The sequence below is a fragment of the Protopterus annectens genome, chromosome 1.part2, assembly GCF_019279795.1.
Source record: "Protopterus annectens isolate FY-2018-M chromosome 1.part2, PAN1.0, whole genome shotgun sequence".
In the NCBI taxonomy this organism is placed as follows: Eukaryota; Metazoa; Chordata; order Ceratodontiformes; family Protopteridae; genus Protopterus; species Protopterus annectens.
This window is the reverse complement of record NC_056727.1, coordinates 679,138,409-679,210,497: the sequence shown is the minus strand read 5'-3', so window position 1 is coordinate 679,210,497 and position 72,089 is coordinate 679,138,409.

The window sequence follows — 72,089 nt, the reverse complement described above, 5'->3', positions numbered from 1 at the left end:
TTTAGAAGTTAGGGGGGAAGAAAGTGATAAAGTTCTGGAAGGTTTTGTTTAACAGTAGTGTAAAAAGAGGGGAAGCACCAACAACCTGGAAGAAAACTGTGGTGGCTTAAATACCTAAATATGGTAAAGACCCATCAGACCCAGGTAAATATAGGCCAATTTCAACTTTAAACCATGATTACATTGTGTTTATGTTTGTTATAGCTAAAAGAATGGCAAAGGTGTTGCCAAAATTGATAGATATAGTTCAGTGTAGTTTTGTGAGGGGAGGCAAACATTTGACAACATTAACAGAACAAAGATGAACCAGAAGGAAATAGAATGTAAAACAATATCACAGTTGCTGTTGATTCTTGATGCAGGGAAGGCATTTGACAGAGTAAACTGGGATTTTATAAGCATGCCTATTTGCATTCTCTATTACAATAATACAGTTAATTAGGGGGGTATACATGGGATCAGAGGGAAAAATTAAAGTGGAAGGGCTCCTCTCTGATAAGTTGCATCTGAACAGAGGAAACAGGCAAGGGCATCCTGTTTCCCCTTTGTTATGTGTGTTATATTTAGAGCCATTGGCAAAAAAGGTAAAGGACTCAGAATTTCAAGAATATAATTGTGATGGTAATCAAGAAAAGTTGGCTTTATTTTCAGACAATATTATTTTGTACCTGATGAAACCAGAAAAAGACATCTCAGTGTTGTGGAACATTCTGAGACAGGTTCAAGTCTTTTCGGGATATAAAATTAATGAAGGCAAACCAAAGGTTATAGTTGTAAACTGTACCAACACATTACTTAGTTCAGCAATATGTGGGGTCATGATAAAAATGAAGTCTTTAGGAGTATGGGTTAAAAGGGATTCTGTTTTGGCAGTTAAGGATATGCGGGAAGAGACTAAACAAAAAAAATACAAAAAACTGGGAAAGTGGAAACTTGTTTTTATGGATAAGGATAGCAAGATACAAACAATGAAAATGTTTTTAGTCCTTTTAATTTTATATGCAGGCCAGGCATGATTTTATCAGCCAAAGGAGAAGTTGTGGACAGTAGCTAATAAAGAGTTGAAGGGTTTTATCTGGGGGGAGAGGTCAAGGGTCAAATGGGATATGCTAATCTTTCCAATAGAACAAGGTGGTTTAGGATTACCTGATTTGAAGTTATATTTTAGAGTTACACAAGCAGAAAGCTATAATTCAAAGTGGAAAGGGATGATGATAAAACGAGGGCGGAATTCAAGAGATAAGGAGAGAGCGGGATTTTGAATGCAGATCCTTAAGGAGAATAACAACATCAAGACAAAATATTATATTCGTAATGAAGCTGATAGTTTTCTAAGAACTAAGCCATCACAAGAATGGCGAAAGGAGATTCTGCCAATAGGGATGATTGCAGGTAGAGGTACAGAGAACAAGTAAGAGGGGGCTAGAATTTACTGGAGAAAATTGGCAAGAAACCAAGATATTGGGAGCAAATACCTAGAGAGGGAAGATAATAGAATGGAAACTGCAGGCTAAAGACTGCCTTCCCTATCAGGGATTAATATCAGAGTATGTGCAAGAGAAAGGAATTGGGGAATCCTAAGTGAAAGATCTGCTCTGGTAGAGTTTTTAATTGAATCTAGAAAAGAAGCTGCTGTTAAAAAATAATTAGTGGGGCATATAAAATATTACATGGTAACTATAAAAATCAATCAGAGGAGGTTAGAAAAAATTAGGAAGAGAGACTGGATAAGTAATTCACAAGGAAACAATGGGGGGCCATATGTATGGCTCCCAAATATGCAACAAAGTCTAGAAGATTTAGGATTTTTGATATGAAGTGTTTGCATATGTATTTTTATACACCAAGCATGCTCCAAAGAATTTTTCCTCAGATAAATGGCAAATGTTGGAGGTGTGATGGGGAAGAAAGGGTTGACTGGGAACATAAATTTTGTGAGTGTAATGAGTTAAATGAGTTTATAGATTAAAAAAAATCTACTAGAGTACTCTATCAGAAATATCAGGTGAGTAATGGATGACTGTTTTCTTTGAGCTGGGATACAGGATCTGAATTGTCTAGACATAGTAATTGCATTATAATTCTGGAGGCTGCCAAAAAACAATTACTAGAAAATGGAAATCAAAGTCTAAACCAATTGCATTTAAAGTAATGAATACTGTATCACAGATAAAAGAACTAGAAGTGGGATCTTTAGAAAATGATAGGAAGAAATTTCATTGAAAAAAATGGAAATTGTAGGAACACTATATGCTGAGTAATGTTTTGGAGGAGGAGTGAGGTTTTAGTGAAGGCAAGAAATGAGAAATGTATGTAATACTGGATTGATGATAATTATATAACAGAATGCATGTGATGTGTAATGTTTGTAACTGTGAACATGTTAACATAGTTTGTTTTCTTTAATATAAATGCATGTTTGCCTATGCCTTATGTGATAATTCAATAAATATGTTAAAAATACTAGTTTCACACTGATTTCAAATGCTTATTCTGAGAGCTGCAACATGTACCTTTTAACATAATCCAAGGCGTCATTCACTCCTACATGCTCAGTGACTGGGTCATATGTGTAGATAGAGTGAAGGGATTTGAGGGCCCTAGAGATGTTGTGGACCCTGGCACCTGAGGGGCAGCTAACCATCACTCTGTTCCTGTTCAGCCTGGTGTCTGCTCAGCCTGGAGAGTGGTGCATTTGTGTGGCTTAATCTGGAGTCATCTATATGATTTCATTTATTTTTATCATTCTTTTTTATTTATATGAAAGAAAAAAATCCAGTGTTAATACTGATTGTACATTGATTGTATATTTATATATTTTATGTATGAATTTGGAGTGTTGGTTTTACTACATGGATTTTCTAATTTGATGGAGTTGGATGATTTGATTGACTGGTCACATAGCATTCTTTGGAATTTAAATTAACTCGGTTTGACCAATATTTTATTCTGATGAAGTCCAGGATGTGTATATGAAAGAGTTTAACTGTTTTATATATTAAAGGGTGTCTTGTTTTATTGATGTCTCTGAGTGATTCTTTGGCATTTTTTCTGGATATTTGTCTTTTTTACACTGATTTTGTGGATTCTGGGTTTTGCTTTGGTCATTGAGTCACCTGTGGCTAAGACACTACCAGATGTTGCCCAGTCTTGCTACCTTAAGAGCTTCAGCTTGTCAGTTGTGTGACTTCTTTTTGCAGTTATGTTTTCTGTCTGTGTTTGTTTGCCAGTGTGGGGCAGAGTGTCCTATATACAAAACCTTTAACTAGGAGGCCATTGTAGTTTTGGCAGGGATTTTTAAAACATCTCAGTGTAAGAAGGCATATTTGTTGTTTTAGGACATGGTGGGAATGGTTATGTGAGGTGAGTATGACATATGACAACATCCTGGGTACCAAAACTATTTTAGAAGAGAGTCTGGTCTCCAGGTTAGTAGATACTCGCACATCTCACATATAGAATCATCCAATGGAAAAGCAAATCACTGTCATGAGCACGAGGCAGTCCTTGCCTTGCCTCGAAGTGCCTCCTCCTGATGGTGAGGTAAATTGCGACTTCATGATATATATTGACTGGTGAAATAGGGAGTGCTAATGAATACTAATGAAGTTTAACTGCATGAAGGGGTGTGTATATTAGTTAGTCAATGCACCAGAGTTACAATTATATAGTACAGTAGCAGCAAGTGAAGAGAAAAAAAGCCAGTAGAATGTGCGTAACAACTAATGAATACCTGAATCAGCGATACTAAGGATTTGGTTCGACTATTAATGATTTTGTTCTGGTGTCACAACAAAGGCTTAATATAGTGATGAGATAATATGTGGTTTTCAGAATGACTGGACTCAGGCACAATAGATAAAGCAAATTGCAAGTAGAAAATGCAGTAAAGACAATACCAGCACATTATGGTTACTTAAAACAAGTTGGCTCAGACGCCACAACTGTCATTTTTGTGCAAATTAAATGACAGATAAAGAGTGCATAATAGAATCACAATTGAAAGTCTCTGTACAAAATAGTGGGGACCAGAAATTAAAAAGATAATTACATATACAGAAAACATGCACTATTGTTAAGAACACTGATTTCCATTTTTACGGGGAAAATACTGGAAAACACAAGTGTGGTCTATAGAATCAGTTTTAATTTTTCATATACATATATATGTGTGTGTGTGTGTGTGTGTGTGTGTGTGTGTGTGTGTGTGTGTGTGTGTGTGTGTGTGTGTGTGTGTGTGTGCTTTATGTTGACACACTTACATCAACGAAAACATGGTGACATGCTACAGTCCATGCTCCGAGGCTAATCCTCGGAACATGCAAAGAAGATCAACGTATATTTTGTCAGAGATCCTCTGCACCTCTGCAGCTCTGTTAATTATATATACTAACTCAGAGATCATGTACAGTTGTCAACCATTTACATGTATTGACCAACACGAGTCAACAAAATATTACTCAGCCACTCAACCAACCATATTTTGATTTATGTTAGTACTCCCTATACCATATATATATATATATATATATATATATATATATATATATATATATATATATTTATATGGGTCACTGTTGAATTATCAAAAACACAATCCATCGAACTGTGTTTCCGATAATTCAGTTTAGCGAAAGTGCATCTTGTCGAAAGTGCAAACTATCGACTATACACTTTCGCTAAACCCAAAATAACCACAAAAAAAAAAATAATAACAAAAAACATTAAACATTGTTATGCAGGGGGGCAAGCCCCTCTGTGCCCCCCACACACCCCTACTTTATTATTTTCATTCCAAGATCGCACTACAGTGGGGAAAAGAGAATATTTCACTTTAATCCACTGTTGCATACTTTACTAACATCAAGATGTAGCCAGGCATACACAATGTACTCAAGTGAGTTCATTTTTGCTCAGCAACTCTCAGAAACAAAATATAGTGCATAAATGCCAAAATATGCCTGCAACCACCTAAGTTAATGCCTGCAACAAAATTCTCTACATATCTTGCTTAAAAAAAGACTACAGAACAGAAAAATAACCTATTTAATTGCTATAGGAGTAACATTTGAAAAAAGATCCAGCATTCCTTCAGTATTTAAGGGGTAGTAATTGGAGAGATGTACATTTATGAATATGAGTTGAGGGCATCACTTTATGTCTGTGAGTAGAAACTGAAAATTTCTGGCTACACATGTCATGATCCAGTATACATCAAATGAGATACTGTATTGCATCTGTACCCAGATGGTGCAGACATACAAGAAAATAGTTCCTTCAAGGTTGACATCAAAAACTAAATGGAATTGTACCTAAATATGAAGAAAAGCTCTTATTCTGGTTTGGGAACTGTAGAAAAATAACAATTGCCTACAATGAAGGAAATTTATACTGGTTACTGATTAGCACACATAGCACTCACAAAGAGAGATGTCTATGATAATTAAAAATGGACTGCAGAGGTGCAGTGGAGAAGACTTGCATGACAGCATACATACATACATAGACAGTATAAAGAAACAGAGCTGTATGGTAATGTTAAAAAAATGTGAAGGTTGTCATATGAAAAAAATGAACTAGACAAAACAGATGTGTGCTACATCTAAGTCTTTGCAATGTTATCCAGGACGAGAGATGAACTGCAAGGTAAACCAGAGAAATCCAGTAGAAGTTCATGGTATAATGTAACAAAAAAAAGAATTACCTAGAGGCAATGATTTGCAGTTGTACTTGAAATTAGTACCAAAACAAAGCAGCTAACAGTATGTTAACTCATTTTATTACATGACTAAAGATTTCTCATTCCTGAAAACTGTATCCCATGATACCAAATGCAGCATGTGAATGGAGCCTGGAAACGGACCAAAATCCTTTGCTCACAGTTTTAAATTGTGGCCCTGCACAGATATTGGAATTGTGGATTTAATTAGACATTGTACTAAATGTACTGTTATCAGCAGGTCTGCATTACTGGGAATGGCCATGAACATGTTGGTTGTGTTTCTACAGAAATTCTAAATTCTGTACTGGGCATGTTACTTCTAATAATAACAGATGTGTGCTCATTGTAGCCAAAGGTTATCTATATGGAGACAACAAAAACGCAAAATGTCATGTCAGCGCTAAGAACAGTATCTGCAAAACTTAAGATGCCTAACCAGATTGTTATACAGACTGTTCAAAAGTTGGTCAGGTCAATGGATGGTATTAAAAAAAATAAATGAATCTACATTCAATCACCCAGATTCATGCAAATATTCAAAGAAACACTCAAAGCAATGGTCCCCTGTGACATCCAGCTAATATCTCCAATGGACTGCTACTAATAATGTGCTGTCCCCCACTTATAACCAGGGTCAGTAATTAGGGAGTCTCAGTCCTCACTACTGACTCCAGTTTGGGAGCATCATGGAAAACACCAGAGCATAGAGCACACAAGAGTGAGATTCCACAGTTTCCCTTAAGAGCACAACAGGAACAAGCTCTATTTTCCTGGGAATGGACTGTATACCTCTGTCCACCCCAAATGTAAATCCCTCATTATATACTTCAGAGCAATTTGTTCCATTTTAAGACGTCTGACTCATTCACACTGAAAATGCATTTAAATCTCACACACTCAAACACTTATGGGAAGCCTGACACAGATTTCCAGCTGTGTCCCCTCCATAATACAAATGGTAACACTGCCACCAGAGTCAGACATGTCTACCCACCCTTCAATGGATGATCAATTGTTAAAAATTAAATATCAAAATAAATGATAGCTATGACCAGAAGCAGCCAGGCATTCGAGGTGACCTGGGGCATATCAAACAGGGAAAAGCACTCTCTAATCTCTAATGAACACACTGATTGTCCAGCCACAATGTAAAGTAATGAAAAAACATTAATAATAAGCAAAATGATTACAAGAATGGAAATCAATAACATTCAACAAACACCAGAATTCAATCACTAGAAATATAAAATGAAACTGTACAGTTGAAGTCCATCATCTTAGAAAAACTTTATCTAGATAACTAAACTTTCCTAAACTAACTAGAGAATATTGTTCCTGATCTAATCTAAAACATAACAGCAAGACAAGGGCAGGCTTATTGTTTTTGGTGAGTCCCTTTTCCAGGTATCTTCTGCACAGTACTGTAACTGACTGTAACTATCAACTAACTGCTGCTCTTCACAAACTGCTCAGCACAAACAGTCACAACTGACTTACTTTAAAAATAATACCTATTTGAAAAAAATAATTTTTCCTGTCAATTAGCTGTTCAAAAAATCATCTAGGAACCAGGAACATTCTAGTGACATCGTCCACTGTTCAGCTGATTCTCCACAAACAGTTTATACTTTAGAATCTCCTGCACAAACATGTGCAATTAGAAATGTATTAAAACACAGGCATATTCTTTACACATTTTGTATAAACAGGGAGATACTCAACATTTTAAAAACTTATTTACATTTTCACAATTAGACATACTGGTATACAATACAAGTTAATCTGGGAATATACACAAATCTCCTGCCAGACATGCTAACAGAGATGTCAGTGTTTTCATTTTCTTCATATCCCCTATACAAAGTTTCTGTACCAGATAGATAATTTTCTTTCTGCCTATCAAAGTACAGTGCCACAACCACCAATACCTTATTACAATCATTATTCTCCAACAGGAAATTACATTCATGAAGACTGACATAACTAAATGAGGGGTGTAGCAAAAAAAGAAAATGATTGGTATATCATAAAGCAAAGTCCATAAGCTCAATACCCGACAGCAAGACATTGATAAACATTTGTACAGGTTAGGAAGTAACAGCCAAATATTATCAAAACATGGTAAGTGACAAATAGTCTACACAGTGACAAAAATGGGCAGGAGACTTGCACACTATAAATGAAACATGGTGCATGGAGGAAACATAAATATCCAACTAAGACATTTAAAGAAGCCAGATACCCAGAATTTATAAATGGCAGAACATTGAATAATCATCAGATGAGCTTGATAATTCCCTGGAAATTTCCACTGCTACTTCCCAGTCCATGGGACAACCTACTTTACATATTCCCCAAGACCTACATATGATGACCCCTAACTATAGGAGAGCCAAAAGGTATACCTACAGAGAGCGAGAGAGAGACAGAAAGACATTTTTAAGACCAAATGTGAGATGACAACCATGTCAGGAAGTAAACATAGTCATATCTCTCAACTGTACAGATTTTCAATGAATGTCCAGATCTTTGCCTCAAATATTTGGTTTGTTCCTCATAAAATCTGTAGTTTTCTGACAAATTAAGGAGGATTGAGGTCACTAAATAATTAACAAATAATGACATATATTTGAGTTTCAGACTTTATTCTCTTCAGAAAATGCATGCTAACACAACTCCTGTTATTCTAGCAGCTTTCTAAGCTTATAAGAGCAATATTTAAAATATGTCCCTATTTTTTGGCCATAGTCCCCCCATTATTTTGGCTTTGTCCAGATTTCTTGCATTAAGAGATTGAGAGGTATGAACATAGTTTCAGATGAAGGTAAATAACTATATTCATACAACAAACCATGATGATCTAGCAGACAGAAAAGCATGGTACCTTTCAGGGGATGATGACAAGCAATATTTGCACTCAAACTAGAAGATCACTTAAAAGGATGGATGACCATTGCTGTCCTCAACAGATGATCTGCCTCAGAGGCATTCCAGACCAAAGATACTGTACATTTAAAGGGCCTAACCAACCCCAGTGGGGCTCCTGAGATCTTTAATGCTCAGAAAGAAGGAGTAGAGGAAGAAGACTGAGATAGAAAAGATGGGCAAGTCAAAGAAGGAATACTGGTTTGCTAACAAAGAGGTTAAGTGAGCAGTCACAATGGCAAAGAACATCAGATAAACTGTACCAGCTTCTGGAATGTGACTCAGCAGATGGCACAAAGAAGCTCTGTCATGATACATGGTAACAATTGAAAGATAAAAAAAGATAATAGTCAGCAGATGCAGTTCATAAGGGACATCAGTTAACAATCTGCTCACCAGTCCACAGGACATCAATGGCCAATTGCATACATCAAGAAGCTTCTAAATGAAGAAAGCCCCACAAATGTTGCACTGCCACATGCAGAGCCAATGGTAAAAGGGGAATGAGAACCCCCTGGAAGAAGTATGAAATGCACTAAGGAAAACAAAGTCAGGAAAGCCAACAGGATCAGATGAAATAAGAGAAATATGATCAGGATGTCAGGTGCATTAGGGGAAAATGTTTTCTGAGGATACTCATGGTGTGGAAATAGAGCATATCCCAGGTGGCTAGAGAAAGAGCACTGTAGTGCTAATGTACAACAGCAAATGGGGCATTTACAACTGCAGACAGTACAAAGTAAACAACTCCTGTCACAAATGGAACATTCACAACTGTAGACAGTACAAAGTGTATAATACCTGTCACACTGCAAGAAATTGCTACTAAGGGTGATTGATAAATGTCTATGCAGACTAGTATAAAGTAAGATGGGTGATGATCAGTTCTGCTTCACATCAGGATGGAGTACAAATGAGCTGACGTTTACAGTGAGACAGATAGTAGAGAAGAAGCTGGAAATATAGAAAGAGTCTAACTGGGCATTCCAAGACTTGGAGAAAGCATACTACAAGTCTCCAAGGAAACAGTTCTGTGATGTTGTGAAGTCCAAGAAACATAGGTAACATTAATGCAAGTTGTGTACAAGGAACCAGTGATACAAGTGCAAACAATGTTTAGACTCCCAGAGGAGGAGCCCAGTGGAAGTAGGTGTGCATTAGGATTCAGCTCTTAACCCTCTCTTTTTTTACACTAGTGACAGATTTCATCAGCAAACAGCTTACAGGGGACAGATCCCAAAGCAGCTGTATGCAGATGGCATGGCACTCACTAGAAGTAGACCTGAACAGGAACTTCAGCATATGATATGGAATGGGAAAGCAAAGCTGAAGATGCATAAGATGAAACACTTCAGATAAGACAACGGTCATGGTAGTGAATGGGGTTGGTCAGAAGAAGATGAAAATGTATAGCAAAACTAGAGTCTTCTCTGGGTCTTTCTTGTAGTTTCTACTACATGGTATGTCTGTGTGGCTATTTTACCCTTTACTTCCTATGTTATTTGTGATATTTTGCAGTCACCCTAATGTCATAGACATTAGGCTTATTTTTAAACACTATGTTTCTAAAGTATGGCTAAATAATCTGAACCAACAAGCTCAGAAAGAAAGCAAAACATGGCATGTCTACAACTAGTGGGATGTGGCTCTTTTGGCCTGAATGCACAAAGTAAAGACTTAAAAAAGTGATAGTAAAAAGTCGTGGGCATTTAAAATCTCTGTAACTGAAGCACTGGTATGTTCTTAAGGGGTCATTTGTATATACCCCAAGGGCCTTAACTGCAAGAGGTTTAAGGTATTATATAGTAAAGACTCCTGCTCTACTGGGTCTTTCTTGTAGTTTTTGCTAAATGGTTTGCCTGTGTGACCTTTATACCCTTCGGTTAGAGAGCTGGAAATTGAGATAGAAGGGAAAATGGTAAAACAGGTCAACAGCTTAATGTATCTAAAAGATGCAGCTGAGAAGATGGGAATTCTGAATGAGGAGGTCAAAGCTAGACTCAGAGGTGCTAATGAATGTCAACTTGTTCAAGAATGCTGGGCAAAAAAAAAACAATGGGAGAACAAAAGTCTAACATCAGGGAGAATATGTAAATATTACTGTAATGCACTTAAAAATTAACAGACGAGTTTTTCATCAACATATTTTCTGAACAATAAGAAGTACGTAACTTTAATGTCTGGCATTATTGATGCAGAAGTCCTCAGTAATTTACTAGACAAATCAAAACATTATGAAGGACAAGGCAAAAATCTGAGGCAAAATTAAGAATGTGAAATCAGGGACTGTTGAGAAGCATGGATGCTGCAGCCATCTGGCACAAAGTGTGAAGTGTGAGGAGTAATGTGGGACTGAAAGGGGTTAAGGGGCTAAGGAAGGTGAAACATTAGGTGTACAAAACAGGGGTACAAACAGTCTGTATTACACAGAAACATGAGCAGTAAAGGCAGAGCAGATGAAAAACCTTGACATAATATAGATGAAATGCCTGAGATGTATAGTAGGTTGCACACTGGAATAGAGAAAGAAATGAGGAAATAGAGCAGAAGCCAAACTTGTCCCAGTTATGAAAGGAAGAAAGAAGGTCAAAGAGAACCAATTATAGTGGTTCAGTAATATGTGCATCAACACAAAAAGCAATTTGGTAAAGCAGATTTGGGACAGACAAGAGGAGACAAGCATGTCCAGCCAAGAGATTAATGGATTATGTGACAGTTGGACATGACAGTCAAAGAAGACAGGAGAGGCACAGAGCTGTATCTTGCCTAAACCAGTTGCTGTACATATACAAGCATCTTGCTATAGAAGCAAAGTTGCAACACTGCCATTAAAGTGCTTCATCCTGGACCACAATTACAGTATTGGGGGTCTACGTTATGCGACTGAAACACGAAAAACCCAAATTCAAATAGCGTGACACATAAAGAGCGAACTGCGAATATGTCAAACGTACTAAAGCGCGAAATTTAAAACCTTGAACCCTCATAGTTGATCAACCCACCACCCGCAACACACTACCTACCGAAACACCATAAAAACACCACATACATACACTAACCAAAACCCTACTTCTAACCCTAAATTAAAGCACCAAAACCCTACTGCTAACCCTACACTAAACCCCACATACACAATTATCTATGCACTATCCTTAACCCCTCCCTAACCCTAAGAACTGTAACTACTACACACTTCCCCTACGGAGCTATACACAAACAAACTATTCCACACACATACACTTAACAAAACCCTACACTAAACCTTACATACATTACCTACACAAAAACTTACATACACTACCTACCTATGCACTTACCTTAACCCCTCCATAACCCTAATGTCCATAACTATCACACACTTACCTTACGGAGCTATACCACAGATGGGCCAACTATGTGAATTCAATATTTCCACTTTTGCGGTTTCATTCATTCGACGTATTCGCCGTTCACTCTTTACATGTCACACTATTTAGATTCGGGTTTTTCAGCTTTTGAGCGCATAAAGTAGACCACAGTATTGGCATTCATTTTTGAATGCCAGTACTGTAATACTTCCCATTGGCAACTGCAGATCGCACCCTCTCACACCTTGTGCCTGGTACAGCCGCTCCTTTTCACATGCCCCAGCTAGAATTCTCGAGAGTGGCTCTGAAATTGAGGCAGGTTGCTGCAGTTGACATGACACCCTGACCCCATGTAAAAATGGCAAAAAAGGAATTGCTGATGATGATTACTGTGACGATAGTAGGTATTGCCAGCCATATGCCAGCACAGTTAGCTGGAATTTTGTAAAGAATTATATGTCATTTGTATATAGAACCAATCTGTACAGATGTTTGTGTTGAAAAATGTATTTATAAAGCTGCTTGTGTTAAAATGTATCAACAGTGTGTCTTGCTGGAAAGAAAAGAAATGTACATGCATTATTGTAACTGAATTAAATGTAAATGTTTTAACAGAGGATACCAGATACCAGTGGTTAATCACAATCCAGCTGCACCAAACTTTGAAAAATAATTGAAATTAAATTAGGCCATAAAGACTGTATCTTATAGTTCTGGTTGCAGCCAGAGACAAAATGTCTGGGAAACCAAGTATTAGGAACCCTTCTTTATTGCATCTATCAGGGAGCTAATTGCTACTCTGGGAGGGTAGAGGTTGGAAATTGTTTTATGACTTTCAGGAGCTGCAGAAGATCTGAGCAAAGCTCTAGCTGTGTGTATTTTAACACATAGGTTCTAAAATCCTGATAGCTTCTAGCAATGGGAGTTATATGGGAACCAGAAGTCAGATGACCAGATGTATGTGATGTCATTTTGTTCAGAAATAATGTTTTAATATTACAGGAGACTGAAGTCTCAGAAGCAGTCTGTTCTTGGAACCTGGCAAAAGAGGAAGACCACTAACCCACTTCATCTTGTCTTATGATAGTAATTGACCAGGGACTCGTACTCTTTAGATTAGTCAGGAAAATATAGTGAGAATAGTTGAGTATTGTTTTCTGTAACTGTGTGAATCTTTCCACTGTGTTACTTTTAATATTTCCTATGACTGAAACTCTGGTGTTTACTGTAAATAGATATTTAGTATTTTCATGTCTTTTATTAATTATTAAATGCATTTAAACATTTTATTGTGGCTGGTCCTTTTAGAAAAATATTTATGTTTTGAGAGTATTTGCATATAGTTATTTGGTGATAACTCTGGCCACTCCTGAAATCCTTGCTGTTTGGTCAACATTATTAACTTCACTCAGCATAATTGGATACCCTTTTAAGAACCCTATAGTAACTGACTGTTGGCAGTGAATCTACCTTATAGTCTGGGCAAAGTTGGTAGAGTGGGTAATCTGTGCCACCCTTTCCCAGGTGTGTGTGTGTGTGTGTGTGTGTGTGTGTGTGTGTGTGTGTGTGTGTGTGTGTGTGTGTGTGTGTGTGTGTGTGTGTGTGTGTGTGTGTGTGTGTGTGTGTGTGTGTGTGTGTGTGTGTGTGTGTGTGTGTGTTTGTGCATGCACGTCCGTGTGTGTGCATGTCTGAAAATGAAATCTCAAAAAGTATGTGTCAGCTACTTGGAACAGGGACATGAAGCACTGGCTTCACAGACAGGGTGCTGAACACAGCTGTGCCAGTGGACAGCCTTACTGGGGACCTGGGGAGAGAAAGATATAGAGAAATTTAGACCTTGGGCTGACTGTGTTCCCTGCGTGCTCTTAAGGGAAATTGTGCTTGATGCAGAGAGGTCTGCATCTGGAAATACTACGTGTATCCATTTGTATTCCAAGTGAACATCTCTCTGATTATTGGCCCAGAGTGGGGAAGTCACAATCATCATGATGATGGTGACCATTACTAGCTAGACATGTAATTTAACATGAGTAAATAGCAAGTACAGCTGTATCAAAGCACCATTCTGGCTCTGTGTACATACACACACACACACACACACAGATATATATATATATATATATATATATATATATATATATATATATATATATATATATATATATATATACTTACAGCAATTGCACAGCACACACAGTATGTATTTGTTTCAAAGACTCAGAAAAGGCCAGAGTAAATATGTTAGTTCCTTATTACAAATACGGGAATATAAATATTAGGGGAGAGGGAATTAGATTATTAAAATATTAGACAATTTCCTTTTAAAAGTTTATAGACCAAATGGGTTGGAACAATGGTTAAGGTGTTTACCTCAGACACAAAGTACAGGGTTTGATTCTTATCTTGAGAGATGGGGAAACTGGGTTAGGCTTAAAACGGCTCATGGTGTAGATAGCCTAGTCCTACACCTATGAACCTATAAGGGTTTAAAAAGAATCTTGAACAGAATTTGAGGCTTTGCTTCTAAGATTTAAAAAAAAATATTCTTAATTCTAGTCCACCATTCATGCAGTTCATCTTTTCCATGATGTGCCAATAAAGTTTTCTACGTAACAGATGTTAGAGATTATGAATATAAGGCTGAAATTAATTCTGTTGTAAATATGCTGAAAGATAAAGCATAGAATAAAAAGTTTGCTTGAATATATGTATAGAGTTTAGCAATGTAAAATGGGCATTCATACTATATGTATAACAGACAAGCTTCTCTTCACAGCATCAGAAAAAGCCTAACAAAGCAATATTGGAAAGCAAGTATTACATGATTTTCTCATGTTTGCAGAACAAATATCTATTAACAGACATCCTTTTTTATAAACTCAGCAGTACATGATGTTTTTTCAACAGCAACAGAACAAAGGTTTCCTTTCATACTTCTGTTACTCTGATTGCATGCATTTGTGCATTTTCACATCAGCAGAAATCACAAAAGGACAATAGAACAGACATTACATGACTTCCCACAGAAGACCAAAAAAGATATCAAGAGGAAATAACAAAATCTATGTGCGTGACTAGCACTCTATATAACAACTGTAGTAATTCAGTTATATGAGAGAGGGACAGAGAGAGGTATTTTGGTAGAAACACACTTGTTTCGAGGTATTGTATGGAGAAAGGAAAGTCATCATCTATACTGTTTGTGAAGAAAAACTTTGTAAATATATGCAACCAACTGACAGAAAGAGTATGTGTTGTTTGTTATAAAAATAAGTTATCTGTAACTGTGCTTATAGCTGCAAAATATATTTCTTTATCAGTGTGCAATTTGAAAGGCTTGGTGCTTTAAACAGACTACAGATGGAGTCATGCAAAGCTCTGTGTCTCTGATTCAGCAGTAAACAGCACAGCAAGGCTGTGTGTCTTAAGAAGACTTTGGATCCAGCACAGCATAGAAGCAGCGCACACATAAAATACCTTTTTCAACAGGTATAGAAGGTGCAGCCATGAGTATAAAGCAAATCTGACTGTGCAAAGAGTATCTGAAAAATAACAATTGTTATAGTTACAGTATATTTTATACCCAACTTTCTGTCTTGCTCTGAATATTGAGACAGATTAAGTATGAAGATGCAAAACAGGCATCAAATATCTGAACTCAGCCGCTAATGGATACTGAAGATAAGCTGCATCTGCACATTCTGCATGTGGAGGATATAAACATGTTCAAAGATAAAGAATAATACAATGGCATAATATAGGTAGGAGCCAGGACTCAGGGGATATATTTCAAGGAAGTGAGGGGTAAACATATGGGCAAGGATAAAGATTTGTGAAATGAGCTCAGTGAGGTTTTGGGGCAGAAGTACATTTTAACAAGTTGTGCAGGTGGGTACGGGTGAGCTATAAACTCTGTAGAAATCTGACCCAAATGGATGAAGACTTCATTAGAGCTATTGAAATGACATAGACTACAACAATGACTGGAGTAAGAAAAGACTGTTTTTTGGTAAGTATAAATGAGCAGGTGAGTGAAAACCAGGGCCAGTGCTGGGGGTAAAAGTGCTAGAAGGGCAGCACAAAGCTGAAGCTATCACAGAGTAGAGAGCATAGTCATGGAAAGAAATGGACAACATAGAGGGGTAGAGAGACCGACCACCAAGGGGACAGAGATAATGAGATAACGGAGACAGAGATATGATCAGGCAAGGCAAAGCAGAAAAAAGGCAAAAGAAGGAAAACAGTATTACTGACTGGGAAGAGAAGTAAGGAACAACCGTGCAAAAGTTATAGTATTTCAAAAATGTGCAGAGTAACAAGAAGAGGAAGAAGATGATACAACCAAAGCGGGGAATACAAAGTGTAGGAGGAGAGGTACAATAGGTCTCCCACAGTGTTTGTACTGCAAGAATGGTTATAACTGTTATTAGATGCTGAAGCAAAGGGAATGGAGGTGTCCAGGGTGGGCAAACATAGATCCGAGACAGAATCTGGACAGACCAAGTCAGACCTGCTAAAAGCAGTGAAAAGAGGAATATCTAGGATATGTCTGCACATGCAGTGATAAATGCTCCCACAGTGGAGTCTGAAAACATAGTAAAGCAGAGATTATAAGAGATCAGGGGAGACTGGCAGTAAGTGGGAATTACTGTATCCAATTTCATGTGCAGAGGTATATATGAAAAGCAGAATCAGTGACATCTCAGTGTTTGAATTGTTAGTGTGGAGAGTGAGACAAGAGTTAAAGAGCACTGAGACGCATGGACTGATCGCTTACTATGTACTCAAAAATGGCTACATCTAATTATGGTAGAAAAGCAGGCATTATAAAAAGCATTGGATAATTATCTTAAAATGGTGACACTGGCAAATAAACTCAGTGGAAGTGGAGCATAGATGTCACCAGTGGAAGAAAGGGACCACAAGAGACATGATTATCCAAGGAAATGTTAGGTGATGCATCAAAGTAGCAGGAGGCAGCAAAAAGGAAGGGCAGATAGTGATGTTCTACAATGCCAGAAACCTGTAAAATATCTCAGTTCATCAACAGCAGCAAACTCTTTTTTTCCAATTTTTCTACAAGGGGTCAGATTGTTCCCTCAAGTGTTGCCATCTCTCTCAATTCACTGCCAATTTCCTACCTTCTTTGACAGTCATGCTTGACTGTCACTAGTCTTCTGTCATACAAGCTTTCACTCTCCTTGCTGGATGTCTTTTGTTTGTTCTGTCCTTCTTCCTGTCTTGCCTAAATCTTCTTCAGCAAATCATCATCTCCTTTCCTGCATCTGTTCTCTTTGATCTGTGCAACTGCAGTTACTTTGGCTTCTGCTCTGATGCCCTCATTTCTTCATCTGTCCCACAGTGTGCATCCTACCACCCATCTCAGGCATTTCATCGCCATTACCTCAATATTCCTCATCTGCTCTGCCTTTACTGCCCAGGTTTCTGTACCATACAGTAGTGCTACAGTAGTGCTGGTCACGCCATGGTTTTGTATACCTTACTTCTCAGTTTATTTGACATCTTTCTGTCAGACACTACCCCAGACACCCTTTGCCATTTTGCTGCAGTCCCCTCTGACTCTAGCTATGACTTCCTCATTCAGGCATCACTTCTCCTCAACCACCTCTCCCAGATACTTGACGTTGTTAACCTGTTGCACTATTTCCCTGATTTCTCAATTTTCAGCTCCTGATTTCTCTCATTTGCTGTTCTGGCAGATCAGTATAATGGCTACATCCAAAAGCATTTTTAAAACAGCCATATAAGACACTGTATGGAGAGAGGAAAATATTTTGGTTTTGAGATGTTTTCAAAAGCACATGACAAAATTTGTCATATTATATGTTTGAGAAGAGACTGGTATACAGCAGATGAAGTGAAGCACAGAATCATAGATTCAAATGGCAGATAAGTGCTGTCAGACATGTGTAATATGCCCAGTCCCCTACCTTCTGATAATTTACAAATTATACAACGAAGAGTGATAGAAAAAAGTGATACATTTCAACGTAGGTTCCAGAAATAAGAATACTTGTAATACTTGGACTTTATAAAAACTAAAAAGTAAATGATGCATTCTTATATTATGTGAAGTAATCAGTAAAAACAAGTTATATAAAGGAATATCACACAAGTAATACATAACAAATAATTTAATATCAAATTAATAATGTTCACCATTTTATTTAAAAAAAACATTGATTAAAACATACAATATGTAACCTTTAGTTTCAATAATTAATGAGTCTAAAAAAGTCATCGTGTTCTAATCCACCAAGTGTGCTTTAACAGAACTTTAAAATATTAATCAAAAATAGCTAAAAATGCATATGTGTATTTAAAGTTTAGCTGTTCTTATTTTCAATACTGGACTGATTGATAAATATTCATTAATACCTGGTTTACCTGAAGCATCAAGTTTGAATTGCCAAAGAAAATTCCTATATTTGAGACACGTCTACCAGGCACCCCTCTTGGATCAGGGACTTAAATATCTACTATACCAAAAGTGAATTTTTTAAAGCTCCCACGCACTAGAGAGTTTTTAAACAAAGCACTTCTGTCATTCTTTTTAATTAATGTCATATATGTCATATATATGCCCATAGATTCTCTTGTATATGCTCACAAATGCTCAGTCTAACCATAGTAAAATGCAGGACACATTGAGTATTTGGTAAGGTAAACTACCCCTCTGGTCACACAACTACCTAATCTAAAATGAACTATACTATTGAGTGTGTTTTCTAACGTTATTGTGTTTCAACTAAAAATCTAAGCATATTGTCAACACCTCCCACATTTTGTAGAAACTTTGTTGGACTTTTTGTAACATTCTCAGTTTGTTTATGTTCAGTCATGTAAACCTTGGCTCTAGATGATTGCCACTGTTGAAGTGATACCCCAACCTCATGTACAAAAATGGGGAAAATGGGTTGTGGGTGGATTTTTTTATGATTCTCATCAGTCTTATACACAAAAAGGTCAAGGGTCCCAAATGGCTTCGATTAACTCATTTGTTTTAAATATACTCCACTTATTCCTTATAATATTTTTCATAGGCTCATAGAAAGAGGTTATTACAGAGAATTGGCAGCTGCTGTGAAATGAATCTGTCCCTCCACTGTGTTCTGTTCATGTTGCAGGCCAGATTTAAGTCCGTGGAATGGGTGATTCTAGTCCTGTTTGACTTATGGATGTGTAGTAGTTTCATTAGAATAGGGTCAGCAACTGCTCTGTAAGCCAGGCATAAGTCTCCCCTAAGAAGTCAATACACTACAGAGTATAGTGAAAAGGACTTTAGTCCTCATATGTAAGTCAAGTGTTAGAGACCCTGCATCCTCTTTGTTAAGCATCTCTGGGGTCTCTCTAGTTGCTGCAGGTGCCTGGTGTGGTACATACCAAAGGGGGCATTATACTCGATTATGGGCCTGATTAGTGACAAATATAGGGGAGTGATGACCTCTTTTGCTATAGAGGTGAAGCTTTTGGTAATTAAGTAGGCTACATAAAAGGCCTTCCTGACCACAACAGTGACATGGTGATCAAAATGAAGGTCACTGTCAACTTGTGTCCCCAAAATCCTTAACACTTCATTTGTATACAGGGTATTGTTGTTTATTTGTTAGAGGGGATGTTGCTTTTACTGAAGGGCATGATGATGCATTTCTTCGCATTCCATTTGAGACGATGACTAAGACACTAGTTGTTGGTCAGCATAAGCTCCTCTTGCAAAATAGTGATGTCACTTGGGGATTCAATGATAGCCCCCAGTTTGCAGTCATCAACAAACATAATCAGCCATAGCCCCTTGGTTTTGGCCTGAACATCTGAGAAGTAGAAACCAAACAGAAAGGGATCCAGCACTGATCCCTGTGGGACCCTGCTGGTAACAGGTCTGCTAGTAGATGTGGAAGCACCCACTTTGATAGTGTGTGTTTGGTTTGTGAGCCAGTTGCAACCCATCTCACTATGAATGGCTTTACGTTTAGTTGGGTAAGTATGCCTGAGTGTGGGATCATGTTGAAAGCCTTTGTCAAGTCAAGGTAGGCTGTGTATACAGATTTACCTTCATCGATGGCCGTGGTTTAGTAGGCAGGATCTGCCTTTGACAAAGGTGAACTAGGTTGGATCCAGGGTTTGGAGGTCACCTATGTCATTATTTATGAGGTCTATTTTGATGCATTCCATGGCCTTACAGATAAGGCTGGTCAGACTTATGGGTCGGTAGTTTCCTGGGTCTGTTGCTAGTCAGCCTTTATGAAGGGGAATAACTATTGCTGCTCTCCATTCAGTAGGAACATAGCCTGTTGTTAAACTTTCATTGAACAGGATACCCAAAGGTGTTTCTAGTTCATATTTTAGTTTATTAAGAAGACAACATGGGATGCCATCTGATCCCATAGAGGCTGTGTTTTTAGCTTTGGATAAAGCCTTAATGACTTGCTCTTCAGATATGTTTGGTTGGAGGGATGTTTGGGGTAAGGTTTGTGATGCTATTAGGGGGATGGGAGAGAAGTTTTCACCAAATCTGTCAGCTAGTATAGTTCATTTGAGCCCCCTATTCTACTGTATTATTAATGCTCATTCAACTGAACCTTTGGTATGTGTTTTCCATGCCATTTTGCAATATTGTTGTCATTCTCCAAACCTATGCCCAGCAATGGTTTGTATTTACTGACCATATATTGTGAAACCTCAATAATATTCCCGTCTATTAAATTTTTCATGTAACCCCTCTCTAGAAACATCGTTTTGCTACCACTTCAGCTTCAAAGGTATATTATCCAAAATCATATAGGACAGTAATAAACTGCCTCTTCACTAAGCTTGCTTTTTGTTCATAGGGGTTATTACTTGAAAAGTGAAGATAAGAGTTACTGAAGGTGGGTTTTCTGTACATAATGGGTGCAAATCCCCCTTCTGCCTTTGTAATCATAGTATCTAGATAGTTAACCCTATTGTTGTTGTAATCATGTGTGAACATTAGAAACATTGTTGTTCTGTGTAAATGACAAATAAATTCTTTTCTATCTCATTGGGTCAATCTCATAAAATAAATATATCACTGAGGTACCTCAAGTAAAGCTTACAATAAGTAAGAAAATAGTCAATATTAAATATATATGTCATGTCTCAAATATACATATCAAGGTTGACATACAATGGGGCACAAGGGACCCCCATAGCCACCCCCTTGTTTTGCTTGTAGAAGTCTCCTTCAAAAAATGTATTTATTATTATTATTTATTTTATTTATTTTACATTTGTTGACCAGGAGTGTGGAACTGAGCTATTGCCCTTTTTCAGTGGAGACCCGGGGAGAAAAGCTCCAAAGATATACAATGCAGTAAAAACAGCACTACAGATACATTTCAATAAAAGCAGCAATAGTGAATTTCGGTAGTTAAAATATGCAAGCTACATACATGTATATTGTTGACAGATAAAACAATACTATAAACAAAAAGGAGAATGTTAAAAAAGTAGAATAAGTTGTATGTTTTGTTTTAAAAAGAGAGTTGAGTAAATATAAGGTTTTGTATGCAGAGTAGCAGAAACATGAAAGGTTTCATAAGAATTGCAGGGAGCAGAGTATAGAAGCTTTGGAGGTTGCATATGAAGCATAGGATGAAGCAGTTAATGATAAGTTTTAGTAAGTTAGTTTGACTGTACTATAAAGGTAGGTAATAATCAGGGAGGGTGAATACAATGGCAGGACCTGTGTTTTTTAAAGTGGTCTTTGGTTGCTAGCTTAAATTGTTTGGGGTGAGTCAGGGTCCTTATTTCTAGTGGGAGTTTGTTTCATGCAATAGAGGGATGGTAGCTATATAAGTTGCACCCTTTGTTGGATTTGGGTTTATGGATTTTTAGTAGGTCTTGGGTTGAGCTTCGGAGAAGTCTGGTAGGTGAGTAGTGACAGATGAGAGAAAATAGACTTAGGCTGAAATCAGGCTGATATAGGATGCAGTGTATGATATGGAGTTGAGATTGTAGGAACAGGTGAGGTAGTTTGGGCCAGTTCATGTATTTTAGGGAGAGACAGTTGGGAGATTTATATGTTTGCTGAGCTGCAAATCTAGCTATTTTATGGTAGGTTGATTCTAATTTGGTAAGTAGGGAGGAGTTCAGATTTGTGAGTATTTGGGAACAATAGGGTAAGCATGTTAGAAGGTAGGCATGGATAAGAGAAATCCTAGCTTCAGTAGTTAGGAATTTGTTGTTCCTGTGCAGTAGTCCTAGCATTTGGTGGGTTTTTTGATACAATTGTTAATGTGAAGATCGAATTTTAGTTGGTCATCAATGGTAACACCAAGAAGTTTTGTGCTAGTTTCGACTTCTATAGGAGTATTGTTTAGGGACCTTATGGAGAAGGAAAGTTTAATGTGGTTTGCAGATTTAGGTAGAAAGAGTAGTAATTTTGTTTTCTTAGGGTTGAGGATGAGCTGATTATTAGTGAGCCATGTCTCTACTGAGTTGAAAGATGTCTGGGTATTTGTTAGGAGTTCTAAGGGAGAATTAGCAATAGTTATGATGGTAGAGTCATCTGTGAATTGGATAATTTTAGACTGAGGATAAGAGGAGTGGAGTGAATTGGTGAAGATCTTAAAGAGTAGAGGTCCAAGAATGGAACCTTGGGGAACACCAGTTCTTACTGAGAGAGGGGTAGATAGTGCTGAGTCCCATCATACTGACTGCAGCCTATCAGAGAGATAGCTAGAGAACCATGCAACTGTATCAGGGGAGAAGTTTAGGTCTACAAGTTTACCGAGTACTAGAGTGTGTGAGACAGTGTCAAAGGCCTTAGAAAGGTCAAGGAATAGACTGGATATGAGTTTGTGATTATTGTTAGCAAGGGCTAAGGTGTTGAATAATGATAGTAGAGCTGTGGTTCTACTATGCTTGGGACGGAAGTCATGCAGTGTTGGAGTGAGAAGTTTTTTTTTAAAAGATAATGCATAACTTGTTTGTGTATACATTTCTCAAGGATTTTGTAGAGAGGGGAGAGGATAGCGATAGGTCTGAAATTATATGTTTCTGTGGAGTTACCTCCTTTATGAATAGGAAGAGTGTAAAACTGTTTCCCGATAGAATGAACTTTAGACTCAGAGATGGAGCGATTGGTTAGTATAGATACAGGCATAGCAAGGGAGTGTGCAGCAATCTGGAGAAAGTAAGAAGGAATATTGTCTGCTGATACAGAGCATGGTTTGAGCTTTGAGATTAGAGTTCCGATATAGTCAGTGGAGACAGGTTTGAGAGAGAAGGAGTTTACTGAGATAGTGGTTGAAGGGTGTATAGGGAGGTTTGAAGTGTTGTTTAAGAGGTTGGGGTTAAATAGTTTGGAAATGGATTCAATAAAGTAGGTGTTGAAGGTATTGGCAGTTTCTTCAGGTGACTTGTCAGGACATGAGTTTGTGAAGTTGGATTACCTGGATGTAGTATTTTGTTTATAGCAGTCCAGAATTTTTTTTTATTAGATTTTAATGTTTTGGGGGGGTTATAATAAAAGTCTTTTTTGTCTTTGTTATTTTTTTTTGTCTGATTTCTAAGTTCTTTATACTTTAGGAGGTCAGCTGGAAGTTTGATTTGTACCCATGTTTTCCATGCCCTTTCTCTGGATTTCATAAGGGTATGTGTGGTTTTAGTTAGCCAGGGTGAAATGTTTTCCTTTAATCTAACTTTTCTTGGTGGGGCTAGAGAATTTAAAATATTTAGATACGTTGAGTTGAAGGCATTTTCTGCTTCACTGAGTGGGAGCTGAGTAAGGAAATCCCAGATAATTCTAGAGAGGAGGGTTTTAAAAGTGTCTGGGTTAAAGGTTGAAAGTTTGCAGCAGGTGATAAGCTGGTGTGGTTTGGGGAGGTGGGTGATGTATCGTAACACTTTTATAGGCGAGTGGTCACTCAGGGCATCAGGTAGAGTTTCAGGGTTATGGTATTTGCTGGGGTTAGAAACAAGTATCCACTCTATCAAGGAGCTTGAAGAATGAGAGTTATTAGTATGGGTAGGTTTGGAGATTAGTTGTGTAAATCCATGGAGGTTTTTGCGTTGTGGAGGGTTTGGATTATTAAGGTTATGCCAATTAATGTTTACGTCCCCAAGAAGGATAGTTTCATTTGGCAAATTTAGGGAGAGATATGACAGTATATTTTCCATTAAGGGAATGTTGTCCCCTGGTGAAATGTATAGGGCTACTACTGTGATGGTAGTACAGTCATTAGGTTTGAGGTTTGCTATTAGTATTTCAGCAGCTGTAAAGGAGGGAATTGGTTCTTTAGGAAAGGAGAGAGTGAGGTAGTTGGAGTAAACTAAAGCAACACCTCCACCTTTTTTTCTTTAAGCGATCTTGGTGAAGTATATTGTAACCTGGCAGAAGAATGTCTTTATCTTGGTTTTGAGGCTTAAGCCAAGTTTCTGTGACAGAGATAATGTCTGGGGTATGAAGGGATACCCAAGCATGAAAATGGCTTTGTTTGTTGAGTATACTTTGAGTATTGCTAGAATAGAAGGAGATTTTCTTTTTTGGTATGGATGGTTGATTAAAATTGGGGGTGATATTTTGTGGGATGTTAGGAATAGTGGTAGGACCAGGGTTTGGGTGTATATCACCTGACAAGAGTAGAGTCCTTGGGAAGTCATAAGCTTTCATTTTTTTTTGTGGGTAGTTGTGAAAGTATTTTGTTTTATACTTAGATGTATTATGATTTTTCCAAAATTATATTCATAAAATCTAAAACCAGCTCAAAATCAACTTAATTTCTATATTAGACAAAAATTGTAACTGATAGTTCATTATTAAAATATTGTATTGCTGCATCTTGTGGAATACATGTAAATATATCTATTACATTAATTGCTAGAAAAAGTGTATCGGCATCACAAAGACTGTTTTGATTTTGACCTTTGGTTGGCACATGTTTTTTGCTTACTGGTTTTTAATGTGCAGCTGCTGTCTTGGTGGTACTTTACAAATTCTACATATTCACGTGCTTATTTCCTCTGTCTTCCACCCATAACAAGAATTACCTTATGTGGATTCAGGCATTCCTGAATTCTCTCACTATTTTATGCTACTACATCTACAGAAAGGATGTTTCAATTATCTACGACTGTTGCCATTATAAAATACATCTTCATATATTCCACCAGTCTTTCACTTTGTATCTTTAAAATGTGCCCTCTTGTTCTCACATAATTTTTAAATAATGCACCTGTTTCCATTTTATTTAGTTTCCTTGAGTTAATTAGATGGTTCAGTCATGCTCCTATCTTGTCACTTTTCTACACAACGGTGCATATTAATGTCTTCTAATTTAAAACTATACCATTTTGTCAATCATAACTTTGACATCTTTGCCCTGTTTATATATTGGTGAAAATGAGGTTTCCAGAACTGTGCACTTGACTCCACATTGATTCTTTACACATGTGCTAAAAAGAATAACTCCCCCCTTGGTACTTGAGCTTCTTGTATATTCTAGTAATCTGCATGCCTTGTTTGACTTTACATGAAGTAGTTTACTTTCTTTCAAGTCATCTGATATAAATGCCCCTGTGCTCCTTTCTGTTCTTTGCCATTGCTACTGCTTTCCTCTCCAAATGTGTATGCCTTCCATAGGTTATTGATTATCAGATAAATTAATTATGTGAGTAGTCACTACTAACCGATACTTTATTAATATTACTCTACATTTTCAACTTCAGGATTACAGCTTTGGCTTACTTATTCATTATATTTCCTAACAATGCATCACTGTAAAATAGCACAAATTATAAGCACAAGAACATTATTCTGAATTAATAAAGAATCTTGTGAAAAAGCTTTTATAGACATTTAAATAGCATTTTTCTATGCTGACATAATGAGTACATTTACCAGGCCTGTGCCAGATCCAGTTATCCAGACTTGAACCACATGTAGTTATATATTGAGGCATATAACAGGGAGCTATCCAAGGAAAACTCAACTGTCTGCAATTTGATAAAACAATCCCCTGGATAAACTAATCCTCTGTGTAAGACTTAATAAGTCTTACTCAGAGGCTGCAGTTGAATGGTATGACATCAGCATGCCATGAATATGCATGAGGGCATGCTGACTCAACCGTAAATCTTACACGGACCGTGTAAGAAAGCAGGGGGCATGTCCAACTGCCGAGCAGTCTAAATGTCCACGCCCCTGCAAGTGTTTTAAAACTAAACAAAGCACACACACAAGAGCGAGTCCGCTCAAATGTCCCTGCATCCAACACCACACTCCCTGATATTGTAAACCCCTATCACAGTTCTAAAATGCAAAACATTAAATATATTTTTTTAAATCCCCAAAATAGCTGCCCGTATTTGCGCGTGTGGGCACGGGTGTGCCCATTATTTAGCTAGAGTTAGCAATTCTGACATGGAAGAGGATAAGAAAGAATGTTAATGCAAACTATACCAAATAGCAATAGCGTAATGGTAGAGCGTTCGCACAAAGAAGAGGCATTCACAGTTCAGGTCCCACCACTCCCCTTCGTGTTTATTTTTTAAATCAGTATATGAAACAATACCTGACAAATATGTTTAAACATTACTAAAAATCAGTGAAATGGCCAATGTATCAGTGAACAAAATAAATATTTTAAAGGATCCTGATATAAAATTGCCTGTAGTTAAGCAGCGCTTCACCCAGCGCAATAGAGTTGCCCGTAGTTTAATAGCGCTTTACCTAGCGCAATAGAGGTGCCCACAGTTTAATAGCGCTTTACCTAGCACAATAGAGTTGCCCATTGTTTCATAGCACTTTACCCAGTGCAGTAGAGTTGCCCATAGTTCAATGGCGCTTTACCCAGCGCGATGTGTTTGCGCGGACGTGCGCGTCGTGCCAACCAGGGCACAGTAGGGCACCGAAGAGCAACATAGAGCAAAGTTGCTTAAATGCAGCCACACCCCCTAGCCTGTCTGGATAGTATGAAAATAAAATGAATGACAAGGTTCAAACCCAGGACTCTGTACATCAGAAGCAAAGTACAGAACCACTAAGCCATGACAACATAGGGGAAACAGCCAATATTAACATTCATATACTTACGAATGGTAGTTTAACCATTACTAAGCAGATCTGCAGTCAGCTGAGAATTTCACAAAATTGGCAATCACAAAAAAGTGCGGGAAATGCGGCATATTTAAGCCCCACAGCAAGAATACATGCCATAACTGATTGTAGCTCACATCTGCAGTTAGAATGTCTGGTGTCGGAGAGGGAGCACGCTTCCGAGCACAACGTTGGGGCATCGAGGAGTCCAAATATATGGTTTGGCTCCTTGTCCACCGTCACGAGTCAAGACTCCTGCAGAGCCAGTTCCAAGGGAAGGAGTACAAGGCAGAGGCTTGGAACCAGTTAGCTCGTGACCTCACAGGCATTCCTCGGACTGGTGAGCAGGTCCGTCACCACCATGCAGACCTGAAGAGACGAAAGCAGGACCGCCTGAACCAATGCATACAAGAGGCCCGTGGGATGCGGGATGCCCCACAACTGAGTATGTAGCCATGGAATGCAGTATGTAAGAATTGATAATGGAGTATGTATAACGGATAGGTATGTCTCAATATCCCTTCATTTACTTTACAGCTGCAGGTGACCGTGCTATGAATCAGCAAGCCTATGCTGATAGGCTGCTAAGGCTGCACCACCAGGCAGGTTAGTGATTAATCTGCATGTATTGTCATATAAAATATGGAAGAGAGCATGAAAGAAAGTGTTGTAGTCCAATAATACAGCCATAAAATTGCCTGAATAAGTCCTCTGCATGTACTGTCAGATAAAAATGTCAGAGAGGCAGAAAAAGAGTGTAGAAACCCATTAAGAAAGGTAACATATGTCTGGAATAATATCTCTGCAGGCACTGTCATATAAAATAAGTGAGTGAGCCTGAAAAAAGATTGTTCTAACCTATTAATAAAGGTATAATATGTCTTGAACATGTCTACCATATACACCGTTAAAACAAATAAAGGAGTGAGCCTGTGGAAAAGTGTGTAATGTCATTAATAAAGGTCTAAAACCCAGAGTGTGTCTGTGTCACAGAGTCTGAAATGTTGTTGTACCCTTGCAGTATACAAACAGTACTGTTTGAAAAGGTGCTGGCAACCCAGAGTTGTGCAGTCCCATATAAAGTGGGTGATGAAGTACTAGTAGCTGTGAAACATATATACAGTCCACAACAGGCAGTTACTGGCTGGCATGAATAAATAAACCTGGCACACGTGTACCATGTTATTTTTTCCCCAGAAATGTGAGTGTGTGTCAAGAAATGCAGGGTTCTGTACAAATCGAAGTGAAAATGTCATGTGAAAACATCCCAGATATGTAGATAAAGAAATATAAATGCAATCAAGAAATATGTAGCAGTAACATCTGCATCCTGGACAGTTAGTATGTCAGATATAGGTCAGGCATATGTTGAACTAGCCAAACCCATTACACAACTTAATGTATGGTGGCAAATGTAATAATGCAGGTAGGGGATATACACTTGCAGTCACTAGGAATGTAGTGTAGACTAAAAGGTCATTATAAGATGTTAACCGAGGTTTTTTATACACCCTACTGTATGTGCATAAACCATGCAATTCCACACCTCAATGGGTATGTGTAATCTTAAATATTTGTTGGGACATATGTCCTATTGTTCTATAAATATTTGCATTCACGTTGATGCATGTGCCCTGTTTAAACACCACAATCATGGTGGCCTGTTGCTACCAAACATCCCTGCATGCTGTTGGAATAACCACTGTGGTTCAATATATGCATGTGTTATGCTTGCTGTTCAACTGTTGTACCCTTGGTGTATTGGGTTAATGGGAATATTATCGCATGCTGTTACAACTAATCTGGAATGCTGTTTTGCTTATGTTGTAATTAAACACACCTAATCACAGAACGTATGGGAAGGCCGGTCCCAGCTGACCCACCTGTCCCTCCTCAGCCGGCGAGTGCACCTGGCACCAGCAGGTCCAGTGCCCAGCCCGGGCTCCCCTCCTCCGTTGGTCCTGTGCCACCTTCGGGTGAAAGCGCTGCAGGGGATGGGGCTCATCCCCCCATGCAAGCATGGAAAGAGAAGGGCCACATGTCACCCTTCAAAGGGTCCGGGCTGTGGTGCGTAGGGAGATCCAGCATTCAGTCACTGATCCCCTATGCCAGCTTGAGGCGAGAGTGGCGCGTCTCATGGGTGAGCCTGCCCATCCTACGCAGCCCCCAACACAGCCACCCTCGGGGCTGTGAAGGTTCAGTGGTGACTGCCCATGGGTGGGGATCTCCGTTCCACTGTTACCATCTGTGGGCTCATGGGCTTGCGATTTCCAAACATCCGACCCCGTCAGTTGTGTTCACCCACCCAATGTGTCATACACCGCCTCTGTATGCATCTTGTCTGTCTTGTCTGTTTACCTTCCCAACCTACCTCCCCGGACATACCTACTACCTCTACCTCACTTCCCACTCTCACCTGAAAAAAAAAAAAAGGGCAATCTGTACCCACAAAAAAATTATGCCCCATACATAGCTGCCCATTTCGCACACATGTCCATCAGACAAACATGTAAGCTGATAATTAGAATTGGCAGTACAACATACTTTGTTGTCCTCACCCCTCTCCCAGAGGTGGAAGGTTTCAAATTTCACTCCAAATTCATTGCATATGCACAGCTGTTGCTGTTAAAGAAATGGGCAGATATGGACCTTCCCTACACCCGTCCTGCACATCCCAAGCTTGTTTACCTACTGTGTGTCCCTCTTTGTGTCCCCTTTTTCACCACTTTCCTATCTTCACATTTTCTTTTCTTTAAAAGAAATTAGCGCGGGGGTTAGCGGGAGTAATCACTTTTAAGCAGTAGTAAGCGGGTTTAAGCGAGTGTGCGCATGTGTACGCTTAGCTAAGTGTCGCTAAGTGTCACACAAACCCGCGCAAATCCACTTACAACTGCTTAAAAGTGCCTTAGTCACTCTATGGCTGGGCCCTTGTTCTGCTCAGTAGCAAAAGAAAATACCTCTGCCAGTCTCGAACCCCAGACCATTGACACAATAGACTGCATGAATTACCACTAAGCCACAGCAAATATACAAATACCTTGGTTCTGAAATAAATATATCATGCATTACAATGAGGGAATGTAAATGAAAATTAGGAATGGTATAACACTAATCCTTTTCTGTCGGTCTTTACCAGCAGCGGTTGTGGAATTGCATGACATGACTGTGAAAAGAGAACCAGCCATGCTAGTAGGGAATAATGTTACAGTAGCACCTTACAAACCCCACACAGTATCAGAGCAGGATAAACACTGGCATATTTGAATAGGTCAGAGGCCAGACCTCCCAACTGTGACTGATTTACAGGGATGTCCCTGATTTGCAAACAAATGTTAGCTGTGCCCCTCTGACTCCCTGTGAAATGTACTAACAGTAGGCAGAAAGGTGGGGAATCTCACTTAATGAAAAATGTCAATAAGTGAGAGTAGACACTGCTTGCACATCAGAAAAGGTGTAGTAATACATATGCTCCGAATCCCCCAAAGTCTCAATAGCAAAATATCTGAAATATATCACAGGTGCATCCCACTTATATGTACCTTTCCCTGAGGCTGTTCAAATATTTACCTGAGAGTATCTGAGGCCTGGAAGTGTCAGAAACACACAGGCATATCAGCTTGTCTGCTGTTACACACTCAGCAAATAGCTGTAGAATGAATTCCACAAGCATGCCCGTATGTAGGAGTACACCACAGAAATATCAAAGGATGTAGCCATGTACTGCTAGCAACCACCTGTGACAATGCCGTTGTTCAGGTGCTGAAAAGACTGGTGTGGTGCACAGTCAAAGGATACTAGGCTAACCTCTGTCTACCATCTGGATATGTCCACAGGTGGGAGCTACTGAGACAGCCTACTAGCCTTTATAGACTAACAGGTACACAGCAACTCTGCATGTTCAGCAAGATAAACAGCACACGATAATAAATAATGCTCTCCGCAGTTCTGTACTCCTACCCAAAAGTAACATATACCTGTGTAGTCAGGCACACCCGCGGGTGTAGGTAGGCATACACAGTACTGAAATATGTCCAGTTGTCCTGAGCAGACTGTGCTAATGTCAACACAAACAAACCACAAACTGTTCAGAAGTGAGTAACGTACTAATGACAGTATAGCAGTTCACAAACAGTGCATGTGCCTGATATTCATAATTGGTAGTACAACATACTTAGTAGTTCTCACCCCTCTCTCAGGGGTGGAAGGTTTCAAATTTCACTCCTAATGTATTGCATATGCACAGCTGTTGCTGGTAAAGAAATGGGCAGCTATGGACCTTCCCCACACCCATCCTGTACATCCTGAGTTGGTTTCCCTACTGTCTTCCCCTCTTTGTGCACCCTTTATCACCACATTCCTATCTCCCCATTTACTTTTCTGTCAAAGAAATGAGCGTGGGGTTAGTGAGAGTAAGCACTTGTAAACAGTAGTAAGCGGGTTTGCACCAGTGTGCGCATGTGTACACTTAGCTAAACATCGCTAAGTGTCACGCAAACCCACGCAAACCCGTGCAAACCCGCTTACAACTGCTTAAAAGTGACTTAGTCACTGTGTATGACAGGGCCCTTGTGCTGCTCAACAGCAAAATAAAATACCCTTGTCAGTCTCGAACCCCACACCTTGGATTCACCAGTCTGCATGAAGTACCACTAAGCCACAGCAGATATACAATGACTTGGTGCTGTAAGAAATATATCATGCATTACAATGAGTGAATGTAAAGGGAAAATAGGAAAGCCATAGGAATACATTGCAATAACTACTGTTGTATGCCAGTTAATTCTCTAATTCAAAAAGAAAGTACATACTCCCATGTATCCAGTGTTAGCATTAGGAGGTGTGAGTAAACTTACACACTGAGAAGAGTGCACTGGAAGAAGCAACAGTCAGGTTTCAGTACAACATGCATATCACTGGCTACAACCCTAGTTTCAGATATGAGACATATACCAACCTTCTGACTGAGACAACAGTGTCCACAGCAAACAAGCATGGGCCCCACCTTGCACAACTGAAAGGGCTATGCGTACCTAACCTAGCATTTTATAGCAGTGTCCTGAAATCACAGTTATTACTGCAGTTACCACACAGCAGGCTGCATGCAGTTACTAAATGGTGGGCACCAATTGGTGCAGAGGCCATCACATGCACATGTGCAGATACCTAGAAAAGCAGCCTGTACTTGCTGTCCACACATGCAATAATATCATTGCATCAACTGAAAGAGAGAGAGCGAGAGAGACAGACAGACAGAGGCAGACAGATAGACAGAGACAAACAGGCTGTAAGAGACAAACACTGAAAAGAAAGACCAACATGCAGAGGAAACCAAAACAAAAAAAAAAAAATCAACAGCTACAACAGACGGAGGTGAGGAATACAAAGGTAAGGTATGTAACAGATATGTATTTGCTGGCATCCGAATGATGTGGCTGAAGGGTACTCTACATACTGTGAATCATCCATATGTGGCAGCAGTCCGTATCTATATGTATATGCACATGTGCATAGGGCAAGGGACATACTGCAACTGTTAGTGAAGGCTGGACATATATATATTGTTGAAGGTTGCTATGTGCACATATGTATGTAGGTTGTAGTGTGTGGCATTGCAGACAGCAAACAGTGCCGGTATATGTCATGTGGTGGTTAAACACTGTGGGACTGAGCTACAGGCTGTGAGGCCTGCTATAGCTATACGGCCTGAGGACAACAAAATGCATTCTGCACAACACTGTGCAATATTATTACATAACCGTATGTCTCACAACTGTTGCATAATTGACATCCCTACCATGAAAGGTGGGCAGTATATGTGCCTATATGTGCATCTATATGTACAGCAATGGATGTATACATATATGTGTGTATATATTGTATATATATATATATATATATATATATATATATATATATATGTGTGTGTATAGTATATTATATATATATATATATATATATATATATATATATTGATATATAGATATATATATATATATTGATATAAAGATATATATATATATATATATATATATATATATATATATATATATATATAGATATATATATATATATATATATATATATATATATATATATATAGATATATATGGATATATATGGATATGTATAGATATGTATAGATATCTATAGATATCTATAGCTAAGTATAGATATGTATAGATATGTGTGTATGTATATATATATATATATATATATATATATATATATATATATATATATATATATATATATATATATATATATATATATATATATATATAGAGAGAGAGAGAGAGAGGGAGGGAGACACGGGGTCATACGTACTGCAACTGGTGCCTGTTGACCAAGTCATGGACTGAACACCAGTGTTGGTACTGCAGTGCCATACCCCATTCCAAAACACTTTGCCCAGTAGCTACCACATAGGTGGTAGCCTGCCTAATACTGAAGGTGTCAGAAGGGAACATGGGACACAGGTGGACAGTAGCCTCCCCTTTGATAATCACAGTGCCACACTAGTCTTGTAATCTGTCTACATGGTACATGTCATCACAAAAGGTGTGTCATCTAGGGAAATATAAGTCAGTGTTCCCCTCTACTCATCACAATGCCCCATGTGGTATGTACCTCACATGACAACTACAGCAAGTGGAAAGGCCACAGACATGCCTCACAAAGAGTAATACTGCCCTCAAACACATGCCCTACGCAGACTGACTCACAAAACCACAGCTAGAGTGCGTTGCATACTGCCCACCCAGAGGTTACCTCTGCCGGTTAGAGGTATGTCACACCCATAGCAGTCGGCCAACCACCATGTCAACACCTCACAATCTCTCCAGGCTACATGACCTAGGGCCCTAATCCTCGCCACCTCACTAAACAGCACATGCTGGAGGTACAGGTTCCTATCCACAAATATGCCATACTCTGGACTAAACCACCCAGCATTAACAAACAAGGCTCCTCATTAGCAGAAGTCATACATACCCCTGATGATTGTTTGGGAGATAGGTAATATGCCCTGGGAGCCACCTCTGTGTATCCGGTTGACAGGAGCAAGTGAAATCACATTACATGTGTGTCAAAGGCCAGGGTAGCATATGGCTAGGCTGCTCTAGGCCCTAGGACCAATAGCGTATTACCTACCTATGACACAATGCACACACACATGTACTCAGTGCAATACCTGCTATGTGAGGTGGAATGAGTGTGACAGTGAATGTGTGCAAGGTCTGTAAAGGTGTGATAGCTTAGTGTGAGGTTGTTCCTGTCATGGTAGTTTGTGTCCTAGGTGTGAGGCCAGAGAAAGATGTATCAGTTATTGGGATGCAGACATAGTAGGATGGCATATGTTGTGACGTAGTTCCTTGTGTACGACTGTGGTGTCCCATTGTAGGCTGAAGCAATACATGTATGCTCAGTAAGTGGTACTGCTGGTGAATCCAGCTCACATATGAACTGTTGTACTACCTGAAGCTGTAGGCCTAAACAGAACAGTATGGTGTATGTTCACATTCCCTGGTAACACTGTCTTGTGTGTTTCCTGTATTCTGCACAGATTACATACCTCAGGCATAGGTATCTGTAAGTAGGGGCACACAGTACTTTAAGGTACACAGGTAATCCTCATCTGTGTCAGCATACATTTGTGTGTTGTATGTATGTCTGATGTGTATGTAATGATGCCTGTACCATGCCCGCAATCACATGTGGGTTACCGGGTATGTGTGTGTACCTAGCAACATGTATACTCTGTTACAACAGTATGCCAGCTATATTAACAACCGTGCACATATGTTAGGTAGGGGTATGGCATCAACGACTAGGGTGGTTTATTGGTAATACTGTAAATGTACTTTACATTCATTGCATTGGATGACATATTTCTTCATGCATTAGCTTGATATATACCCCTGTGGCGAGGTTGTGCATTGTATCCCAAACAGTGTGCTGAGTACTGGTGTATACTGGTTTGTTATATGGAGTGTGGCAGGCACTGTCAGCCAGTTGTGGGCTGAGCACTGATATGTGGTATTGAATGTGTGTATCCTCTGACAGACAAACAGATGCTATATATGGCAGTTAAGTGATATCTGTACTTAATAATGTTAAGTGTGCCACGTGACTTGCTCACACATATCGTTTAATTGTCTTCCAGGGTTATGGTTCATCAACGCATTCTGTCATATACAGCTGCGGAGGAGCAGGAAATACACAACAGCCTGGTGCAGCACTATACACTGCTATTTTCCAGGGCCAGCCAGCATCAGCATGAGCGTACTGCACTGTGGCAAGATCTTGTTCATCGGGTAAATGACATAGGCATGCATAGGCATGCATAACCGGACATATGAGCAGGTACGCCATCACTGCAGTGATTTAATTAGACATGTCCGGCAGTGTGCATCTGATATCCATAGACAACAGCTTGCCACAGGTGGTGGGGTGGCCATACATCCCCCCTCACCAGAGTGGAGGAGCTGCTCTTAAGCATGGTGGCTCCTGGCCTACAGCAGCAACAGCATCACACATGTGTCATCATGGAGGCCGGAGCCACCCAGCATGATGACATGGAGCATGCGGGTAATATGCCCTAGTTGTGGCCAATGACAAACTGTGTCATATTCTTGTAGGTCCCTCTGGTGTGACAGCAGGGCAGACGATACATGCTGGTGAGTGTGTTAACACTTTAATATTGGTAATGACATGTGCATGTCATAGGTGAGGTGTAGGCCATGTACACATAACACACCTACACATAATGCATGCTGTGCATGTTTGCTGTGAGACATTAAACATCTCAGTAAAGTCAGTAACTGCCTCAATAACATGCAATGCACAGAGCAGCAGACACATTTGTGGCAACACTGTACTGCACATTGGATATGCATAGTTGCTACAGCTGTACACAACAGAACACGTTTATCATATGCAGTACACAAAAACATGCTACATTTGGCATTACCACACACCCGCTGTAAGGTCACACTTCAGTATCCCACATGTCATGCACACACACATGATGTACCTCAGGGGTAGAGGCCTATCATGGGGCTGTGCAGCACTCTTCAACACATAACACAGTCATGTAAGGCAATGCTCCTTATTGGGCACCTCTCACACCCATGTACAAAGTGGCTGTGTAATTGTGAATGTAGCCACTGCACTGCAGTTCAGGTACAGCATGCTAGGCAGTGGTCTTGCACACATTAGTAGCTGTGAGTGACCACAAGATGCATAATGATGATGGCACAGGGTACTACACCCCATCCAGTTACAGTGACCACAGTACTACTCATAGCAGTCATTGCTGTGCACCTCAATGTTGTGTGTGTGCAAACATATGCACCTATACACAATATGCATAGCATGTTGTGTGTGTGCTTACATATGCCAGTGTACACAATATGCACAGCAGTCACCATCCGAACAAAGTGTCACATATATGTCCTGGAATGCTAGTGGGTGTATAGGTCACATGACACACATTAGGTATGTGTGGTGTTTAATGTTGCAGTCATGTAGCATGTCATGCCATGGCTGGCACCGACATATCTGCAATATGTCCCACACTCACCATAACCACTGTACACTGGCCATGTCGAGCATTGGGATTCCTTCACATCAACATGCACCACTCATCCCGTGTGTGTACATAGCATGCATGTGCTACACCTGTGCCCACTATTATCTGCTATGGACACAGACACTGTACTTAGACATGGAAATCCATGTGTCACACAGATAACACATGCAGCCATGGCATGTATACCTGTGAGTGATGGTGCACAGGGCATTGCAGAGCTGATAATACTTGCACGGCAATGTTGTGTCCAGGTACACATTGTAATCCAGGGTGTAGCCAATCACTGAACAACTACACAGTTGCATCAAAGCCATGTACACTGCCATGAAATAGGGGCATCTACACTTGCACTGCATGGTCTTGTGCAATACATATTCTGCATGCTGACACGTGTGTGGTGACTGTTTGCCTTGTGATACTGACACCCACCTTCACCCATTATAGAGTATGTGTTGGATTGCTGGTGTGTGTGTGTGTATGTGCTGTAGTGAGGAGTGTGCATGTGTGCATGTGTGCATGTGTTCATGTGTGCATGTGTTCATGTGTTCATGTGTGCATGTGTGCATCTGTGCATGTGTGCATGTGTTCATGTGTTCATGTGTTCATGTGTTCATGTGTTCATGTGTGCATGTGTGCATGTGTTCATGTGTGCATGTGTGCATGCATCATGTGCAGACTGTAAAGTGTGTTTCCTGTCTTCCTCTCACAGGTGCTGAGTTAGGGGTGGCCGAAAGCAGCAGGGAACCTGAAGCCACTGCCAAGAATAGTGGTGATGATGAGATATGTATTCTGGCACAGGAAGATTTGACAGGGTCTGTCGTTGGTCCGCCAATCGACAGTACACAGTGTTCAACCCCATCTATGTGCACACACATACTGTCAATACATCCCTCATCACCAATGGCCATAGGTGAGGGACAGCATACAGTTGGCATTGACCAGGAGAGTGTGGTACCCATGGCACTTGCATCCCCTCACAGCAGCCATAGCCAGATTCCTGGAATGGTACCACATAGGCATAGGTCCAGGGGTTCTCGGGGGAGCACCATTGGTCATATTGCCCCTGGCAGACGTGCCCTCACAGGACTTACAACGTCCAGTATGTTCCGGGTTGTAATGCAGGCTCAGGCACATATGGAACGGTACACCAGACAGGGACTTAGGGCACAGAGGGCCCATTACACTGCTATCAATGACAGCATCCGTGACCTTGCCGGTGCCATCCGGAATTACACCGAGGTCATTGATAGACGTTGGGGGGAGACAGTAGATACCCTCCACAATATGTCTTCCATGAGCCAGGACCGTGTGGGACGGTTGCGATGTCGACGCGAACGCATGCCAGCAACAGCAACAGCTGGCAGTGGTCGCGGACGGCCCACAGTTCACAGCCGCTCCTGTAGTGCCAGTACCAGCCCCAGCCATGCTGGGGCTGGCCTGTCTATTGACCGTCCCAGTAGACGACGTGCACGTGGCTCTGGCCAGTCCCAGCAGGGACATGGGTCCAGTCATCATACCTCTGCCTCTCATGACAGTACCCAGTCGGGGTTGGTACCCGATACTGTCCATAACACCCCTGCCAGGCACAGATACTCTGTCTGTGGCCGGAGACAGTGATCTGTACAGCTTACCAGGTACAGTCTGTGGCTGTCCCACAAACTACCGTATATGGTAGCCACATGGTGGAGCTGTGCGCATGCAGACACACACACACATTAACCAAACAACTAGGGCTCACACATACACACACACATTACATCAACATTGGCCCATGCTGTACTGTTGTCCCTCACACACACACACACACACACACACACACACACACACACACACACACACACACACACACACACACACACACACACAGACATGTCAATTGGATGGGTCAATGTCAGGCTCTGGCAAACAACACACCCTGTGCATATGATGATACCTGTGTCACCTCCTGTCATCTGTAACACTGATGCAGGAACAGGCTAACATGGTGCTGATGCACAGGGTGACATTATAGCAGTGTAGCAATATTAGCAAGTTGTCAACAGGAAAGTGTAATGACATCCATGCAGGTATGTCTGAGCAGGCATTATGCATCAAAGCTGTCAATGTAGCATTGTTTACACCACTGTTAGGTCTGAGTATGTATTGTCCACCCATGTGCCACTTGGCTGAAGTGTAATCTGTTGCCAGCATGTGTTAGTGAGTGGATAGTACATGTGTGATGTGTGCAGTACAGATTAGCAAGTGTACATCTGTGAACATGGTGGGTGCGCACTGTCTGCATGTACGTGCATGGTGGACACATGGGACGTGTGGCATACCCTGTTGTACACATTGTTAACATCTCATAGTATCTTTCAATGGCCAGTATGCATTCTACTACAGTTATGTACTAACATGGGTCCACATGTGTGTATGACATGGGTTGACACTATGCTGTGGGTGATACTGTTAATATCTGTCAATGATTTGCGGTCTGGTAGTATACACAACCTCAACAGCGTGACTATAAGCAATCATTGGATGATGTCCTGACAAATGACACACAGTTGTAGGGAACTCAGTAACAGTTGGATCCTTCTGGTACTATACTCTAACATTAACCAGTGGTATTGACCGCCACCCATTCCTGGGACCACACCTGTTTGGCATATAGCCCCCTTAGGTACATGCAAACACACTAGGGATGTGTCCATCCACATCTAGAAATGCATGCATTGGCCTACAATGCATTCCCTGGATGGGACGCATATCCTACACAAGGGTATCATACAGACAGATACCTGTTGTCTGATACATGCTGTATAGCAGTAAGCCGGCTATGGCATAGTCATCCACATTTACTATACATACTATCCCGTCAGTACCACATCGATGGTAGACCTCAACATGTATGTTGGGTACCAATGTGTACATACAGCCTTGTGTTATGTCATGTGTCCCTTGGTATCCACATATCCATAGGTATTGTGGAGTCCCTCGGTGTATCATATAAGACATTAGAGGCCTGAATGCATATACACAAGGCAGTTGTACACCTATACAGACTGTCCATTATTGTCAGTCGTTGTTGTGTATGAACATGTCTGACATATACCCCAGGCATATACCCTCACTCACACTACTCTTTAGTAACTGTCATGGGTGTGTGTGTGGCACAGATGACCTTGGCCACAGATCACAACAGTGGACGGCCTTGTCACATACATACATATGTGACCTACGATCTGAGAAGCAGCGGCACAACCTGTCAATGGAAACAGATGTATTCATGTAGTATGCAGGCTTCACACCTATGTACTGATTGAGGGGACATGTACACATATATATTTGCCATGCAGATACCTGATGTGTGCAATGCACTTACTGTTTTAATCATATGTCCTACCATAGTAAAACCAAAACCCACACCGCATTGACCAACAGTGACACACACTGTCAGTGTTTGCAGGATTCAAACACCTACCTAACTATGTTATGATACTAGGGAGATCCGCATTAACATGGTGCGCTATTTGCTTTACTGGCTAATTTCCCTTTTCCGTCTGTATTTGTAGGATGGTGACATCATCAGACTTTCCAAAGAGGAATGTACCTCTTTTAGTGAGTTTTCCCAGTCTCCAAAAAGGGCACTCCTCTCAAAGGAAACTGCACACATACACACAGCCCCCCCCACACACACACACACACACAGTCAGTGCTTGCAGGATTCAAACTCCTACCTAACTATGCTATGCTATGATACTAGAGAGAGACGCATTAACACGGTGCACTATTTGCTTTACTGGCTGGTTTCCCTTCTCCTGCTGTATTTGTAGGATGGTGACATCATCAGATTTTCCAAAGAGGAATGTACTTCTTTTAATGAGTTTTCCCAGTCTCCAAAAAGGGCACTCCTCTCAAAACAAACTGCACACATACACAGTCAGCGTTTGCAGGATTCAAACCCCTACCAAACTATGTTATGATACTAGAGAGAAACACATTAACACGGCGCGCTACTTGCTTTATTGGCTGGTTTCCCTTCTCCAGCTGTATTTATGGGATGATGACATCATCAGACTGGACATGGTGATGTGTGTACACTTTGTTTTATGCCATTCCAGGAATGGTCCATATGGGTCAGCAGGTGTCAACAGCTTGAACAGGACCTCATAATCCTAACCTTGTGTGATCTATCTGTGGACACATTGACATTTCTTCATATGTCAACACATATTTATGCATAGCTTGTTGGTTTTGTGGATACTACATGTGTCTGGGATGTTGATAAAGGGCTATTCAAAGTCTATGTGAGACATGTGTAGCTGAGTTCAGTGATGTATGTCCTGGGTGGCTGCCTTGCAAACAGTCTAGCATGTTTGGGAACCATGATCTGCACATGAACATACCACAGTTGGTAGGGTTGTGTGTATGTCAGCTTCCAATAGCTCTGTTTATGACTTCAACCATGATGGACTCCATGACCTTGCAGATCAGACTTCATAGGCGTACTGGACTGTACTTCCCATGGTGTGTTGTGCACCAACACTTGTGGGGAGTGCCATATGTTGCTGTAACACATTCAACGGTTCCACATCCTGTGTAGGGGGTGAGGCTCAGCTGACTGTTCAGGTGCAGGATCTGTTTGTTCTGTAGTTTATGCATGACACATATTGGGAATCAATGTATTCCACTTGCTGCCATGCTTTTAGCATTGGGGGCAGCTGCTCATCCATTCTACATGTGATATCTCCTGGTATGATGATATGGACTATTGTCAGTGGGAGGTGGGTATGTATATATGGGCCTGACTCAGGACATATATGGGTGTACATTGCTATTTATGACATAGCTGAAGGAGGTGTCATGATTCAGTCTGGACTCCTTCTCAGCTACTCTTTACAAAACACCAACGAACCTGAGCACTAATCCCTGTTATACTCTTTTACACACTTAACACCCTACTGATCCTTTGTGATCAGGCTACAGAGTATGTCATCATAATATCCTGGCATGTCCAGGGGTCAGTTTCATGTGTACTCTCCATTCCAGCTGGTGAATATTGTGATGTTGACACAATGTCACATCTGCCTCGGGTACACAGACAACCCTCTCCTCCTCCCACGAAACTCAGATATATGTGTGAGATGCACCTATATAGACATACAGGGTGCTGATCTCTCTCGACCCATGACTGGCACAGTCTATCAGGTGGTGAAGGTAACCACACACACCACATATCAGTCTCACATATCCTCTAGCGACAGCACTCAAACCACATTATCACACATAGACATACTCAGATGCTGTAAATGAACTCTGCCTAAGCAGCAGAGACCTCCAAAGCAGACACACACACAACTGCTACCCCACTACAATACCACATATCACACAGTTCACAATGTCAGTGTGCCACACACTCACTGCCCTTCAGGCTAAACAACACACCTAATACACTTGTAATAGGCGACACTTATTGTCAGACAGACTGACGTACCACTCACCAGCCCAAACAAGGGAATAGTCACTTTGGGCTGTCTGTCGGGTGCCAGGATCTGCCACATAACACATGCAGTCAGGTCACTCCAAAGCAAGTACAGGACTGGCACCATCATTGTCCATGCTGGTGCATAAAACCTCAGACGTTGGGAGGGTGGCCTAATGGTTAAGGTGTTTGCCTTACAAACACAAGGTAAAGGGTTTGAGTCTCACAACAGATAACTGGCTAGGCTTAAAATGGTTTGCAAGGGCAGTTAGCCTAGTACTAACCTATGAACGTTACTCCCTGGACCACATGACATGATACATGGAGGAACACTCTGATCATGTAGCCCAGGCCAGTATGACCCTGACCTTGTCTAGCATCTTACACCCACCAATTATGATGTCACAGTATACAGACAAACATATCATGTTTAACAGTTGGCTAACAAATTGGTGTCATTCATAGGGGATACAGTGTCTGTCAGCCAGTGGTGACATGCTTGACATGCCATGTAGCTTCACTATGGACAGCTTGCACCTGTCACCCTTGGACTTTCGAATGCTGGCTAAGGCTCTTGCTACCACCATAGTGCCTTTTTTAAGCAGGGCTTAAAAGACAAAACCACCTCCATAGACATTACAGGTTAAATGAAACTAAGGGTAATGCTGCTCAACACCAGATGTGTTACCCTCATATTGCGGCCACTCAGGACGCTCCTCAGTATGGAGGATAGCGATATCTGTGCACTAACAGATGCCTGGTTCAGGCTCACGTATGCACACCAGCACTACCAGGTTAAGTTTCATACCATGCTTTCTGACCACAAGACTTGGAACAGACAGCACAACTAGGGGGAGTATCCATATACATCACAGATACACACACCTCCGGGTTAGTAGCACTGCACAAAGCATCACAGACCATACATATACAACACCACCATTGTGCAAAACTGCCTTTCAGTTTGTTGCCTGCTACAGACCACCCTCCCAAACTCAGGAACCACACTCGGCTTTCATGGGAACTATGGAGAATATAAAGGGCTCCACAAACACCATTATATTGGGTGACTTCAAATACACAAATATTGACTGGGGATACTACTCAAGCCCCAACACCCTCGCCCAACAGTCGCTACAATTTGTAGACTCATATGCTATGGCACAACCAATCAGCACAGCCACAAGGAGGAATACATATTGGATCTGATCATCACCAACATGGGGACTCTATGTTCCACACCAGCGATATACCCCTCATTGGTAAGGTCAGAACATACATGTATTTCACTGGACATACATATACCCTCCACACACTCATCCTGGGTAATCTTGGTGAACTTCTCATGAGCCAATGTCTCACTTCACCAAAGCAAGGTGGTATCCTTCAGAGACCCTGAGACATTGGCAAATACGGCTCAGACTGCTGAATCCTTTACATATAAATTCTATGGACACCTAGTGGACTGCATGGATTGTGCTATTCCAAATGACAACAGGACTCACTCCTTCAATGGCAGGGGACCTGTCTGGTAGACCCCAGCCATTAATAAGCTGTACCACATCAGGAGGAAGCTACTATATGATAGAGCACATTCCCAGATGGGGAAGGCATCTGTGATCTGTACTAGCAGACAGCTACAATCACTCATGAACTTTTCTAAGGGCCGCTTCTACCGGACAATTACACCAGACACGTAGGACTATCATACAGCCTTCTTCAGTTATGTCAGGAACCTGGGTGGACACTCACTGATATGCTGTGAGTTACTGCATACTGACTAAACTTACCCTGAACCCACTGGCATTGCCAACATCCTGGCAAACAGGTTCAGTGCAGATGTCTCCCCCCCCATCCCCCCTAAGGAGCAACTATCCATCTCAACAGAGTGTAACCTCCCTGACATCACACAGTAACAGGTGAGTGCTGCCCTCCCCAAAACGTACATCACAGCATCAATGGGACCAGACGGTGTCCCGGCCTGCATCTTACACAAGCTTCATGACAGATGTAACCCTCACATTACATCACTGTTCAATATCGGAGTTACTACAGGATATGTACCCAAGGAATGGCGTACAGCGACAGAGGTCCCACTCCACAGAGTTGGTGCCACAACGGACCACAGACAATATTGCCCTATAAGCCTAACTAACCTGTTCTGCAAAGCTATGGAGCGTATTGTCATGGGACTCATACACATAGACATCGGGAACCTACAGACACTGTGGCCTACACATTTCAGTGTTGTTGTGGGCAGATCTTGCCTCTTGAACCTGTTTGTATTCTTTAAACGGTTAACAGGTCCATCGACATAGGGACGGTTGTCCACACAGCCTACCTGAACCTTGCAAAACCCTTCAACACAATAACCCACTGGGCCATTATGCATAGGCTCACCAGCGTCAATATGGACACATATCTCACACGATGGATTGCTACCTGGATCAGGGATAGCACCCACATGGTCAGAATTGCAGGTGCCATGTCTGACTATACACCAGTTACACGTGGCATTCCACACGGCTCGGTCCTGGGACCTCTCTTGTTCAGTATATATTTGTCTGACGTGCAGGCTACCACAGGGGGAATATGGCTGACCATGTTTGCACTTGACTGCAAACTGGGTGCCATAATCAACTCTCCAGCTGCCACATGCATACTCAAACAGGGTCTCACAGAGATAGATGACTGGTGCCTGAACCATGGCCTACAGCTAAATGCCATTAATTGCATAGTCATCCCCTTTGGGAATAACAACATGCCCACACATTACCATATAGGTAGTACTCCATTACATACAGTAGGAGTTGTTAGGGGTTTGGGGACATGACTTGTTCGTACTGTCACCTTTGACAATCACGTTGCCAAAGTGGTTGGACAGACCTTCTATATAGGCCACCTTATCCCATATGGTTTCACATCTAGATCGAGTGAGGTCATTGTGTCCCTATACTCATCACAACCATACTTGGTTACAATGCCACATTTGGGGTGTGCCTTACCCGACACCTGCAGCAGCTGTACTGGCCACAGAAGTTCCTCACCAAGTAGATCTAGGGACTCACACGGATGCCCTGCACAGTTCAGATGCAGTAACTCCAGCTCTACTCAGTCGCTTACCACCTACTCGGATATGATGTGTGCCTGTTGTTTACAGATATACCAAACCCAGAATTACTGGACATGCTCCACCTCAGGATATCCGACTCCCTTGGAGCTACACACTCCAGGGACATATACCTCAGCACAGATGTTAATAGGACATTCTGGAGGGACAGATTCTTATCCCAGAGGCTCCACTCACTCCAGATTGTAATCCCAGTTTCACATAGGCAGAGCCACCCACTGACCACCTACAGGAGACATCTTGAACACTGTATGGGTGATCATATGTTTACCCCTGGGATATCTTCTATGTCCCTGCTAGACAGAGGCACACTAGCCTAAACATACATGAGCTATCTTGGGTGACCTACTATTCACACGCACAGTGTAGTAATCTGACAGGGTTGCAAATGCCAACCGGTAGCTTGTAAGCCAGGCAACCTGTACCCTCGAACTTAAATTATTTCATGCAAATTTTTTTGCAACTTCGGGTTTTTTTTTGCTTTAATTTTTAAAAACAGCAATTTTAATATCCAAATTTATTTTCTGTTGCATAAATTTTAAAAGGGTTCTATTAAATTCCTGGTTTACAAACCCCGCCGGGAGGTTTGGCCATGTCCAAAGGAATTGTACCATTGTTTCCGTGTTTTGCCCAAGCTCATTTTTTCAAGGGAGCATGCCAAAGTATTTGATTCAAGGCCACCAATTTTTATGGAACTGCCATTTTAAAATTTATCTGTTGTTTTCAGGTTTGGTTTTTATCAGACTCCTTTGGAAACTCCGGATTTCGGGCCAGGTTTCCTGAGATACTTTAGACTTATCAAACCCTTTAAAGGGACCACTGCAAATGTTATGTTTGGTCAACTTATTTGCCCACTTGGGGGGGGCCCATCTTTTAAAAATCATCTGAGCAGAAACTTTAAGGGCCATTAACAAATATGCATTGGGTTTTGTAGTACAACCAGGTTCCAATCTAATTTCCCCCCTGGGCCCAATATTTCTCTAAAAGTTGGCTGTTGGTGTGCGATTTTTATTTTCAAGTTTAAATGTTAGCACTGTTAATGTTAAATGGAATCTGTGGGGCCAGGCTGAACAGATGCACATAAACCCGGGTTTGGAAAAATGCAAATTAAACCTTTTAATATGAATCAAAGATTCAATTTAGATTCCCTACCATGTATTCCCCGTGCTTTTCCCCCCGGGAAAGCTTTCCCCCTTACGGTCAGTCCCGTTCCGGGTCCTTACGCCGGCATTGGGGGGTTTGCCCGGCCATTGGCCTTCCTTTACGGTATTTTATGGTAGTTTCCATCAATTTGGGAACTTGTAGTTTGGGAAAGGTCGTGAGGCATACAAATGCACCAAAAACATGCTTAAATTTTATTGCCTAAGGATTCCTGTTGGGCTTTTAGGACCAAACCCGGCAACCGTCCCCCCAGGACCGATGTTCCCCGGCAAATGTGGTCACTCAATCCGAAAGGAATAGGGCTTGCCCCCACCCAACCCCCGGGGAAAATTTTAAAGTTAAAATTGGAAAACTTTTTTTTCATTGTTTTGGCTTTTTTTTAAAAGGACAATGTCTTTCCTTTTTTTACCAGGAGGTTTGGGACTTTTAAACCCGCAAAATTTTTTTTATCCTTTGGCCAATGTTTCTTTTTTTTAAGGGGGTTGGGCCCCCTTTCATTTTGGGGGGCCAAAATTTTTAAAAAATTTGTTTTGGTTTTGGGGGGTGCCCTAGGGGGTTTTTTTTTTGCCGGTTTTAAAGGGGAGCCTTCCATAAATTTGAAAAAAATTTTAAACCCCGCCTTAAAAGATTCCCCTTTAAAAAACTTCCCGGGGCCCCCCCTTTGGGAAAAGTTTAAAACATTCGTTAATTTTTTTGGTGGGGGTTTTTAAGGGAGATTTTCCCCCCGTAAATCCATTAAAAGTCACCTTGGTGGTGGGATTAAATTTTTTTGGGGAAAACTTCCCATTTTGGGGGGGTTTTTATGGGAAATTTTTTTTGGGGGGGTTTTTGGGGTGGCCAGGGGGGGTTTTACAAGTATCTTTTCATTTTTTAAAAACCCCCAAAAAAACCAAACCCTTTTCCAAACCCATAAATTGGAAAACAAAAATGTTCTTTTCCAAAGGGCCCTTATGACCCCTTTAACTTAAAAGGGTTTCCAAATCCTTTAAATTGGGAAACCCCCCCTTTTTAAAAAAATTTTTTTTCCCTTTTAGGCTTGGGGTTTTTCCAAAACCCCGGAGGGCCTTATCCAACCCAAACCTTTAAATTTTTAGCCCCAAACCCCAAAAATTTCCCCCCCTTTTTCCCCAAAAGCCCCAAAAACCCCAAAAAAATCCTTTAAAACCCAAAAATAAAATTTTGAAATTTTTTTTCCTTAAAAACCCCTTTTTGTTTTAAAGGCTTTTGTTTAAAAGGGTTTTTCCCAAAAAGGGGGGGGTTTGGCCCTGTTTCCCTTTTAAATTTTCCCCCCAAAACCGCGACTTGGAAAACCCTTTTTTCCCCTTTTCTTTTCCCCAAAAAGGGCCCCCCAAAAAAAAAGCCCCCGGGGGGTTTAAAATAAAAGATCCCTAAAATTTCACAACCCACCTTAAAAAAAGCCTTTTTGTTTAAAATTTAAAAATTTCCCTTTTAAATTTTTTTTCCTTTGGGGAAGAAAACCAAAAAATTTTACCCGGGTCACCCCCATTTTTTTTTACCTTTTGGGCCCCTTTTTGTTTTTAAAAAAAAAAAATTTTCCCCTTTTATTTTTAAAAAAATTTTGCTTCCAAAATTTTTTTTTTCCCCCCCCAGACTTTATTTTGGGGAAAATTTGGCAATTAATTTGGAAAGGTTTAAAAAACTTTTTTTAAACTCCCCTGAAAACCCAAACTGGGCCACCCCGATTTACAAAAAGGGAAAAAAAAAGGGGGAAACGGAACAAAAAAATTTTTTTTTTTGTCAAAAACCCCCCGGGTTTTTCCGGAAACCCCTTTTTTGGAAAAATTTTTTGGGAAATAAAAAAACCCCAAAAATTTTAATTGGGGGAAATTTATCCTTTTTTTTTTTTTTAAAAAAATTTCCCCCCCCCGAAATTTTAAAAATTTCAAAAATTTTTTTTTTTTAAAAAAATTTTTTTACAAAAATAAAACATTTTTAAAAAAAAAAAATTGGGGTAGGAAAAATTACCCCTAAAACCCCCCACCCCAAAAATTTTTAAAAAAAATTTTTAAATCAAAAAAAAAAGGTGGTTAAAAAAAAATTTTGCTTTTAATTTTAATTTTAAAAAAATTTTCATAGACCTAAAATTTTAAAATTTTTCAAAGAAAACCCCCCAAAGGAAAGGGGCCTTTTTGCCTACTAATGCTTGGTTACTTCTCTTAGACTGTGCTTCCCCCCTTAGCAACCTCTACTCGGTGGCCATGTTGTCTTCAGCCTGCCATTCCCTTGCATTGTACATTAACAAGCAAAGAATAATCCACGACCTTGAAGAAAGGAACCGGAACTCTGCTAAAGTCCACAAGGCTGTATTTTTATTTCTGAAGTATTCCAAAAGTCACAGATAAAATCACAAGTGCTTTTTACCAGGCAATCTGAGCTTTATCAAGGAAAAACAAATTGTGTGTGCGGTAACCTCCATTAAATAGCCTGGCAATTATACAATTAATTAATTAGTAAATCTAGTACTAAGGTGTGGTGCTTTAGAGTTGGGTGTTAAAAAAAGTTAGTCATTATATCAACTCAAAAAATGAAATGTTTGCAATAACATATGCACTTAAATAAAATGACTAACCATAAAAAACATTTTAAAATGCCAGTTTCCTAGGTTTCAGAACATAAAAGTCTGAAGTCTGATTGGGGTTGTAGATTGTTAAAGAATATGCTTAAAGATGTGGGAGGGCTAGGTTATAACTCTCACACTCGACCCCCTTCATACCACAGCATCCCCACACAGCATATTAAATTATTGAACATCCACGGTTATAGGATTCCGACTAATAAATCAAATTCTATATGAAATGTTATATGGATGGGCATTAAAAAATATCTCACGCATATTTTATTGCATGTTTTTATCAGTGTAAAGTAATAAGGAAAAAAATTTTTTAACAATTCACTGACAATCTAAACACATCTTTAAGCATATTCTTTAACAATCTACAACCCCAATCAGACTTCAGACTTTTATGTTCTGAAACCCAAAACTGGCATTTAAAATGTTTTTATGGTTAGTCATTTTATTTAAGTGCATATGTTATTGCATTTCATTTTGAGTTGATATAATGACTAACTTTTTAACACCCAACTCTAAAGCACCACACCTTAGTACTAGATTTACTAATTAATTAATTGTATAATTGCCAGGCTATTTAATGGAGGTTACTGCACACTGCAATTTGTTTTCACTTGATAAAGCTCAGGATTGCCTGAAAAGCGCCTTGTGATTTTATCTGTGACTTTTGGAATACTTCAGAAATAAAAATACAGCCTTGTGGACTTTAGCAGAGTTCGGTTCCTTTCTTCAAGGTCGTGGATTATTCTTTGCTTGTCTTTGGTTTCCTGTGCATTACTTCACTTGATATTGTCTGCCATGGCCAACGGAGAAGAAACCTTTAACCCAGCAGAAACTCCTGAAATGCTGAAAACACTACAAACGATCTTCCGGTGAGCAGGCGGAGTTCAACCAAGTACTGGTTGCACTCAAGGAACTCACTAACTTGCTGAAACCCACTACGGCTGCTTCACTCAGGGCTAGCTTGCAACCAGCAGCAAGCACTACAAAATAACTTTGGATTACCGTAATTGCGGACCGGAAGAGGGTACAAGCTCCACTATATCCTCCACGGACATGTCTGGCCGGATCCAAAAGAAACAACTTTACTGTCAGCCATGAAGCTACCAGAGCTCCTGAAACTAACGTGCAACTAGGGACCAATGGAACTAGTAATCCTGCTTTGAAACATAGAAATAAGGATGTAAACTTACAAAATGGGCTGGACAACGCTTCACCTTTTCTAAAGGTAGTAACAATTCTAACAATTTCTCTAACTTTGATCAGAGCATGGACTTGTTCAAGGACAAATTATACTCCTTAAGGAGTACACAGCTAGAGATAGACTACTTGAATGAATGTCTGAGAGTAAAACGTGTCCCGAAAGGGCTACGCTTTTTTAAATTTCCAAACAATGTCCAGTATGGTACTGATTATTATTTTAACTTGTGTGAGATTTTTGATAAAGCTGGATTGGAAATGTTGCATGTAATGGTAGGGGAATATGAACTGAAAGCACAAACATTAATGAATGAGCTAGACACTTTAAACAATGAGTTAACATCTAGTACTAATTTTAGTGCTTTTAAACCAAACTATGACAAGGTTTTTGATAATGTTGATGTTTTTTGTGATAAGATTCTTAACAGAAAACTAAGAAAATTAGAACGTGATCTCATCGAATACAGGGATGGCCTTGCCTACCCTAGCCCCAATGGTTACAATAAAACTTCTTCTAAAAACAACACCACAAACACAGATAGGGCTAGTGACACATATGACAGACAAGAGGAACCACTTAGAAGAAGTGAAAGGCTAGCAGAGAAGAACAGAAGGGGTACTAACAACCAGGATTTTCAACAGAACCCCGGCCAGACCGGGGTTTGGGGACAGAGACAAAGACAGGCACCGAGGTCTTGGAATTTTGTTCACTAACAAACCACCATACACCAACTACCCTAACATCCCTGGATGATCCTATAACTGACCAAGCCCTAAATCTGGGTTTACACAATCAAAACCCTACTAATATTGAGGGTAACTGCACTATTTTAAGGAGAAACAACTTTGCCATATACAATTACACAGACATGAACCTTCCTACAAATGCTTTTGATATTTTCACTCGAGGGCTACATTTTGTCCCAACTAAACCCATGAATTTAACACAAGCTTTGATAGATTTAAAAATGTTTACCAGAGCTTTAAACTTAAATTTGATTTTTAAAGGACAAACACTTAATGCAGCAGGCCCAACGCGTGCAAGTCTCTTTAACCCCCCACTACACCCAATAATCTTCTTTTTTGAAAAGTTAGTGGAGAACGACTTCAGGAAAGTATATAATAATCAAGAAATTCTACTTCATCCAAATTTTTCTGAACAAGAAATGAATTTTATTGAACACTTACTTGCATGAAGAAAAAATCAGGGTCATGAAACCTGATAAAGGAGGGGGAATTGTCCTTATGTTCTCAGAGGACTACGAAGCACACATGCACACTATGTTGCAGAATGACGAACAATACGAGACGGTTTCACGAAACGAGATCAATATAGCCTTTGCTGAGATTAAGTACTATCTTAGTGACCTTCTATTACAACAGGCCATCAATGAAAAGGTCTACAACTACTTACATGTGGAAAAGCCCAGAATACCAGTCATCTTTGGGATACCTAAAACCCACAAAGGAATAAATCCACTACAATTCAGGCCGATTGTATCAGGAGCAGGTGGAGTGACTGAGCCCCTGGGAAAATTTATTGATTATATGACCAAAGAATATACGTCTTTATTGTCCCATGTCTGCAAGGATTCTTGGCACTTCCTCCGGGACATTCCCACCTCTTGCTACTCCCCAGACACCTTAATGGTCACAGTGGACATCAAAGATCTGTTTTCCAGCATCCCTCATCAAAAAGGTTTGGAATGCTTTGCCCAATTTCTAGGCCAGAAGACAACCCTTAGTAACAAAATGTCCAACTTGCTTACCGAAATGATGGAGATGGTTTTGTCCAACAACTTCATCTTTTTTAATGGTGAATTATACCGGCAACGCAAGGTTGCCATGGGGGCATCTTGTGCATCCTTCTACGCAAATGTAGTATTGCACATGTGGGAGCATACATTCGTTTTAATACCCCCATGGAAAGATCACATTCTTTTCTACAGACGTTATTTGGATGACATCTGTATTTTATGGTCTGGCTCTGAAGGGAACCTATCTGAATTCTTTACACACATCAATTCAACAACGAATTTCCTACAATTCACACACACAGTGGATCAGCACGAACTTCATTATCTGGACATTACTCTTTACAAGGACTACAATCAGAAAACTTTCCATTCCAAACTACATCACAAGGCAACATTTTCCAACTCCTTGCTACACTTCGAAAGTGCCCACCCACCATATCAAAAGAGGGGGATCATTAAGGGGCAGCTCATCAGAGCAAGTAGAATATGCAGTACGGAGAAAGATTTTGATTCTGAGGTGGAATTTTTGAAAAACCTTTTCTTGGAGAGAGGTTACCCTCTGGAACTATTTCTAACTCTAGCAGCAGAGGTAAAATCTGCACGACATTCCCTCTACAAACCAATACTAGGGGGGGGGTTTGTATCAGTGACCAACAATACACAAAACAAGGATACTGTTCATACTAACAGTTTTGCACACACATACTCATCAAATTCCTATGAATTGGAAGAAACAATCTTACATCACTGGCGGTTTAACCCTCTTTGAAGCACCATAGGACTCCCTAAAACCTAAACCGAGTTTTGTTCGTAAAAGAGGGGCTAATTTAAAGGAATTATTTGAAAGAAATCAAAGAAAAAAGATGAAGGTAAAACAACCAAGGCTGGGCACATTCAAATGTGGTGCCTGTGCCCAATGTCACGCCATATCCAAAGAAACAGCACCATACCTCCCGTCTAGGAACTACAAGATACACCCCACTGGATTTTACACCTGTGCCTCTAGAGGGTCGATACTTGGGGATGTGCACCAACTGTCAAAGTTTCTATGTGGGCAAAACTGAGAGGAATTAAGAAAACGCATACCTCGAGCATCTTTATGACATGACCAGGAAGAAGGAAACCAACGCCTTCTACAAACACTCACTCTCCTGCCCAGAACCCAAAATCCAGTTTCTAGTTCTGGAACAGGTTGAGCCAGATGCAAGAGGTGGTGACTGGGAATCCACCTTGGGCTACCGTGAACTATTATGGCAGTTGAGACTGAATGCAGGAAGCCACCGGGTCGGAATGGGATGAGGAGCAGTGAACGGGTGCTCAAGCTTAGGAGGGCTAGGTTATAACTCTCACACTTGACCCCTTCATACCACAGCATCCCCACACAGCATATTAAATTATTGAACATCCACGGTTATAGGATTCGACTAATAAATCAAATTCTATATGAAATGTTATATGGATGGGCATTAAAAATATCTCACGATATTTTATTGCATGTTTTTATCAGTGTAAAGTAATAAGGAAAAAATTTTAACAATTCACTGACAATCTAAACACATCTTTAAGCATATTCTTTAACAATCTACAACCCCAATCAGACTTCAGACTTTTATGTTCTGAAACCTAGGAAACTGGCATTTTAAAATGTTTTTATGGTTAGTCATTTTATTTAAGTGCATATGTTATTGCAAACATTTCATTTTTGAGTTGATATAATGACTAACTTTTTTAACACCCAACTCTAAAGCACCACACCTTAGTACTAGATTTACTAATTAATTAATTGTATAATTGCCAGGCTATTTAATGGAGGTTACTGCACACTGCAATTTGTTTTCACTTGATAAAGCTCAGGATTGCCTGAGCGAAAGCGCCAGTGATTTTATCTGTGACTTTTGGAATACTTCAGAAATAAAAATACAGCCTTGTGGACTTTAGCAGAGTTCCGGTTCCTTTCTTCAAGGTCGTGGATTATTCTTTGCTTGTCTTTGGTTTTTTGTGCATTACTTCAATTGTACATTAACAATTTAAATAAGATCCGCATTTGTGGGTTTTAATTTTTAGTTTTCTGGTTTTTAGAGCGCAGCCCATTTGCGCGATGCTGCACTACGCTTAAACATCGGAAATCGGAGAAAAAAAAAGAATTATTTTTTTTTCATATTGCATTGGGAAACATTGCCAATGAAAAGTCACGAACACCAAAACAGCTGAAAAAAACAAAAATGCAACTGCCTCGTGCTGCTGGACCTTTTTTAAAATGCACACAACCACGTTCTTTAGAGTAAATGCTTAGAAGCAGTTTTACCCTTCAAGATGTAAAACGCCAACACCAATAAAAAGCGTACTTTCCGACAAAATAAACTTATGATAGAAAACCTTAACACCAAGTTTATTAGTTCAAAAGTAATAAGTGCGTTTTCGCTGAAGACACAGCTCCAGCTTCCTCAGAGATTATTTGAAAAACCATCAACTCCAACTTTTATATCCACGTCATTACGTGCTAAACAAGTCGAAGACAGTTTAAAGAGACACTCTTCATAAAAAACGTCATCATGTTAAAACCAGTGATCATGTTGAAACCATAAAAACATCTGAGTTACCTATTTAATAAATACAATATTAAAAATACACTGTTAAAAACTTTTCAATTTAAATCATGCTAAAAACAAAAGTGATTATAACCTATTGCTAAGCTGTGGACATCAAACAAATTATTTACTTCTTACCAAGTTACATGCCATAATTCTAGTTCCAATAGTGGTTTAAAACATTATTCTTAATCTTTCAGTAATAATTTGAAAACATTATTACAAAGACCTAAGGTGGCTAATTGGACCACCAGGGCAAAAGGGTCTACACAATGTGGCCACTGTAATTATTGCCATCTTGTAAAGGTGACTAGTGTTTTCTCTATACGTGAAAGGAGCTTTAGTATTAACTACAAATTGAATTGTGAATCTAGATCTATCATTTATCTGGCTACTTGCAACTGCTGTCAAGCATTTTACATAGGTAAATCAGATAGAAGAATAGGGGATAGAGTCTACGAACATGTTTACGCTTTGAGAAAACAGAATAAGGAGAATGCTTTAGCTAAGCATATCTTGAAAAACCAGGGACATAGTTTTGAATTTATGGCCATAGACCAGGTCTTAAGCCCAGAAAGAGGAGGTCCCGTCTCCTTACTTCTTGAAAATAGAGAGTTAGAATGGCAGCTACTCTTGGATGCCTTTTCCTATCCTGGCTTGAATGAGCATTGCAATATTGCATGCATTCTGAAATTGAGGAGTTATAGACGTTAAAACATATATATACTTTTTTTAATTTTTCCATTTTCATTGTTTACTTTTAATTGTTTACCACAATTTTTCAGGAAAATAACGTTGCTGTCACCATCAAGGTCACTAAAATTAGTATTCAATATAACATCCCTTATCACTTATAGCATGTTTACCGTATTTGCCCTCAAATTAAAGGTTGTAATATACTGAAAGATTAAGAATAATGTTTTAAACCACTATTGGAACTAGAATTATGGCATGTAACTTGGTAAGAAGTAAATAATTTGTTTGATGTCCACAGCTTAGCAATAGGTTATAATCACTTTTGTTTTTAGCATGATTTAAATTGAAAAGTTTTTAACAGTGTATTTTTAATATTGTATTTATTAAATAGGTAACTCAGATGTTTTTATGGTTTCAACATGATCACTGGTTTTAACATGATGACGTTTTTTATGAAGAGTGTCTCTTTAAACTGTCTTCGACTTGTTTAGCACGTAATGACGTGGATATAAAAGTTGGAGTTGATGGTTTTTCAAATAATCTCTGAGGAAGCTGGAGCTGTGTCTTCAGCGAAAACGCTCTTATTACTTTTGAACTAATAAACTTGGCGTTAAGGTTTTCTATCATAAGTTTATTTTGTCGGAAAGTACGCTTTTTATTGGTGTTGGCGTTTTACATCTTGAAGGGTAAAACTGCTTCTAAGCATTTACTCTAAAGAACGTGGTTGTGTGCATTTTATAAAAGGTCCAGCAGCACGAGGCAGTTGCATTTTTGTTTTTTTCAAACATTGCCAATGGCCGTATATTTGGCCATTGGCATGCTTCCTGCACTGGATGCGACCTTTATTTGGAGCTGTCACGGCTCTGTTTTGCTATTTGCAGAATGGTACTCAGTTGTCAACTGAGTACATTTCTGCAAATAACACTGCTCTTACTTGGACAGGTTCTTGTTTCCTGAATCATAAATCTACCTCATCTGCATGACTTTCGCCTGCAGTTGAGGTAATTTGCATATCCCAGCCCTGTCTGTGTAAGAGCTGTTTTAGGAGCTCTCTTGCACGCCCCTGTAGGCTGTTCCTGGATCGCTCGTCGGACATGATGGCTGCATGGAGTCCTACTCTACTCTTAGACTCCATGCAAGCCATCGTGAATCCGGGCCAATATGTATCACTCCAATGCCTCTTTCTCTCTTTCCTTTTTTAATATATATATCTATATATATATGTGTGTGTGTGTATATATATATATATATATATATATATATATATATATATATATACTGTATATTGAGTCTGTTTGTATATGCTTATTGCAAGCATCACATTTTAATATTATAATAATTCTGAAATTAATTACACTACTACTGTAAGCCAGGTGTAGGTTAACAATCTGAATGCACATATGTTCCATACAATGATTAGTCTACATTAATATTGTATTTAGTTTATTAAGTTATCTTTTGCTGATTGAGTTAGCTCTTCCGGGCAGAGTCCATTTTCAGAGGGAACTTAAGGAAAGAAAGCTGCAGAAATTAATCAGCAGTGTGAAAACTAATTCTGGAGTAATACAACAATGTAATACCTACATAAAATAAAAAAAAAATAAAAAAAAAAATTAAAAGTATATATATATATATATATATATATATATATGTGTGTGTGTGTGTGTGTGTGTGTGTATATAGGTTTACATATGTATTGGCATGATATACACTGCAGTATTATGTGAGAAATGTATATAACACTGAAACAGTGAGATAATGAAACTGATGTAGAACATGCACACAGTATGAATTTATTGAGTCATACTGTGAAAGTATCTGTCAGCTGATGAAGGAGTGAGGAGTTTCCAGGACATTAAAATAATACTATGTTGGAATCTTCTCCCACCACATCCCTACAGCCAGAGATACAGACAGACAGCCACACACACACACACACACACACACACACACACACACACACACACACACACACACACACACACACTCAGAAAAATCCAAAAAAGACTGAACATTTACCACAGAGGAATCAAGCAGACAAAATGAAGACCATAAGACAAACTCATTGCCACTGATCAACATCTTCTTCAAAATAATTGTGCACCAGATCTTCTTTACAGTAAATGTTTTCCATTTGTACGTCAGAGAAATGCAATAATCAGCCTACATAATGATTACTGTCCTTTATAAGTACTTCATAGACTAGAAAGCACCGGATAAGAGTGACATACTTCTCAGAACCCATAGCAAATATAATAAAACTAACATTCATTACCGGAAGAAGTAGGAGCAGAGCTAACTGAAGTTTAGCATGACAAAATAAACAACATTTACAATAGTGCATAAATTGTGTATAGACCTTTATTTTGAATAGCAAATGAGACACCTTAGCTCTATTTGGCCCATATTTGAACAGTGTGTATAAACGCTTTGAACTGTGGAATCTGAAAATAGAATTATTCAGAGTAATTATAGTCAAATTAACACTAGACTCTAAGTGGTGAAGCTATCAAACTGAATGCACTGCATTTTTCTTCATTCTGATTAAACAGAGTATCCTACAACTGCAGGCTATAAGTAATACATGTTTAGACCTTTTGATAATAATGCATTGGTTTGTTAGCAGTCACTTCTTTATGTATGAATCATGTTCTTTCATATTTTAATGGAGTCAAAGATAAACAGTACAGAATTCACAAGTGTCTTGTTAACATACTAGTCACTGCTAAATTATTTTCAGTTCTTGCTTTTACTGGCAATTATTGAATGCTTATACTATTACTAGTACTATGTTTTGCAATTTTCTGTTTTACTGTATGATGACCATAGCTGTAAATTCGAACCACATTTTATGTAATGTTATTCTGCACTTTCAAACTTTACTAATGTGTATACATTTTCATGTATCTTAATTTTGTACTTTGTTTTAACCTGATTGGCCCAGGTCATGGCTGAAAAAGGGTCCTGAGATCAGTCCACTTAACAAATGTAAAATAAAATAAAATACATAAATAAAATACTGGTATTTATGCAAGTTAGAACCTATTCTTAAAATGTAGCTAACTTTGCACAGTCCATAGAAAATTTTTTTCTGAAGTATTAGTTCTGCTTTAAAACTTAGTACTTACTAATACTTCATAATTTCAAATATTCTTCTAAAATTAATACATTTATTTAAATAATTACACTATCCCTGAACATCTGATTATTCAAAAGAAAATTTACTTTCATCAGCAGTGACTCATCCTTTTAATCTGTGCACAATAAACATAAGTTGTTTCAGCTAAAAAAATTTAGGCAAGTAAATTTCAATGTGCCAAACCTTCCACACCCACATGACTATTATTGAGAACCTGGGGGTGTGAAAAGCCAGTTATTTAAAATAACTACATATTACTTTTTCTCTTTTGCAGAAATGGTTAATACTGGTTTCAATACACATAGCGTCTTTGCCTAGAATCACATGAACTATGCTTTGAAATATTATTTTTAACACACATACACGAGACCATCCAAATCACTATACAAAGGAGTGGTATAATTCGACACAAGTGTTCAATCACATTTTATAGAATTTTGTTTTCAACTTTGCTCCACTACATAGCTAGTTCAGACTGAGTTACTTTATGGTTGTGGCAGCCCCTCTCTACCATAGGCCTGTAATCAAGGAGCTCAGTCCTCACCACCGACAGTGGTGAGAGTCGGTCAATAAAAACAGGAATGGATTTACACAGTATTTCAAATGCAGCTCTCTGTATCAAGCACAATTTCCCTCAAGAGCACACAGGGAACATGCGCCACTGGAACTAAAGTCTCTGTCTCTCTAAATCCTAAACAAGACTCACTTTGGAACACTGTGTCCTAGTACCAAGTATCTGACACACATACTTAAATATCTGATTTTTCACACACACACACACACACACACACACACACACACACACACACACACACACACACACACACACCTGGGAAAGTCGACCAAAGCAGTAAGGCTTATTGGAATGGCCGCAGTGTAACTAGAATAAGCATAAGTACTCACTATAAGACAAGCCACAATGAAAAAGTTTAGAAATATTTAATAATGGATAATAAAATAGAAAACATGAGAATGCTTAATATTTAATTACAATAAACAACAGAGTTCTTAGTCACAGGAAATATAAAAATAACACAGTTGGATAGACCTTCACAGATGTAGAAAAACAAATAATACTAAACTAATCCCACTGCACTTTTCCTAACTGAACTAAAGATAAACTGTCTCTAGTTAACTCACTTAGTATCACAAGGCAAGATGTACTACTGAGATGCTCACTTCCACAAGGTAAGATGAGATAATACACACACTGAACTATACAACTAACAACTGAATAACAACTGCTGTAATAAATGACATATAACTTTTATATAAGATTCCAAAGAAAAACAAAAACAAACAGCAAACTGCTGCTGCCAGAGTCTGTCCTTCAGCTAGTTATAGAATGACATCACATCTAGTCACCTGACTCTGGTAGAATTCACCTTCAGAACTCTGTTAAGATTCTGTTGCAGCACTTTTAACATAAGCAACTTTTACAAATACATTTTAATACAAGTATCTGTACAAATCAATGTGACAGACAAATGACACAAGACTATTTACAAAACTTCAGCCAGACATGCTGGCATATGCCACACGTGAAATTTTCCACTTCTCCTGGTACAGCTGGCAATACCTCACAAAGTCACATCTCTTCCCCCCCTTGAACTCAAGCTATTTTTTCAAGTGACCCTGGAAAAACGTTGCTTGAGAGGAATGGGTTTGTCTAAGAACACATTAACCTTTACCCTGTCTTGTGAGTCCATCTGCATTGGCATTGTTATAATTTGGACTGGCTAATACAGGGGGTTCTCCCAAAGCCCCTTTCAGCTTTTGGGATGCCTTCTCACAGGCTGGGGTCCACACTACATTATCTGGCCTGTTTTTCCTTTTCAGGTCTGTGATGGGAGCAGCTATTGTACTATAATAGGGAACAAACTTTCTATAGTACTCTGCTGTCCCCAAGCATGTTCTCACCTGCGTTTTGGTAACAGGAGCAGGCCACGCCTGAATAGCTTCCATGTTGGCAGGTTCTAGCCTGATCTTACCACTCCCCACTCCATGTTCCAGGTTGGAGACCTTTGCCATACCCACTTGACACTTACTGGGCTTAATGGTCAACCCTGCTCTTTGCAGTCTGCCCAAGACCTCTGTGACATGCTGAAGCTTCATTATGTTTACAAAGTACAATTTGTGCCCCTGCCTCCTGTCTAGCAGGTTTACAATGTAATTAACAATACTGATCTTCCTTACCACTTTGTAGGATCCCTCCCAAGCTGCCTGCAGCTTACTGTGTCTGACAGGAATGAGTACCTTAACCTGTTGTCACACAGCATACTCTCAGCCTCGAATGTTATCATCATACCAAACTTTTTTCTGCTGTTAGGCTGTTGCCATGTTCTCCTGGGCTAAACCCATGAGTTCCCTAAGCTTTGTCCTGAGATTTATGACATATGTGACAACAGATTCCTTGTGGGATTCACTCTCACCCTCCCGCTCATTGCAAATAAAATTTAAAGGCCCCCTCACTCTATGCCCATACAGTAACTAAAAGCATGAAAAACCTGTGGATTCCTGGGGTACCTCACTGTATGCAAACAGCACATGGAGCAAATATTTGTCCCACACTCTCCTAAACTGGTCTGCAAATGCCTGTAGCATGGTATTTAATGTAGAGTTTAACCTCTCCACAAGACCACTAGTCTGGGGTTGATAGGAGATGGTCTTTAGGTGCTTCACCCACAATGCCTCCACAGACAAGACAGCAGGTCTGATATAAAACTGGCACCTCTGTCAGTCAGTATTTCTCTCGGGAAACCTACCCTGCTGAAAATTTCTAACAAAGCATTTGCCACATTCTCTGCCTCAATGGAGTACAGAGCCACCACCTCAGAGTATCTAGAAGTATAATCTACTACCACCAGGTTATACTTCTCCCCTGTGGTACTTGGTGTACTCAGAGGCCCCACAATATCCATAGCTACTGAAACAGCTCCTCAATCCCAGGCAAAGGCATCAGTGGAGTTTTGGCCTTGTCCCCTGCCTTGCCTACCTTTTTGCACTGCTCACAGATCCTGCAGTACCCTGTTACATCCCTTGCAATCCCAGGCCAAGAAAACTTCTGCATAATACAACTCTTGGTACACTTTATACTCATACAACCTGCAAAAGGAATGTTATGGGATATGGCTAGAAATGCCAGATGATAGGCTTTGAGCACTACCAACTGCTGTATTACCTCACCCTCTAGCCTTCTCTTAGGGGTCCACTCTCTGTACAGTAGCCCTTTGTTCCTGTATACAGACTCCCCTTTTCCTTGATCATCAGGTGCCTCCTTAGCTACCACTCTCAAGCCTCATAATGTAGGGTTTGAAAGCTGTGCCTGTGTTAACTCTACTTTTGTGACCTTTCCCAGGTCCCCTTTCATGGGAAGCCTAGTATCTTCTCACAACGGTGCTTCACTGACAACCTGGCTACTACCACTCACCTCTGTCCTTGCAGTCACCCTGTCTATGGGAACATCAGTACCTACCAGCAGCTGTGGCTCACTTTCAGGCTCACAGCTACTAGGTAGTTCCCTCCCTGCAATAACCACATCACCATCCTCAGCTTCAGGCATGGGGTTTGTCTGGGTCCCCCCAGGCTACCAGACCTACCTGCCTGTCTCCAAGCCTGACTGCATGTAACTGCATGCACACAAGGTACTACATTATCAAAATCATTCCTTATTAGGACATCTGGAGGGATATCCTCAAACACACATACATGCTTGTTACCTTTTCCACCCTCCCATTCAAGGTGAACCCTGGCCAAAGGTATTTGGAAATGGGTCCCTCCTAAAGCTCTAACTGGTATGGACTGCTCAAGCAAGTACTGCTCTTCTTGTTATGTCAAAAGCTGTGTTTCTCTTAGCAGTGGCCTGTCTTCCATCCACTAAGATAGGATACAAACTCCAGTGATAGTTTGGTACCTCTGATGTCTCCAGACAGCTTACTACTGGCATGCTGTTATTTCCACTTACTGGCTTCCTCACCTTTTGTTCCCACCTTGCTTCAGTGGACATTTCTATGCTATATGGACCCTCTGGTTACATTTAAAACATCTAACCATGACTAGAACTAGTGCCTTCCCCTATTACTGATAGACTCTGTTGGGGTGATTCAGGCTGCCCACCATGAGTTCCCTTATATCCATGTGCAGCGTTGGGTATTCCCTACTAATGCAGTGATGCCCTGCTTGCTAAATAGAGGTCCCTTTTTCTCACCAGCTCATCTGCAGAGTTACATTCTTGGTATGCTAACCAGATTCTCATGTCCTCAGGCAAAGCACTAAGGACTTGTTCCCTCACCAAAAGGTCTGTCAGGCTTTCAAAAGTGGTTACTTGACACCCACTCACCCACCTATGAAAGTATGTGTTCAACTCAGCATATAATCACATACACCTTTATCTGCCTTGTGTCTATGGCCACAAAACTTTTTCTATAAGTTTCTGCTTTTAACTTATAACAGTTTTGCAAACATCGTTTTACTTTTTCATAATTTAAACAGTCTGTATCAGACAGTTTAGAAGCAGCATGCTGGACACCTTTACCAAGGAGTAAGGGGGTCAGGAACTGTACCCAGATTTCTTGACCAGTATTATGCTGTTTAAATACTCTTTCAAATATATTAATAAAACTATCAAAGTCATCCCTCTCTGCAAATTGTGGAAGAAATTTATTGATCTTTATTGCTTCTGGGGTGTGGTTATTCCCTTCCCTATTACATCCATGACCCTGATGGAGGGTCAGCATTTCTCTCTCATGTTGTCACTGCTTCTCTTTTTCTTCAGCCTCCAATCACCTCAGTCTCTCATTTTCTTTGATCTCCAAATGCTGCAGTCTCTCTTTGGTCTCCAAATGTCGCAGTTCATGCTGAGACTGCTTCTCCTTTTCTTCAGCCTCCAAACATCATAGTCTCTCTTCAGTCTCTAAGTCAAGTCTCTAACTCCAGATGGATTTTTAAGTCCTCCAAGGAAAAGGTGAACTGTCCTGTTTCCAAAGGTTGCACATCTCCATCACCGGACTGGCTATCTTCCTGGTTCCTGAACCATGCTGCAGCTGCAATTAAGGTTGAAATCATATCCTCTTTAGTCAAGCTGGCATGCAGCAGTCCTTTGGCTTTGCACACCTTGGCCAAATGGTTGTTTGTCAGCTTGCCATAATCTTCTGCTGACATCTTTGTCTGCTTTCCCTGACTAAACTAACTAGCAAAAATAAATAAAACTGTTGTGAAACTAAAACTCTGAATGTGTAACTTGTGGCTGTTGAGAATCCACACACCTTCAGTGACAACTGTTTACAGGCTACTGAAGTTCAATTACTATCTCACCACTGCCACCAATATGTGATGGTCCCTCTTTACCTCAGGCCGGTAATCAAGGAGCTCAATCCTCACCAATGACACTGGTGAGAGATGGTTACTAAAAAGGAATGGATTTATACTGTAGTTCAAATGCAGCTCTCTGCATCAAGCACAATTTCCCTCAAAAGCACACAGGGAATACTCTCCACTGAGACTGGAGTCTCTGTCTCTCTAGATCCTAAACAAGACTCACTTTGGAGCACTGTGTCCCATTTCCAAGTATCTGACACACACTTAAATATCTGATTTTACACACACACACACACACACACACACACACACACACACACCTGGGAAAGGCTGACACAGATTCATCAGCTGTGTCTCCTCTCTCCAGACTACAGGGTAGATTGCTGCCATCAGTCAAATATGCTAAGGCTCTCACAAAGAGTAACCAATTATACTGTGTCAAATTAATACTGATATATATGGTAGAGTAAGGCTTATTGGAGTGTCACTGGAGTAAGCACAAGTACTCTTAAGATGTTAAAAGTATTCACTAAAAGACCAGCCACAATGAAAATGTATAAAAATATTTAACAATGGACAATATAATAGAAAACAGGAGAATACTTAATATTTAGTTCCAATAAACAGAGTTTTCAGTCACAGGAAATACAAAAATAACACAGTTGGATAGAATCTTACAGATGCAGAAAAAGAAATAATACTAAACTAATCCCACTGTACTTTTCCTAACTAAACTAAAGAGATACTGTCCCTAGTTAACTCAGTATCGCAAGGCAAGATGTACTGCTGGGATGTTCACTTCCACAGGGCAAGATGAGATACGACACACACACTGAACTGTGCAACTAACAGCTGAACAACTACTGTTATAACTGACATAGATATTTTATATCAGATTCCAAAGAAAAACAAAAACAAACAAACTGCTTCTTTCAGAGTTCAGTCCTTCAGCTGGTTATAGAATGACATCACATCTAGTCACCTGACTCTGGCACAGTTCACCTTCAGGACTCTGTTAAGATTCTGTTGCAGCATTTTTAACATAAACAACTTTTACAAATACATTTTTAATACAAGCATCTGTACAAATCAATGTGACAGTTAAATGACACAAGACTATTTACAAAACTTCAACCAGCCATGCTGGCATATGCCACACATGCACTATCCCACTTCTGGGACAGCTGGCAATACCTCACAACATCACATTGATATTTTCTTTGGCATGCTAATTAAACTCCTTAAAGCTCTAACATTTCTCTTGATGGTAATGATTTTTTATGACATCTGAAGCAAGACTGATTTACTTTGTTATATAATTCTGAAATAGTTCTTAAGTAGCACAGTTGATGCAAGTCTGTGGCTGACTTAACAAAATTAAAAACAAGACTGATCACTTTCCATAGGGGTTTACTAATTTATCTTCTTTGCAAGAAAACCTTTCCATTCACTCTTAACAATAGATGTCACTTTTGGATGTCACGTCATATAATTATATTTAACTGTAGCATAGTAGCTCACACCAGTACCTTACATTAAATACCACTACCTTTGTAAATGCTTGTTGACTCTCCTTTCTTATTGGTTCTGCACAGTAGCACCTTATGCAATGCAATCCTATTCCTGCAAAATGCAATGCACACTAGTTTGTAAGCCTATGCATAGGAAAATAAAGTAATGCAACTTAATTCTATTTTAGATTAAGCTAGCACTTTGTTGCAAATATGGTTGCCTGTAAATGCTGCAGACGCATTTTTTTATTTTGATCACTACTTCCTTATTGCAAGCATCATGTTTTCATAGCTTTAGTGAGACATTATGAGAAGCATATTTGAATGTTGGCAGTATGACTGGTATAGGGAGAGAGCTAGCTGATATGATGGACAGAAGGAAGGTTGGTATACTGTATGTGCAAGAGACCAGATGGAAGGGGAGTAAGGCTAGGTGTATCGGAGGTGGTTTCAAATTGTTTTATCATGGTGTGGATGGGAGGAGAAATGGCGTAGGAGTTATTCTGAAGGAACAGTATGCTGAGAGTGTTTTGGAGGTGAAAAGAGTGTCGGACAGAGTGATGTTTATGAAGCTGGAAATTAATGGTGTAATGATGAATGTTGTTAGTGCACATGCTCCACAGGTTGGGTGTGCAATGGATGAGAAAAAAACATTTTGGAGTGAATTGGATGAAGTGGTGATGACTGTACCCAAGGGTGAGAGAGTGGTGATTGGAGCAGATATCAATGGGCATGTTGGTGAAGGGAACAGAGGGGATGAGGAAGTGAAGGGTAGGTATGGTGTTAAACAAAGGAATGCAGAAGGTCAGATGGTGGTGGATTTTGCGAAAAGGATGGACATGGCTATGGTGAATACGTATTTTAACAAGAGGGAGGAGCATAGGGTGGAGGAAGATGCACACAGGTGGATTATATCTTATGTAGGAGGGCCAGTTTGAAGGAGATTGGAGACTGTAAAGTGGTGACCGGAAAAAGTGTCGTTAGGTAGCATAGGATAATTATCAAGAAGAGGAGGAGGAGTGTGAGGGCAGCACCAAGGATCAAGTGGTGGAAATTGAAAAAGGGTAATTGTGAGGTAGAGTTCAGGGATGAGTTAAGGCAGGCACTGAGTGGCAGTGAAGAGTTACCAAATAGCTGGGTAACTACAGCAGAGCTAGTAAGGGAGACGGCTAGAAAGGTGCTTGGTATCACATCTGGACAGAGGAAGGACGACAAGGAGACATGGTGGTGGAATGAGGAAGTACAGGAAAGTATACAAAGAAAGAGGTTGGCAAAGAAGAAGTGGGATTGTCAGAGAGATGAAGAAAGTAGACAGAAGTATAAGGAGATGAGGTGCATGGCAAAGAGAGAGGTGGCAAAGGCTAAGGATAAGGCATATGAAGAGTTGTATGAAAGGTTGGACACTAAGGAGGGAGAAAAGGACCTGTACCGATTGGCTAGACAGAGGGACTGAGCTAGGAAAGATGTGCAGCAGGTAAAGGTGATAAAGGATAATGAGGGAAACATACTCACAAGTGAGAAGAGTGTGTTGAGGAGATGGAAAGAGTACTTTGAGGGGTTGATGAATGAAGAGAATGAGAGGGAGAGAAGGTTGGATGATGTAGAGATAGTAAATCATGAAGTACAATGGATTAGCAAGGAGGAAGTAAGGATAGCTATGAAGAGAATGAAGAATGGAAAGGCTGTTGGCCCAGATGACATACCTGTGGAAGCATGGAGTTTTTAACCAGATTGTTTAATGAAATCTTGGAAAGTGAGAGGATTCCTGAGGAATGGAGAAAAAGTGTTTTGGCACCTATTTTTAAGAATAAGGGTGATGTGCAGAGCTGTAGTAACTACAGAGGGATACAATTGATCAGTCACAGCATGAAGTTATGGGAAAGAGTAGTGGAAGCAAGGTTAAGAAGGGACGTGATGATTAGTGATCAGCAGTATGGTTTTATGCCAGGAAAGAGCACTACAGATGCGATCTTTGCTCTGAGAGTGTTGATGGAGAAGTACAGAGAATGTCGGAAGGAGTTGCATTGTGTTTTTGTAGACTTAGAGAAAGCATATGACAGGGTGCCTAGAGAGGAGTTGTGGTATTGTATGAGGAAGTCAGGAGTGTCAGAAAAGTATATAAGAGTGGTATAGGATATGTACGAGGGTAGTGTGACAGCGGTGAGGTTTGCGGTGGGAGTGATGGATGCATTTAAGGTGGAGGTGGGGTTACATCAAGAATCAGCTCTGAGCCTTTTCTTATTTGCAATGGTGATGGACAGGTTGACAGACAAGATCAGACAGGAGTCCCCGTGGACTATGATGTTTGCAGATGACATTGTGAGCTGTAGTGAGAGTAGGGAACAGGTGGAGGAGACCCTGGAGAGATGGAGATATGCTCTAGAGAGAAGAGGAATGAAGGTTAGCAGGACTAAGACAGAATATATGTGTGTGAATGAAGTACAGGAGGGAGAAAAGGACCTGTACCGATTGGCTAGACAGAGGGACTGAGCTAGGAAAGATGTGCAGCAGGTAAAGGTGATAAAGGATAATGAGGGAAACATACTCACAAGTGAGAAGAGTGTGTTGAGGAGATGGAAAGAGTACTTTGAGGGGTTGATGAATGAAGAGAATGAGAGGGAGAGAAGGTTGGATGATGTAACCAGCCCAAAACCCACTTCCCCCGGAGTCCTTTGAAAGTTCTTTATCTACTACTTCTAGTATGTCGAGGGATCAGTTGCTAGTGTCCTCTCCAGCTCAACTGGTGAACCTGGGAATATTGAGGCAATGTTACAATTGCCTCATGTACACAGACAATCCTCTCCTTCTCCCACAAAACACAAATACATGCGAGAGATGCAACTATACGGCCAAACTGGAGGCTGAGCTCTTTCAACATAGGACTGGCAAGACCAGACAGGAGGAGAAGGCAACCACACACAATACATACCCAGTCACACATGGTACCATCACAACTTCAAATCATACACATACTCACACAAATACATACTGGAGGCTCTGGTCAAAATTTACCAAAACAGCAGAGGCCACCAAAGCAGACACCCAAACAACTACCACCTCACGACCCAACACATGCAACACATAGACCACACAGTCAGAGTGTCAAACAGTCACAGCCCTTAAGGCCAAACAAAATGCCAGACACACTTGTCATTGGTGATTCCATAGTCAGGCACACTGCACCAGACTGAGTAAGGAGAAGGTCACAGTAAGCTGCCTGTCGGGCGCTAGAATCCGCCACATAACGCAAGCACTCAGGTCTCTCAACAGCAGGTACAAGATGCACTCAGTCATTGTCCACGCTGGTGTCAACGACCTGAGGACTACATGGACGCCGAGGGCTCTCTGATTATGTAGCCCAGGCAGGTATGACCCTGACCTTGAGCAGTATCCTACCTTCACCTAGAATGATGCCACAATACAGTGATAAGATGATCAGCTTTAATAATTGGCTTAAATTCTGGTGTCATTCAAAGGGGATCCAATGTCTGTCTGCCTGGGATGACATGCTGGACAAGCCACGCTGTTGCACCTGTCACCCTGGGCTTCCGGATATTGGCAAAGGCTCTTGCCACCCCATAGTGCCTTTTTAGGCAAGGCTCAAATTCTAAACCTACCACCCTAGAACACCAAAAGGAAAAAACTAAGGGTAATGCTGCTCAATGCCAGAAGTCTCAATCTCAAGATGCGAGGCCCTTCTCAATATGGAGAACATCGATGTCTGTGCTGTGACAGAAACCTGGTTCAAGGCTCCTGAGAGCACCCCAGCACTAACAGGTTTCACCTCATATCATGCTCCGCCCCAAAATCCGGACAACACCAAGAAAGGAGGGGGTGTCCATATTCATAAAGGACACCCACACCTCAAGGTTGTGCATCGGAGACCATCCAGGTGCAATTAACCATAGGCAAGACTGCTCTGCAATTTGTAGCATGTTACAGGCCACCCTCTCAAACTCAGGAACCTCACATGGCCTTCCTGAAAACATTGGAGGATAAATGTATCTCCAAACACCATCATACTAGGTGACTTCAACTACCCTAATATAGACTGGGAACACTACTCAAGCCCGAACACTCTAACCCAAAGATTCCTGGAGTTCATAAACTCAAATGCCATGGAACAACTAGTCACCATCCCCACAAGAGGTGAAAACATACTTGATCTCATCATCACGAACATGGGATCAAAATGTTCAACACCGAAGTATACCCCTCACTGGTGAGATCAGATCATAAACTAATCTCGCTGGAGGTCCTCATCCCGCCCCCACCTGAAACAAAAAAGACCACAGTGAAAAACTTCTCAAAAGCCGATTTCACACTTCTAAAAACTAGTGTGGTCTCCTTTAAGGCCCCTGAGCCAGTGGTAAACATTACTCAAACCGCTGAATCACTTACAAATGCCTTCTACCAGCACCTACAGGACTGCATGGATCAGGCAATCCCAAACAAAACTAAGACTCTCTGTACCAAAGGCAAGCGTCCAGTCTGGTGGACCCCAGCCATAAACAAGCTCTACAACAAAAGGAGGAAGCTACTACAAGATAGAGCAAAATCCTTGAAAGGTAAGACACCTTTGATCATTATAAGTAAAAAACTAAGAGCTCTCATAAAATCATCCAAGGCAAATTTTGAGAGAAAAATCGCCAAGGACTCTAAAGACAATCATAAGGCCTTCTTTAGCTATGTTAGAAACCTAGGAGGAAACTCCCAGATATGCTCAGAATTAGTTCAAAATGATGTGAAAATTACTGAACCTACACACATTGCTAACATACTGGCTGACAGGTTCAGTGCAAACTTCTCCCCCCCCCCCAAAGGAGAGATATCTATTCCAGAGGATTGTAGCCCCCCAAACATCTCCAACGCCCAGGTGAGAACTGCCCCCACTAAGGCAAAACACAGCATCCATGGGACCGGATGGTGTCCCCGGCTGTGTGCTTCATGAACTCAACGAGGAATTAAACCCACAGTTAGGACAGCTGTTTAATCTTAGCCTCACCTCAGGATAATGCACTCCAAGGAGTGCCGCGCGGACTGTGGTCCCACTTCATAAGGGCGGTGCCTCCACAGACCCTGGAAATTACTGCCCCATTAGCTTGACAAGCCTTATCTGCAAAGCCATGGAGAGGATCATAATGGAACTCATAAATAAAGACATAGGAACTTGCAGACTTTGGATCCAACCCAGTTTGGCTTTGTCAAAGGCAGATCCTGCCTCTTAAACTTGGTTGACTTTTTCGAGACAGTCACCAAGGCCATTGATGAGGAAAGGCAGTCCATACAGCCTACCTCGACCTGGCAAAGGCCTTCACACAATACCCCACTCAGGTATCATCGAAAACTCATCAGCTTGAATGTAAACCCATACATCACAAGATGGGTTGCAAACTGGCTAAGCGACAGAACCCACAGGGTCAGAGTTGCTGGAGCCATGTCAGACTCAAAGCCTGTCACAAGTGGTGTCCCACAGGGCTCAGTCCTGGGTCCACTCTTGTTCGGCATCTACTTTTCTGAAGTACAAGCAAACACAGGAGGGTTATGGCTGACAAAGTTTGCAGATGACTGCAAACTAACACATCTGACACAGATATCCTCCAGAAGGGCCTCACAGAAACGGATAACTGGTGCCAGAGCCATGGCCTGAAGTTAAACGCCAAAAATGCATAGTCATACCCTTCGGGAAAAACAAGGTTACCCTAGCTACCATATAGGTGACAATCCACTGAGCACAGAAAAGTCATCAGGGATCTGGGGACCCAAGTTGACAGTAGTCTTCGCTTGACACTCATGTTGCTAAAGTAGTTAGGAAAACCTTCTATATCGCCCACCTGATCATGAAGGGATTCACATCTAGATCAAGGGAGGTCATCGTCCCCTGTACTCATCACTCATTAGACCTATGATTGAGTACAATGCCCGTTCGGAATGTATCTGACCAGACACCTGATGCAGCTTGAAAGGCCCCAAAAGTTCCTCACCAAAAGGATAAAGGGTCTCAAAATATGTCTTATGCTGCCCGACTGAAAGAACTCCAGCTTTATTCAGTCTCATACCGCTTGCTCAGAGGTGACCTGTGCCTGACATATAAGGCCATGTCAAACCCAGATTTGATGAATATGCTTCACCTCAAAAATCTAGATCCCTCAGAACCACAAGGGCGGAGACTTAAACCTTGACACGGTTATAAATAGAACGTGCTGGAGGGACAGATTCATCACCCAGAGACTCCCTATGCTGTGGAACAAAATCCCGGTACATGTGAGGCAGAGCACCTCGCTGGCCTTGTTCAAGAGGAATCTTGACCAATGGATGGGAGATCGCAGATATACCCCAGGGATTACTTCAGTGTCACTGCTTGACAGAGGCACAGAAAAATGATAGGCATAGTTTTTATTCAAACTAAAGGGGTGGCGAAAGCCACATAACTATGGGCTAGGCTTATAAATGCCCTTGGGCAGATAGCCTAGTATGAACCTATGAACCTATGAACCTATGAGAGGGAGGATAGAGGAATGGTGAGGATGCAAGGAGTAGAGGTGGTGAAGGTGGATGAGTTTAAATACTTGGGGTCAATAGTTCAGAGTAACGGTGAGTGTGGAAGAGAGGTGAAGAAGAGAGTACAGGCAGGATGGAGTGGGTGGAGAAGAGTGTCAGGAGTGATTTCTGACAGATGAGTACCTGTAAGAGTGAAAGGGAAGGTCTACAAGAGGGTAGTGAGACCAGCTATGTTATATGGGTTGGAGACAGTGGCATTGACAAAAAGGCAGGAGTTTGAGCTGGATATGGCAGAATTAAAGATGTTAAGATTTGCACTGGGTATGATGAGGGTGGACAGGATTAGGAATAAGTATATTAGAGGGTCGGCCCAG